The following is a 72,089-nucleotide window of genomic DNA, read 5'->3' on the forward strand; positions in this document are numbered from 1 at the left end:
ATGACTGGGGCTTCAAGCACCCCAATGCACAACTTCGGGATGCCTCGGGAAGTAGGTGCAGGTTGCAAAATGCAGGATGTCCAGGAGTTCCGGTCCCACATTTCTCTTGTCCACTAAAGGTCTCAGTTTTGCTAGGAGCGCAGGTCAGCATCAGTGATGTCTGGAAGTCTGTGTCATGTGTGGCAGAGTCTTTGGGATCCAGCAGGAGCCTCAAAAATGCAGACCAGAAAAGATGCAGTTGGTGCCTGTTTGAACAGGGTGGTCACGCCTTGACCACAAAGGAGATTTCTTACATCTTCCAGTCGATATGGAATGTTGAAGGTCCAAGATATGTGTTGCAGAGTTTCGTCCAGGGTAATCAAAAAGTCCTATGGACTGAGGTTCTATACTTATAGTAAGTTTAGGGGTTGGACTAACTCTACGGTCCCTCCTATGGGTGGACCAGGGGAAGGGGTGGTTACATCCCTTCCCCTTTGTCCAGTTTTGCACCAGAGCTGGGTCTAATTTCCCCAGCAACCGGTTTGAAGTGGGAAATGCATGGAGCACCTTGTGGGCATCAGGCAATGTCTGAAAAGCATTTACTGAATGCAGCCCTCCCTGCCCCAATACACTAAAGCCTGTCTGGGGAGGTGCAAGCACCTCCCTGGACAAGAAACCTATTGTACAGGCCTCCCCTGCTGGAGTTTTTTCCAGCAGCAGGAGGGCAGACTCGTGTCTGTGGCAGCAGCATCCATTTTGTGATGCTGGGGCTCTGTTTAACTTTAACCGGGTTTAACAGTAACTACATGTCTTCTTCCTCTAGAAGGGTGGAATGCTACCCCGCCGTCAGAATTGGCGGTGGGGGTAGTATTCCAAAGTGTTTGACACCTTGCACAACATGTTTTGATAAAGGCAAACCAAATTTAGCATTAACCGCGAGGATTATAATGCACTTAAGAGTAAATGGTATGGCTATATCATAGAACAGATATAAGGAGATGGTTCCGAAAGCTGCAGAGGGGCTCAGCTCATGCTAGGGCACCCTCTCACACAAAACCAAGCACTCTGCAACCAGGGTTGTTAAGGCCTGCCATAGGAGTGACATATAGGTTACTATGGGGTCCATTAGGATGGCAGGCGGGCTTTGGCCGCCCGCCACCCTAACGGAGAAGTGGACCACCCGCTAACAGTGCGGGGGTCCCGACATAGGCATTAGGATACGCCCGCCACACAGGCGGGCGCATCCTGTATGTTTACCATTGCGGCGGGCGGAGCAGAAATCTCCGCCCGCCGCAATGGTAAAAGTGCACGTTGTGCTTTTCAAAGGGCAACATGACAGGCACCGCGCGGTGCCTGCCATGTTGCACTTTGAAATGCGGGGGGGTACCATAGGTGCCCCCCATGTGCACCCCCCAAGCCACGGACTCCCAGGGGGCCCACAACGGGCCCCGCAGGTAGTCTCCGCATGCCTTTCCGTGGCGGCATTGCCGCCACAGAAAGGCATTGTCCACAGCCCATTGTAATATGGCGGGCAGTGTCTAACAGACACCGCCACCATGTTACTGGTTTTCCGCCCCGGCCGCAAGGCGACCGGGGCGGAAAACATGCGGGCGGTGTTTGTCACCGTTGCGGTCCCTCCCGCCATACTAATATGGCGGGGGGAATTGGGCTGATGATGTCGGGCGGATTTCCTCCGCCAGGCTGGCGGTAGCCACCGCCAGCCTGGCGGAGGAAATCCGCCCGACATCATAATGGAGCCCAATGTGTCTATATATAAGGTAGATAAAGATATACTATATCTAAGTAAGGGGTGATTACACCACCTTACCCAGGCTCTAAAGACAGACCTGTGGTGTCAATTTGGAAGGCTAACCAGGGGTGGCACAATACATGCTGCAGCCTCTGGTGGGCCTAGGGTGCACCTATGCCCTGGGTACCTAAAGTGCCATATACAGGGGCTCACAAGGGTGACCCAGTAACCAATCTGGTATGTACCTAAAGTACATGGAGTCCATTTTATAGAGAAAGCAGATAGACTGGGGCCCTGAATAGCAGGAACCTAGTCCGACTAAGTCGAAAACCAGCAAAACAGTAGGCAAAAAGTGGGGGTAACCATATAGTCAAATATCTACCTTCCTACAAGTGTTCGTTGTCAGTTGGATCTTGCTGTGGAGGCACATGGATGCTCCAATAAATGAATATTACTTATATACACTTCAAAAACACAATTTATATGTTTGTATATCCTTTTGAAACCACAACACACAGATTGTTGTTCTCTTAAATTGGTCAATAGGCGTGTTGGTCTATCGGTATATGCATCTGGGACCCTGATGATTTTGCTGGTCTTTCATTGTTAGCTGGAATCAATTATTTATTTACCTAGCTGATCCTCACATGAAACAAGAGGCATGAAGTTTATTCCCATTTTACTGCCAGGGACCTTGTATCGGGCTTCAACTCTTGTACTTGGCCCCGGTCAACATTTTAGAGTTTCCAAAGATTGACCTTGTACTCATCACTTGCTGATTTATGTCTTAATCCTTGGACCAATAACAACAACGAGAGAGAGAGGGAAAGGACACTCTCGGTCCCCCACGAAGTAGTGATAAACAACAAAAGAGTGCCCACTGAAGGGTACAGGTATCAAGCACAGAGACAAGGAAAGTTTGAATCTACCTTCGTAGGAATTTCCCAGGGATTCTTTTTAAGCCCTCACTCACCACCCTGGGTGGTGACATGCTTCATCATTGGGCCCACCGGGAAAGACCGAATGTCTCCCTGGTGTGCTGCGACGCCAGGTTACTGCGGAGCGGGGTTTTTTTGTGACAGAATGTGAAAGAGACGCCTTTTTTAGAGAGAGGCGGGAGGGGAAGGGGAAGGAGAAGAGGCAACAACCACAACAACCAAAACCAACGAGTAACCTGGCAAACCGAGGACCGAGTGGGCGACAACACGCGGAGCAAAACAGTGACACCGAGCACCAGTGGTCAAGGAGTCTAATTACCAACTTATCCGACAGACCTCTCAGTCAAGTGGAAGAGAGAGTCTTAGAAAGAGGTTTGGGTTTTGTCCCCACCGCGAGACCGGATAAGTTTAAACTCCATTGTGAGTTAGCTGAGTTTGTTCGCAAGCTCAAGCTCAAAGCCTTTTTTGAAGCCAGGACAGAAACTGAAACTGAACCTCCACCTTATGATACCAACTTCAGGTTGAAGTCGACCTTTGTACCACCGCCTCACAGCATCCCAGCAGAAATAACAGCTTTCGAACAGGCGGTCTATAATGATATGGAATCTCTACCACTACCGACCACATTTCGAAACTTCTCAGGAGCAGAATACCAAGCGCTAGAACAATTGAAAAAAGACAAAAGTATTACTATAAAACCAGCCGACAAAGGGGGAGGGATAGTGATACAAAACACCATTGACTATGACAAAGCCTGTCGCACCCTTCTGGACAACACAGTCAACTACAAACGGTTAACTGCAGACCCGACATCAGAATTAAAAGAACGTATTTCTAATCTCGTTAAAGAAGCAGAAGAGAAGGGCCACATTTCAAAAAATGAAGCAGCATTTCTCACTGGCAACGGCAGTATTGTTCCGTATTTTTATACCCTCCCAAAAACTCACAAAAACATCAATCCTCCGCCTGGAAGACCTATTGTCTCCGGAATCGGTTCTGTCCTCGAACCACTCTCGACATTTTGTGATTTCTATCTAAAACCACTGGTACAGAACACTAAAACATATCTTAAAGACACGAAAAACCTCCTACAACTGCTAGGCCAAGTGACCTTTTCGGAAAATTCAATCATCCTTGTCACACTAGACATTGAAAGTCTCTATACGAGCATTCCTCAAGACGACACCTTAAGGGTCATGGAGAGAGCCCTAGATTCTATTGAATGGGATTATGTTACCCCCAAGGATTTTCTAGTCCAGTGTGCGACAATGGCACTTAAGGAAAATTATTTCGAATACCAGGGGGAGCTCTATTTACAAAGTACCGGAACATCGATGGGCAGCACGTTTGCTCCGTCCATAGCTGGATTGTACGTCTATGATTTCGAGGTAAAACACATCCTGCCAGCAGACAACCCTTTCCTCCCATCAATTACCTTATGGAAAAGGTATATTGATGATATACTTTTAATTTGGAAAGGTGATGAAGACATCCTAAAAACTTTCTTGACCTGGATAAACACCAGAGACCCATTTCTGAAGTTTACCAACAACTACAGCAAAGAGAGAGTGGTATTCCTTGATGTCAACATCTCTGTGAGTGGAACCACCTTGAAAACTACTACCCACTACAAACCAACGGCTAAGAATAATCTCCTAGATTTCTCGAGCTTTCACCCAAGACCGCTGAGAGAAAATCTGCCATATGGGCAATATCTCCGTATACGGAGAAATTGTACGGACATCAAAGATTACAAATCCCAGGCCGCCGACTTGACAAAGAAACTACAAAACCGTGGCTACCCAAAAAAGATCCTGGAAAAAGGGAACAAACGCGCCAGGAACCAACCACGAGAGGCCTTACTGGAAGAGAATATCAGAGCTCCAACTGAAATACCTCTAACGTGCGTAACAACATACAGCACCATCTCAGACGCGATGAAAAAATCTGTCAACAAACACTGGAGAATCATAAACAGCAATAAAAGAAACTGGGAAAAACCATTATTCTCTTTTAAGAAAGGCACTAGCCTTAAAGACTCTTTGGTCCACACACGCCCGAAGGTCGATATCTCCACCTCCGGTACAAGATCCATCACTGAAGCGTGGGGTCTGCCACCCGTGACAGGGCACTTCCCATGTGCCAATTGCAGTGTCTGTCACCTCACCACGCACACTAAGGAACTGCCCCTTGAACCAGGGAGAACATGGACACAGAAGAATCACACAAATTGTAATTCGACTAACGTCGTTTATATGATAACATGTCCTTGTTCCAAAAAGTACATCAGGATGACAACACGGAAAATCAGACAAAGAATCTGCGAGCATCGCAGTAACATACGGTGTCATAAATCTGCGACCAAAATGAGCGAACATTATCTGCGGCAACACCACACGCCCAATGACCTTAGATGGACAATAATTGAGCAAGTAACCACGGAGAGAAATACTACCAACATTCTCTTCGAGAAAGAGCAACGATGGGTTTATAGGTTGGGCACCCACATTAGTGGGTTAAACGACCAGATCCCATGGTCATCTGTTCTGAAAAGATAATCTGCCGCGTATCTGGGTTCGTTCTGATGCTATAAGTTCTGACTCTCTATGTCTCAAAGAGTTTCTCCCCCTCCCCCTTTGACGTGTGCTCAGAGCCCACCCACTCCTGACCCGTGTTAAACTTACCATGACAACACTAATGTTCGTGGTTTGACGTCCTAACCACCAGGCCTTCTGACACACACGCGTTCAATCGGTCACCATAGCAACACGAGGGCTTGTATTCCAAGACTCGTTCTCGGACGGCTTTGCGATTGGGCACCCCCTACCCTTAGACACACCCACCTCCCCGGGTAGCAACGCCCAATTTTGCGCGCTTTACCTAGGACAGAGTATTTCTATGCCATTCACTTCCCGAACACCCATCCACGGGGTCCGGTTCGAGGAGAGCGCTAGGTGCCAAGCGGGTGTTTGGCGTTGCGGGCGTAAGGATCCCTGCTCATACCATCAGGCTCTGCCTAACATTAAGCTAAGTATCCTAAGTACCGCTCAGATCGCTAAAACAAGTGTGTCCTTTCACTCCTTTAGGGTGTGCCACTGTCGCCACCACCCCCCTCCCGAGACCCATGAGGTGTGGATCTTTTAACACACAAGTGAGAAATTTGCCATTTTTATCTTTTTACTCGTTTTAATCTGTAGACACTGGTTGAACCACTAGGGTCCAACATAGTCACTAGCCCAATTTTCTGGGCGCATTGATCGTCTTAGCACGAATGGTACGTCTGCTTGTGTTGCGACCGTTCTTTGTGCTGTTTAGCTGAATGCCCCGTGACAGCCTGGCCTCCACCATCTCAGGCGGTAACATACTAATTAACTAATTCACCGTGGGCACACTTCTCATCCTTAGTCCAAGCACAGAGCTGCAGATACAGTTGTAGCAGAAAGACGCTCCAGTCCACCCAGTAACCTTTACGTTTTGTCTTTTCATGTGTGTTTGTCAATCTTTTTCAGACCACAGGTTCGCACACTTTAGCTCGAACCCACCTTTTTTGGTTTGTTCTTTTTGCACTCCCCTTTTTTTGACACATAGTCAGTCTTTTAACTTTCACGTCCTCTGGTCAGGGTAGGCCTTAGCGTGCCTATACCGCCGAGGTACACATTTACATGGTCCTGACGAATGCCCAGTAACACATGTACACTTAAAGGGCAGAAACATGTTGACCCCATTGTAAACCTTGAGGGGAAAACACCCAACACAATAGTTGGTAGATTTCCCATCACATACTTTTTAACTAATACCCAGCCAACCACGGAATAAAGTTTTTTGATGTGGTAAGTGCTGCCGGTATTTTTTAATATTACTCACTCTTTCACATTCTGTCACAAAAAAACCCCGCTCCGCAGTAACCTGGCGTCGCAGCACACCAGGGAGACATTCGGTCTTTCCCGGTGGGCCCAATGATGAAGCATGTCACCACCCAGGGTGGTGAGTGAGGGCTTAAAAAGAATCCCTGGGAAATTCCTACGAAGGTAGATTCAAACTTTCCTTGTCTCTGTGCTTGATACCTGTACCCTTCAGTGGGCACTCTTTTGTTGTTTATCACTACTTCGTGGGGGACCGAGAGTGTCCTTTCCCTCTCTCTCTCGTTGTTGTTATTGTTCCAGCAGCGCACAGCTGTGAGAGTTTCAAAACTTTCCCTAGGTGACGTCACCACGTCATCCTTTTAAAACATGGCAAATTTCGGTCTCACCTATACAGAACAAGAGATAGACGAACTATTAGCTGATCCTAACCTTTTTGCGGACCCTGGAATATCCCAGGCTATTTCTCACACAGCTGAATGGGAGAAACTCACTGAGCAGAAACGAGATCGCATCAGAACTATTCTTCATGGCACCATCCTGAAACATTACTTGACATCTAACACTGCACCAAAGGGCCTAATAGTTACGAATGCCCCGCGAATATTCCTCAATGACGCCACATTCCGGAAAGAATGGGCAATGATTGCCTGGCACTGCACCCGTGACTGGCTGGTGCTCATTATAAAAACAGCTCTCCGCCTATCTGAAACACTCATGGTAGAAATCCAACAAACAGAAGCACATTTCAAAGCCACAATTACTGGCTACAAAAAAAAGTTGGAGGAAATCAATAAAGAGATGACAGATTACAAGGAATCTCTCATGCAGTCCAAAATAACGAAATTCCAGAAAGACCTAAAAAAATTTGAATTCAAGACTGTTTACCCCTACTCGGAACCTGATTACACACCACCTCGGAGGGATTCCAATAAGTCAGATGACACTGACAGCGATTCCTCCAACAGCAGCAATTCAAGCAACCATTCAAACAAACAGAGAGGATGTAGATGCGGTAGGGGAAGGGCGAATTTTCATAACCCACCTCCTGGCTGGGCACAATTTGGACCACCAGGGAACGGCCCACCCCCCTTCATGTTCCCACAGCATGCTCCATTTCCCCTAATGGGATGGAACCCTTACATGCAGCCCCACTACCCCCAACACCATCAACAACAGACGCCTTTTTTAGAGAGAGGCGGGAGGGGAAGGGGAAGGAGAAGAGGCAACAACCACAACAACCAGAACCAACGAGTAACCTGGCAAACCGAGGACCGAGTGGGCGACAACACGCGGAGCAAAACAGTGACACCGAGCACCAGTGGTCAAGGAGTCTAATTACCAACTTATCCGACAGACCTCTCAGTCAAGTGGAAGAGAGAGTCTTAGAAAGAGGTTTGGGTTTTGTCCCCACCGCGAGACCGGATAAGTTTAAACTCCATTGTGAGTTAGCTGAGTTTTTTCGCAAGCTCAAGCTCAAAGCCTTTTTTGAAGCCAGGACAGAAACTGAAACTGAACCTCCACCTTATGATACCAACTTCAGGTTGAAGTCGACCTTTGTACCACCGCCTCACAGCATCCCAGCAGAAATAACAGCTTTCGAACAGGCGGTCTATAATGATATGGAATCTCTACCACTACCGACCACATTTCGAAACTTCTCAGGAGCAGAATACCAAGCACTAGAACAATTGAAAAAAGACAAAAGTATTACTATAAAACCAGCCGACAAAGGGGGAGGGATAGTGATACAAAACACCATTGACTATGACAAAGCCTGTCGCACCCTTCTGGACAACACAGTCAACTACAAACGGTTAACTGCAGACCCGACATCAGAATTAAAAGAACGTATTTCTAATCTCGTTAAAGAAGCAGAAGAGAAGGGCCACATTTCAAAAAATGAAGCAGCATTTCTCACTGGCAACGGCAGTATTGTTCCGTATTTTTATACCCTCCCAAAAACTCACAAAAACATCAATCCTCCGCCTGGAAGACCTATTGTCTCCGGAATCGGTTCTGTCCTCGAACCACTCTCGACATTTTGTGATTTCTATCTAAAACCACTGGTACAGAACACTAAAACATATCTTATAGACACGAAAAACCTCCTACAACTGCTAGGCCAAGTGACCTTTTCGGAAAATTCAATCATCCTTGTCACACTAGACATTGAAAGTCTCTATACGAGCATTCCTCAAGACGACACCTTAAGGGTCATGGAGAGAGCCCTAGATTCTATTGAATGGGATTATGTTACCCCCAAGGATTTTCTAGTCCAGTGTGCGACAATGGCACTTAAGGAAAATTATTTCGAATACCAGGGGGAGCTCTATTTACAAAGTACCGGAACATCGATGGGCAGCACGTTTGCTCCGTCCATAGCTGGATTGTACGTCTATGATTTCGAGGTAAAACACATCCTGCCAGCAGACAACCCTTTCCTCCCATCAATTACCTTATGGAAAAGGTATATTGATGATATACTTTTAATTTGGAAAGGTGATGAAGACATCCTAAAAACTTTCTTGACCTGGATAAACACCAGAGACCCATTTCTGAAGTTTACCAACAACTACAGCAAAGAGAGAGTGGTATTCCTTGATGTCAACATCTCTGTGAGTAGAACCACCTTGAAAACTACTACCCACTACAAACCAACGGCTAAGAATAATCTCCTAGATTTCTCGAGCTTTCACCCAAGACCGCTGAGAGAAAATCTGCCATATGGGCAATATCTCCGTATACGGAGAAATTGTACGGACATCAAAGATTACAAATCCCAGGCCGCCGACTTGACAAAGAAACTACAAAACCGTGGCTACCCAAAAAAGATCCTGGAAAAAGGGAACAAACGCGCCAGGAACCAACCACGAGAGGCCTTACTGGAAGAGAATATCAGAGCTCCAACTGAAATACCTCTAACGTGCGTAACAACATACAGCACCATCTCAGACGCGATGAAAAAATCTGTCAACAAACACTGGAGAATCATAAACAGCAATAAAAGAAACTGGGAAAAACCATTATTCTCTTTTAAGAAAGGCACTAGCCTTAAAGACTCTTTGGTCCACACACGCCCGAAGGTCGATATCTCCACCTCCGGTACAAGATCCATCACTGAAGCGTGGGGTCTGCCACCCGTGACAGGGCACTTCCCATGTGCCAATTGCAGTGTCTGTCACCTCACCACGCACACTAAGGAACTGCCCCTTGAACCAGGGAGAACATGGACACAGAAGAATCACACAAATTGTAATTCGACTAACGTCGTTTATATGATAACATGTCCTTGTTCCAAAAAGTACATCGGGATGACAACACGGAAAATCAGACAAAGAATCTGCGAGCATCGCAGTAACATACGGTGTCATAAATCTGCGACCAAAATGAGCGAACATTATCTGCGGCAACACCACACGCCCAATGACCTTAGATGGACAATAATTGAGCAAGTAACCACGGAGAGAAATACTACCAACATTCTCTTCGAGAAAGAGCAACGATGGGTTTATAGGTTGGGCACCCACATTAATGGGTTAAACGACCAGATCCCATGGTCATCTGTTCTGAAAAGATAATCTGCCGCGTATCTGGGTTCGTTCTGATGCTATAAGTTCTGACTCTCTATGTCTCAAAGAGTTTCTCCCCCTCCCCCTTTGACGTGTGCTCAGAGCCCACCCACTCCTGACCCGTGTTAAACTTACCATGACAACACTAATGTTCGTGGTTTGACGTCCTAACCACCAGGCCTTCTGACACACACGCGTCCAATCGGTCACCATAGCAACACGAGGGCTTGTATTCCAAGACTCGTTCTCGGACGGCTTTGCGATTGGGCACCCCCTACCCTTAGACACACCCACCTCCCCGGGTAGCAACGCCCAATTTCGCGCGCTTTACCTAGGACAGAGTATTTCTATGCCATTCACTTCCCGAACACCCATCCACGGGGTCCGGTTCGAGGAGAGCGCTAGGTGCCAAGCGGGTGTTTGGCGTTGCGGGCGTAAGGATCCCTGCTCATACCATCAGGCTCTGCCTAACATTAAGCTAAGTATCCTAAGTACCGCTCAGATCGCTAAAACAAGTGTGTCCTTTCACTCCTTTAGGGTGTGCCACTGTCGCCACCACCCCCCTCCCGAGACCCATGAGGTGTGGATCTTTTAACACACAAGTGAGAAATTTGCCATTTTTATCTTTTTACTCGTTTTAATCTGTAGACACTGGTTGAACCACTAGGGTCCAACATAGTCACTAGCCCAATTTTCTGGGCGCATTGATCGTCTTAGCACGAATGGTACGTCTGCTTGTGTTGCGACCGTTCTTTGTGCTGTTTAGCTGAATGCCCCGTGACAGCCTGGCCTCCACCATCTCAGGCGGTAACATACTAATTAACTAATTCACCGTGGGCACACTTCTCATCCTTAGTCCAAGCACAGAGCTGCAGATACAGTTGTAGCAGAAAGACGCTCCAGTCCACCCAGTAACCTTTACGTTTTGTCTTTTCATGTGTGTTTGTCAATCTTTTTCAGACCACAGGTTCGCACACTTTAGCTCGAACCCACCTTTTTTGGTTTGTTCTTTTTGCACTCCCCTTTTTTTGACACATAGTCAGTCTTTTAACTTTCACGTCCTCTGGTCAGGGTAGGCCTTAGCGTGCCTATACCGCCGAGGTACACATTTACATGGTCCTGACGAATGCCCAGTAACACATGTACACTTAAAGGGCAGAAACATGTTGACCCCATTGTAAACCTTGAGGGGAAAACACCCAACACAATAGTTGGTAGATTTCCCATCACATACTTTTTAACTAATACCCAGCCAACCACGGAATAAAGTTTTTTGATGTGGTAAGTGCTGCCGGTATTTTTTAATATTACTCACTCTTTCACATTCTGTCACAAAAAAACCCCGCTCCGCAGTAACCTGGCGTCGCAGCACACCAGGGAGACATTCGGTCTTTCCCGGTGGGCCCAATGATGAAGCATGTCACCACCCAGGGTGGTGAGTGAGGGCTTAAAAAGAATCCCTGGGAAATTCCTACGAAGGTAGATTCAAACTTTCCTTGTCTCTGTGCTTGATACCTGTACCCTTCAGTGGGCACTCTTTTGTTGTTTATCATTAATCTTTGGACCTTCAAGTTCTCATCTGTCTCACCCTTAACGTTACTTACTCCTATTTAAGTCACTTATGACGTGCCAAGATGGTTCCCACATTTTGATCCATTTTTATGACCCATTTGTACAGTCCAATCTACAAAAGTGGTGTGCTGCTTTTTCCCACTTCCCCTGCATTGTGGCAAGTCATGCATGTTTCCCGTTGTGCAATTAGTGATAATATAAAAAGTAACTGTGACTGTAGATTGCTCAGTCTCCTGCTCCACCCTTCCCATCCAGGACACCAAAACTAACTTATGCCAGGTTCATTGTGATATCTATATTCATTATAGCCTTTATGCTCTTACCCACATCTTGCCAGTAGGCCTGGATATCCAGACACTGCCAACATATGTGGACATGGTCTGCTTTCTCCAGGCCATACTGAGGACAGCACATTTTCTTTTGTCTTCCCATCTTCACCAGTTGCTTTGTAGACCAATATGCCCTGTGTGTTGTGAATAGATGATCTCTTCTCTGGGGTGCAAATTTAACAGTTGCTCAAAGTGTAGACATAGAAACTTGCCATCTGCTTGTTAACTCCAACGACGGCAGGTCCAATATCCCTAGCACCTCATGTAAAGAAAAGGGTCAGTCTTTTCTCAACACTAACATCCAGTACCATTTTGATATTTCTTTCTTCAAAGGGAGGATGCTTTGGAGTTTCTCTTCCCATTCCAAGTTCCCTTCCCCAAATTCCCCCGGCAAAGCTGCCCAGCTCGCCAATTGATAGAATTGAAATTTAGAAAGCTTGGTGTCCATTAGCTGAGATAGCATATTTCACATTATGAACATGCTCTTTGTCTTTAATTGACCCCAAAGTGGAAACCCAGCATCCTTTAAAGGTCTATCAAAGGCATCCTGCAAACTTTCTGGCATTCCCGGTGAGTTCCATGTAGGGGGTAACTCGCTGTAGTATGACATTTTTAATGCTCCCTGATTTGAATTTACACTTTACATGCTTGTCAGCGTGTTTAGCCTGCTTTTCTTGAAAAATGTGGGTGACCCATTTCAAGAAAAAAATGGTCGGCTTCATCCATTGAGTTTTTAGTAAGGGCTCAATATGTAGGGTGGGGAGCTGCTGGGAACATCCTCTTTACAGTGGTCTTCAATTGAAAAGCCAAACAGTAAAGTTGAACATTTGGAAGAGCAATACCCCCATCAGTCTTTCACCTGTGTGGCTTTTTCCATGTGATTCTCATACTCTTATGTGGTCAGATGAAACTGTTCAATTCTCGCAATTTTTCAAACCAGTTAGTTCTAAATTCTAAGCATATTGTATTAAATATGGAAGTGAACTTTTGAAGTAGTATCACTTTCATTACATCTATTCTACCTATAAATGAGAGGGAGTGGTATGCCCAGGATTTCAGTAATTTGTTTTGTTTGAGTCATAAGTTTTTTAAAATTGACTTGGGCCATCATATTCAGATGTTTTACTACCTGGATCTCCAGGTATCTAATTTCCTTTTCTATTAGGGAAGTGATTGATTGAGTATTCCACAACATTAATTCTGTTTTTTGCTGGTTCACTGAGTAACCTGACAATCTACCGAAATTGATCAAAGAAAAGATTTTGTAAGATCTTGCATGTAGATCATCAGATCATCTACATAGAGTGTTACATTCTTCACCCAGTCATGTTGTTGGAAAGGAATTGTCTCCTTTTTGTTTCTTATCTTATTTTACTTGTAGCTTAGTGTATAAGTTAAAAACTAGTAGAAACAATAGAAACTTGTGCAGTGTTCCTCTTTCTATCTGGAATTGTTTTATTAGCTTTCCATTGACTGTAATCCTTGCTGATGGCTTCCTATAGAAAGGCTTTATTGCCCTGAGAAAGTTTTCTCCCAGACCGTGTTTCTCAACTACTGCATATAGACAAGGCCAGCTCATGGTATCACACCCCTTTGTGTCATCAAAGGTTATGGTGACAAGGTGATTTCCATCTATTGCTAAGTAGATTGCAGTCACTAAATCATGAATCAGCTCATAAAGTTGTCACCTTTCATGAAGCCTTTTTGGACTGGGTGAGCCAATTCACCAATTACCTTATCTAGCCTTTTAACTATGATGCGTATATATTTTATAATCATTATTCAATAGGGATATTGGCCGATATGATTCCTAATATTTAGGATCTGTCTTAGGTTGTAGAATAATGTTTATTGTTGCTTCTTCCCATGAGCTCGGGTGACCATACCCCTTCACATAAATTGTGTTTTGTAGTCTAGTTAGAAACAGGACTACTTCTTCTCTTAGGGCACTATATAACTCATTTGATAGGCTATGGAGTCCTCATGCCTTTCCTGGTTTTAAACCTCTTAAGGCAGTTTCTACATCTTAGTACATATTTCTTGGTTTAAACTATATTGTGGTCCTTGGTGAGCTGGGAGATCTTCATCCTTAAGTCCGTTGTTTACCTGGTCTTCTGTAGTAGCCGCATGATTTGTGTATATGTTTTGAAAAAAACTAACTAAAGCATGTTCTATGTCCAGATTTTCTATCTAACATTCTCCAGTCTCCTTATTTACAATTTCTTTGATCTTTGTTTTTGGATTATCCACCCTTATGTTTTCCATGACAGTAGTTTCCCACATCCTTCCCCGTACTCATAATGAGGAAATTTACTAGCCTCCCATTTTTTCCGTGTGATTTCATCAAAGTAGTCGATTAATTCCTCGTGTGCCTCTTTAACTTTATTACTTAATACTACCTTTTCTCCTAGGTCTTTTTGTAGCCCCTCTATCTTCATTTCCAGTTCTCTCAGCTTTCTTTACTTCTCCATGAAGCATAACTGATTATTCTTCCTCGGATAAATGCTTTATAATAATCGGATAATCCCTTATAATATCTATTGATGCTAGTCCGCCATTTTTTGCGGAAAGTTCTACTGTGTCTTTCTTGAGTTGACTAATTATGTATAGGTTACCTAATATTGTTTTATCTACGGCCCATCTGGGTAGTGTGTGCTCTTTGTCTAGCAGAAGCTCTAACTTCACTGCTGAATGGTCAGATAGATATTACGGCTGATGTATTACTTCTTTAACTTTTTGTCCCAACTTCCTACTTATCAAAAATAAGTAAATCGAGGAAAAATGACCCTATTTCTTATTATGACAAGTAAATCCTTTTTTTCTGGCCCTCCCTCTGCCTCCATTTATCCATTAGATCAAGATCTTTGATAATCTGATGTACACAATCTCTCATCTTTGGAAAGTTGACCACTGGTCTAGCAGTGGATTTTTCATGGGAGGGGTCTAACAGCACATTGAAGTCACCACCCGTCACTATGTAGTTTCTGACCTCAACTAATTGGCTGTATAGCTCTTGGAGACGTCCTGTGTTGTTGATATTCTGCGAATAATACCCTATGAGCAATTAACCTACACCACATATTTTAGTATTAAGGGGCCGATTATGATGGCGGGCGGATATGAGTAGCCCACCATTGTAGCAGGGATTGGGACTGACCTCCTGTAAGGCGGTGGTCCAACACCCCTTATATCCAATTATATTATAATGTGACTGCCACCATGGCGGGCGCATCCAGCAATTTAACATTACAGCGGGTGCTGCTGGCCACAGTACCCGCTGCACTGATAAAAATTGCCATATTGTGCATTTCCCTGCACAACGAGGCAGGCACCACGCAGTGCCTGCCAACTTGTGAATGGTAATGTTGGGGGTACCATGGGTACCCCCAGTGCAAAACTACCTCCTCCTATCCAAGGGGGGCCCCAAACGGGCCCCCAAAACCAATCCCCGCCAGGCTTTCCATGGTGGTTCTACTGGTATGAAAAGGCTGGCTGAAGCCCACATTGTAATTTGGCGGACGGTGCCTGTTAGGCACCGCCACCATTTTCCACAATGTGGACCGTCCCCCAAGCAATCGGGCTGATTGCCTGTGGCAGAAGAGTGGCGAGCGGTCTTTGCGCCTGCCAGGCTGATTTCCCCCGCCATCCTGATTTGGCAGGGTAAAAATCAGTGTCCGATGGTGGAGGGCCCGCCACCGCATGGCTGGCGGTGGCAGGCCTTCCACCATCATGATCAGCCCCTGACTGTCAACTACCTCTCTCCGGGGTCAGCAATATAATTTTCTACTGTAGCCTTTACTGAGCTTTTCATCAGAATGGATATCCCTTTCACATTACATCTTTGGTCTGTGTCTGCAAATTGCTGAATCCATTGTTGTGCCTTTAAAATATTTGTCCCACTCACCTCTCTGTAAATGCATTTCTTGCAATATTATGATCTCACTATCTACTTGTTTTGGATATTCTAAAATTCTCCTCCTCCTACTATGTACCCAGAGGCCGGTCACATTCTAAGTCATTATCCTTAAGCATATTTTGTTCGCTATCTTATTCGTAGGCTCCCTATCATGTTGGTTATCATGACCCTTCTAGCACCTGATGGCTCAAACGAAGAAATTATTTTTTTTGTTTTTCCCATATACCACCTACCCAGTGATAACTATTAATAAATCTCAATCTTCATGTGTGACCCCACCTGAAACTCCCTATCAACCCATTCTCGCTAGGGAACCCCCCCCACAACCATGTTGGGTAATTCGTTGTACCATCAAGCTTCTTCCCTCCGACTGCTGCTACTGTTTCCCTTTTAAATGTTACAGTCAATTCTCAACCTCAATGGGATCTTTTATGCTATGCGTTTTGTTCCCTACACATTAGCCCTAGTGTTGCGGGGGAAAGTCAGCATAGCTGTAGTGCCTAAAGATCTGAATTCTTGAACGTATTTCCTTAGCTCCCATTGCCTGTATTGGATCACTCTACAAATAAAGGAGGAATTAAATCTCAACTTTATTGAAACTGTTGGCCATCAGGGCGTCAGATGGAATATGTTCTCTTGAGGATTTGGTTTTAAAATGTATTTCTTGCTTTTTCTTTCTTCTGATTTCATTTGAAGGGATCTCAGCGGATTCTCTGTATATCAGCCTCCAGGACCTCTGAACCTGCCAGTGGAACACACTCTTTTATCAGATTACACAAAAATCTTTTTAGATCCTCCCTTCTATATGGTCTGGAATATTTAACGATCTTAGGCTGTTCCTTCTAGCATTGTTCACTAGGGAATCCATCTTGTCCCTTTGGTGTTTTTTCTCTGTTTTCAGTATTTGAATCTCCCTGTGGTTTGTTTCACACTCCTTATTTAGGCGTTTTATGGATTATTCCATGTTAGTTAATCTTTCTGTGTGGTAAGTCATTTTAGTTTCCAGACTGTCACAGCTCCTTGTATTTTAGGCTGGTTCTTTCCTCTATCAGTGCGACTAGAAGTGATTCCATGCCAGGCTGTACTGCGGCTCCCTGTATTTGTTCTTCTGTCATTTGGAAAAACCTTTGGAACAATGTATCATTTTCACAATATTTGTTTCCCTCTGGAGCTTCCTGAGACAATACAGTAAACCTATTCATTAACACTACACCCTGCCTTTCAGTTTTTTTCATGTCTTTGCTGTTTTTTAATGGAACAAGATAGCCAGGTTGGGTTTTCTCTCTTCTGAGTGTGTAATTTTAATTCTATCTGAAAGGGGGTCTTTATTTCCTTTACAACTCATAATGGGATGTGGAGTTCTTGAAGTTGAAGTCAAAGGGGAGTTACCTCCACTCTCTTAAGAACCTGCAGTAACAACATGCACTGGGGGCATTATTATGCATTGAGCTCTTGCATTTTCCCTGTTCCGCCTCCCACTTCTACCCGCTTCTACCAGCATGTCTAAATTAGGACTGTTATTTCTTAATTCAAATATGTTTTTACTTCTATTATTTCTTACCAGTAGTGTTCCCACAATAGTTTCTGTGTCTTGACTGGAGCAGTGGAAAGCAAACAGGGTTCCCTCTGCTGCCCACTGCTGCTTTCTGTGTCAAGCTCATATATCCTTGATTTCCCTCTGTAATTTTCATTACTCCCAGCTTCTTTGGATTTGGGGAAACTGCCTTCATCCCTGCATGCAGCCGACAGTCAGTGCAGACGCTGCCCAGGGAGCCCCTTGAAACCCACTAATGCATGGACTCTTCATTCTCTGCGGAGTCCTTGCATGGCTCGTAATCAGGAGCCCCCTGTGGTCTCCAAGCTGCTGCAGTCTATTGCGCAGAACGGCTTGCTCATTTGTTGGCGAGAAACGCAAAGTCATCCTGACAGAAGAGTACAAGAAAATGTTCAGTCTGTGCTCGTCCGTGGAAAAGAAGATTTCACCAGATTTCATTAACGTACAAGCTTCATTTTGCCAATACTTAGTTTCCGTTGCAGCGTCGGACATAAGAAATAGTGGCCAGCACGTCAGCTAGCCACCATGTTACCCTCCATTACCGGTCTGTCAACCAGAAATAGAAGTTCCGTTCTACCAGGTTAGCAACACAACACAACATTTACAAAAAAAGTGACAAGGTGCGTCCTGCTTAAAAAAAAAGGAAAAAAAAACTACACAGACATCAAGTTTTCAAACACACACACATACTGGTTGGATTTGGCACGAGGGTGAGTGATGGTTCAGTATATACCATTGTATTAGCAAGTGATTTCACAAAAAATGAAATACACTGTTAATAATTGAAAGGACAAGAAACTGAACCATTGACTCACAGCTCATGAGCTGTAAAGCCACGACAAGGCACCAACCGCTTTACAGGCCATTCATACACCTTTCATACATGTGACACATACAAAACATTCACACCGCCAGCCGCGGATCCATCATATTACTACACTTCCACCAGCAGACAACGCCAATCAAGGACCCATCACTTTTAAACGCCCACATTCCTGACACAGCAACTACACAAACTCATGGATTACATGGAGTGGCGCTCAACTAGCACTGTGTGTAGTAACCAGCATTAAGTCACTTCCCACACACCGCCAGCCAAGCACCAGTCCACGCACACCACCAGGCAAGCGCCACTCCACACACACCACCAGCCAAGCTCCAACCCAGGCACACCACCAGCCAAGCACCAATCCCAACACACCACCAGGCAAGCGCAAGACCACGCACACCGCCAACCAAACAACAGACCACACACACCGCCAGCCAAGCACCAGTCCACAGACACCGCTAGACAAGCACCAGTCCACAGACACTGCCAGCCAAGCGCCAAACCATGCACACCGTCAGACAATGGACACTGCACGCAAACCAACATCATAATTTAGTTTTTTTTAAACAAATGAAAAACAAAAACAAATTGCAAATTGATACAAATCTACTAACAAAACAACTAATTCTAAAAAGACTACACAAATGCCAACTTTGAAACTGAACAATAAGTTTTAAAGAATAAAGACCAACCAGTTCACTTTACCACTCATGGATGCTCCCAAAAATTATTTTGCGTGTGGTACAATCTAAAACAAGCAGGTACACACAGCCCAGGGTTTGAAGGGCAGTCGGGGCAGTACATACGAACCTCCTTCCACAAACCTCTCCGCCAACAGACTCTACATCTCCGACTGGAAAAGTCTTTTGAGGTTGTAGGAGGAATTTGATCAGGAAAGTGGCGATCCTTCCATCTGGCAACACCCTACACCACTCCAATTCTAGGAACACTTGCCTGTTCCACTAAAACAAGGCTGCCTATTACAGACTCCTGAAACTTTACAAAAGTCATCTTTGAATGGGGACAAGATTTCTGGAACACAACAAAAGCATTAAAGGTTGCCAAGTGGAAAAGATGGATAGCCAACTTCTTGTACCAAATGTAAGCCTTACGAAGAGCAGCATACGGTTCCAACCTCTGATCTACTCTGTCAACACCACCCATGTGCCTATTATAGTCCATTATGCACACATGTTTGCGCGCTTCTGCAACCAAACAGTCACGGGTTCAGTGCTTTCATCATATATGGAAGTCAACATGTAGACATCTCTCCTGTCTGAAAACGTCACAGCTGGAAGCTCCTCACAACGCAATGCACTGCACTGTCCCCGAGCAAGCTTTTGACAAACAGGTTCTTTTGGGAAACCTTTACGGTTTGAGCGGATTGTGCCACAAGCAACAGTGTCCACTTTGGCAAATTCCCTGAACAACCGCACACCAGTGTAGAAGTTATCGACATACAAATGATGGCCTTTGTTAAAAAATCCACGACCAAGTTCCCACACAATTTTCTCAGTCACTCCAAAAGTCGACGGACAACCAGGGGGTTAATCCTGGATTCCTTACCAGTGTACACCCTGAAATTAGAGACATATCCACTCAGACTGTCACACAGCATATAAAGCTTAATTCCATAGCGTGCCCTCTTACTAGGAATGTATTGCTGAAATACCAAGCGGCCCTTGAACAACAGCAAAGACTCATCCACTGCAATTTCTTTCCCAGGATAAAAGATCTCAGGAAATCGATCAAGGAAATGATCAATAACAGGCCGAATCTTGAAAAGACGGTCACAATCAGGGTGATCTCGTGCCAGAGCAGAACTATTGTCAACAAAATGCATCTTCCGAAGCAGAAGCAAATACCTATCACGACTCTCCTTCAGCTGACGTGCAGCGAGTGCAGCTTCCTTACCCTCATCCTTCTGTTGCCGAGAACCACGCCTCGCGGCCCCCGCTCCGCGGGTGCCGCTCGAAGGCCAGGCTATTTGGCAGTCTCGTGTTGCTGGACCGATCCCCGAGTGCATAGGAGCACCAACGCGGCTTTGTAGAGCCGGCATCTGTTCCAGAGGGCGTGTGGCGGGACTGCGAGGACCAGCAGGCAGCGCGGCGCTGATCGGCCGCAGCTGGTCCTCTTCCCGCCCCTCCACCGGTCAAAACCACCTTGCCGAGTGAGTTGCCTGGGACTCTCCTTCAGCTGACGTGCAGCGAGTGCAGCTTCCTTACCCTCATCCTTCTGTTGCCGAGAACCACGCCTCGCGGCCCCCGCTCCGCGGGTGCCGCTCGAAGGCAAGGCTATTTGGCAGTCTCGTGCTGCTGGACCGATCCCCGAGTGCATAGGAGCACCAACGCGGCTTTGTAGAGCCGGCATCTGTTCCAGAGGGCGTGTGGCGGGACTGCGAGGACCAGCAGGCAGCGCGGCGCTGATCGGCCGCAGCTGGTCCTCTTCCCGCCCCTCCACCGGTCAAAACCACCTTGCCGAGTGAGTTGCCTGGGACTCTCCTTCAGCTGACGTGCAGCGAGTGCAGCTTCCTTACCCTCATCCTTCTGTTGCCGAGAACCACGCCTCGCGGCCCCCGCTCCGCGGGTGCCGCTCGAAGGCCAGGCTATTTGGCAGTCTCGTGTTGCTGGACCGATCCCCGAGTGCATAGGAGCACCAACGCGGCTTTGTAGAGCCGGCATCTGTTCCAGAGGGCGTGTGGCGGGACTGCGAGGACCAGCAGGCAGCGCGGCGCTGATCGGCCGCAGCTGGTCCTCTTCCCGCCCCTCCACCGGTCAAAACCACCTTGCCGAGTGAGTTGCCTGGGACTCTCCTTCAGCTGACGTGCAGCGAGTGCAGCTTCCTTACCCTCATCCTTCTGTTGCCGAGAACCACGCCTCGCGGCCCCCGCTCCGCGGGTGCCGCTCGAAGGCCAGGCTATTTGGCAGTCTCGTGTTGCTGGACTGATCCCCGAGTGCATAGGAGCACCAACGCGGCTTTGTAGAGCCGGCATCTGTTCCAGAGGGCGTGTGGCGGGACTGCGAGGACCAGCAGGCAGCGCGGCGCTGATCGGCCGCAGCTGGTCCTCTTCCCGCCCCTTCACCTGTCCCTCCCATATAATCTGCTGCAGCAACGCGCACGCGGGACGCGCGCGGGGCGACTACCGGGGCGAAGACCGGGCAAAGAGCGGGCCGTTTAAGGCCGTTCAAGGACGGCAGAGGACGGCCCTGGCCCAGAACTCCTGTGTCTTCACCCCTGAAAACCAATACCCAAGATGTCGACCATACGCAACAGAACTCGAAGTTGCGCGAAAAAAGCTACGGCGGTAGCTCAGGTGACTGGTCCTATTGATCTCTTTATTTCACGCGTACATGAAACTATTGACCAAAGTATTGTTTTATTGGAAAAAAGAGTCTCTATGGACCTCGCTAACGCTAGGCGTTCATCCCTGGGCCCTTTGGCAAAGGCTAAATCTCCTGTTCCGCAGAATGTGAATAATTGTTCATTACCTATAACTTTGCCCACTAATCATGTTTCGACTGTACCGAATACTGTAGATCTATCGGTTGCCCCATCAGACTCGGACCCGTCTTTTGAAGACCTGGAGGTTACACCAGATCTCGAAATCAGTCAGTCACCTGACAAAGAGGAGCCGAGTCTGAGTGGGCATAAGGATGCGGAAACAGTTTCTGTACCCATTGCTCCACGGGGAAGGGCTCCTAACCCCCATAAGGCCATATTGAAGGGCAAAAGTAAAGCAAAAGCCCCAGCTAGGAATCATAATTTGATCTCCCCTACCCCACAATTAACATCAGGTATCCCGTGCTGGGTGCAAAACATGGTAATAGACTTAAAACTAGACTTAGAAGCCACTTTAGCAGCACAAATTAAGCCTTTAATTTCTAAAGTGGATAGGCTTACTTCTCTAATACACTCCAAATGGCCACAAAAAAAGCAGGTACAAGTGTATGTCCAGTCTCAAGGGACCATAGAATCAACTCCTGAATGTCCAATGAGCACTCAGGCCCCCAAAGGTGTATTAAATAAGGCTCAAGGTACTGTAGTCCATGGGAACCCAGTTATACTCCCTAAGCCGCAAACAGGGAATGCTCCCGCCCAACCAATAACTGTTCAGATCACAAAGGGGAATTCTCCTGTCCAGGCGACCCAACATTCTGCTGTTGATAATATTGCTACCCCTATTATCCAAGCTAAAGAAGTAGCAGGGAAACCTAACTCAACTACTACACCTCCCATTATAAACAAACCTGAAGGGCCCAAACCAAAGCAGACACGTTTTAGGTCTATAAACCTACCACCAGAGGTTTCCCCTTTTGTAGTCGTGTTGACGGCGGTTCCCCCATTGAAGGAGGGAGTAAAAGAATCGTTCACCGAGCTTAGGAACAAATGTGCTCAATGGCTCCATTTACATAAACCTCTACCTAACAACATGAACGGTGAAATTCTTACCGTGCGTAGAGGGGATTGGGTGGGCAGAAGCAAGAAATCAATAGTTGGGGACGTAATAACTGTTAATTTTAGGGATGTAGGGGCAGCAAGCTACGTGTGTAATGCACCCAATAGTGGTCCTGCGACCCAAATTAATCCACTTCCCTTGTCTTATTTTTTATCAAAACCCGTACGACCCAACCCCCCATGTCCCACTTTTCAAAGCAACAGTGGATCTGGATATTTTCCACAGCAACCTGCTAAATCTTGGTTGCAACCACCTTATCCGCCCCCTTTTTTTCCACATCATGTTAATTTACAGCAGCAGCCCCCAATTGCCCCATTTTTTCCCATGCATCAAGCAAAAGCCCATTGGCAACACCCTTTTCATTTTCCGCCACCTTTACCCCAGGCAGCTTATCAATGGCCGCAATCTTTTCAGCCACCTCAATTGGATAAATATTCTTGGCAACAAACGTGGCAGGACCCGCCCCACTCTCAAGACCCTATGTCCTCACAATTCGCCCACCCAAATAGATATGCCGTGCTAGATGAGGTAGACTGACTCAGCTCATTAGAAGCATTGGATCTAAACAACCCTAATTCTGAGATGGAGTATTCTTCTTTTTCCTCTACCAAGCCCCCAGTCGTACCCCACGAATCTATTGAATTGTCATCATTAAGACCTTCCCAGCACATAGGCAATCAGGGTAGCCTGGATATATGTACAACTACTGCTAGCCCTAGCCTAAGTTCGGTTACCATCTTTCGGGAAGAGGGTCCTGCTTTATTATCACCAGTAAACCAGCAGGAGTTACCTGTTGCTGGTAATGCTGGGAAACCAGCAGGAATCTCTCTTATTTCCTGGAATATTGCTGGTCTTACTAGCAAATTGGGTACACCCTTTTGGACCAGTTTTTTGGGCGAGGGTTTTGATTTAATTCTATTACAGGAAACTTGGTGCCCAGACCCTATTAATATTGAAGGGTATGCATCTTTTTGTCTCAGAGCAACCAAATCCAGCTCGGGCAGGGCTAAGGGAGGCCTTTTATTGCTAGTGTCAACTGGGCTGTGTGACTGTACGGTCAAATATAGTACAACCGTGGGGACACACAGCCAAGTTATAAGGGTGGAATGCAGAAAGAACATTGACCTAGTTATTGTTAACTTCTATAACAACATTTTTGATACCACCAGGGGGGATATTTTACTGCCTTTAGAAAAGGAAATCATTAAAGCTTTAGATATCTCGAAAAGAAAAGCTGAGGTGGTATGGGCTGGGGATTTTAATTTGCAGCCTTGCCATCTATCTAACGGGAATATCTGTGGCTTTGATGTAGCATTAAATAGCCATTGGAGAGATCAGGGGGGGAAGGAGGATTCCCCTCATTTCCAACACTGCAGTTATGGTTCCACTCTAAATAATATGCTAGCCATGCTAGATATGACCCTGTTAAATTGCAATGTTAACAACCGGGCAATAACATGCCCTACTTTCACGGGTAGAGATGCATGTTCATTTATTGATCATATCTTGTTGTCTAGCAGTGGAGACTACACTGATTTATATGTGAATGAAGAAAGTCTCAGTGACCATAATAGCCTACGTGTTACCCTCTTGGGGCATGGTACCTCAACAGTTTCAGGTGGTAAATGTACAACCGATATAGTGCCTATTAGACCAAAGGGCCTTAGGGTTAAATGGACCGGTGTAAATTCCAAAGTTAAGCAGAAGGAAGTTGTCACCCAATGCAAGAATCAAATTAGTTATTGTTTGGATGATGACAGTGATTCTGGCTGTTTAATAGAATGTTTTGTATCTTTGAACATCATTATTGAGGGTATCTTCACTAAGACCACGTCAGCCAACAGTGGTCAAAAGCAGGGGTGGTTCGATAAGACATGTATAGTCGCCCTCCGCAACTTAAAGAATGCACTATGCACCAAACCACGTGTTAAGACTGTGATACAACACCTCAGGGCTAGTTATAAATTAGCCATTAATAAAAGGAAAAGGGTATTACAGTCTGAGGCGTGGGACAAACTGAGGGAGGCTGCTGAGACTAAAAACAGTAAACTCTATTGGGAAACTATTAATAGTCCATTTCTCAGTAGAGAAAATGTTCCAGAACTGACCTCATATGTGGCATGTAGTGACTGGGTTAATCATTTTTCTAAAATATTTAACCCTGAAGGGCCAACTTCTGAGTTACCACCACCAGATATAAATCCATGGTTGCCCCTTTCGTTGGCTATAACATTGGAAGAATGTCAGGAAGCAATTTCTTTAAGTAAAGGAGGCAAGGCACCTGGCCCCGATGGGGTCCCGCTGGATTTATATAAAGATGAAACAGCGCTATGGGCTCCCATTTTGACAAGGATTTTTAATTGTGCGGCTGAAAATGAATTCCCTCCTACCTGGGGTCAATCGATTATCATCCCTTTACATAAGAAGGGCGATAAGTCAGAGGCCTCTAATTATCGCCCAATTTCATTACTGGATGCCTCTGTAAAGGTGATGAGCAGGATTTTACTGAAGAGGCTAGAAGACTGGGCAACTGATTTTAACATCTTAACTAAAGTCCAATATGGTTTCCGCAAAGGCCTGGGTACTCTGGACCAATGCGTAAATCTGGACCTTTTAATCAGTAAATATACTGTGGCCAAAAGTGGCAACCTCTTTTTATGTTTTGCTGATTTGAGCAGCGCTTTTGATTTGGTTAACCATAGTATTCTTTGGGAGGTTCTGCTCGATGCAGGGGCACCAAGGGAAATAGTGTATTTTTTAGCCAGACTATACGAAAAACTTTCATGTAAAGTCCGCTATGGCACCCTTGGCGAATGTACCCCGTTTTTTAAAGTGTCTCGGGGTATTCGTCAGGGTTGTGTTTTAGCCCCGCTTTTATTTTCCCTTTTTATTAATGGTGTAGACCGATCCCTGACCAACATTTTAGCAGATGCCCCCCTGATTGGTGGTAAACCTGTTCCGCTGTTACTTTATGCGGATGACGCTGTTCTTTTATCTCGAACACAGTTGGGCCTACAGCGCCTTATTGATAACTTCACGCAGTTTATACAAGCTAGGCAGCTTCGTGTGAATAAAACTAAGACATATGTAATGTCATGTGGGCAGGCAGCCAGGCAGGTAAAACATACTTTCTTCCTAGATAAAGAAAAGCTGACCTCTGTTAAATCTTTCTGTTATTTGGGAATTACATATAGTAACAGTGGGTCCTGGAATGCGGAATTTGATGCTGTAAAAATAAAAATGTTACGGTCCACTAGTAGCATCTTTCATTTTGCCTCTAAACTTGGCTCACGAAGTATCTATGATATGATGAACATATATAATGTATGCTGTGTTTCCTCTGCTCTGTATGGGGCAGGGGTGTGGGGTCACTGTGAGGGTATTCTCTTGCAGAAGGAGGAAAATAAGTTCTTAAGGAGACTATTATGTGCTCCCCCTTCCGCCTCCATACAGCTGATCCATGACGAAGTTGGGATCGAGTACATCTCTGACTTAGCAGCAGTTCGGCCACTTTTATTGTGGCGATCTATTTGGGCTAAGCCGGAGACCCGATTCACTCAGGATATTATCGTTGACTGTATAGGTTTGGATCACTCCTCACGGGTATTATGGTTAAGATACATCCATCATTGGTATCTACTTTTGTTTAACATTAATGTGTTCCGTGAGCCAGAAAAGGTTGTATCCATTTCAAAAAAAGAAATTAAGATAACGTTCCTTAATTTTCGTAAGGCTGAGCGAGACAAAGCTGTTGGAAATCTTGCTACTTTGAAATTTTACAAAGATCTAAACTTAGCTTCTGGACTGCAATCATATCTTGTATTTGTGACCCGCCCTTCCCACCAGTATGTTTTAACACGGGTCAGATTGGGTATTGTACACCACTTGGTTGCTTTCCCAAACACAAAGACTAGTTCAAACACACCCTGTCCGTGTGACGGTACTTCTCGTCAGAGTAGTTGCCATTTTTTACTTTTTTGTAAATTTTATAAGTATTTTAGGCTTAAATACCTCAAACCAATTTTTATCAAATATAACATCTGTACCACACAAACTGCATTGATATTTTTATCCTTACTAGTGAACGAGGAGATTTGTTTCTTCTTGGCTACTTTTATTTTAAAATGTACAGCTGCCAGGAAAAGTATTGTACTTTAATGTTGTTTACTGACCTGTCTGTACTTGTGCTATACAGCTGCCAGGGTTTATTCATGATGAAATTAATGTTATTATCCCTGTCTGTATATATTTGTTTTATTTTTTCTTGATTTTTATATCAATGTCTGTATTAAGGTATTTATGTAATGCCCCACAGTATTGAATGATTATTTAACAATTTTAATATACAGTTCCCAGCAAAGGCCTAGTAAGTAATTTCTATTGATTCCCAGTTAGTCCATGTAAGAACGTCGTGTATTTTATAAGAATATGTTTGACCTATAGAGGCATGAATACCTTCCACTTACTGCACTTTAGCTTTTTTCCCTTTTCTAGGAAAGATTATTTCGTGATTTTAATATTTCAATTGTGTTTTTGCTTGTATGATTTGTATGTACAAATCGAATAAAAGCTTTTGAACTGAACCTATCACGACTCATGACTGCCGGAAATATAGCTGTTGCCATCAAGGGACTAGCAGACCAATATGATGCCATTGATGGTGTCCTAAGCAAGCCCATCAAAAAAGTTAAACTCAAAAACTTTTTCATCTCCTCCAAATTTGTGGGAGTCTACCGGGTAGCTCTAGCATGGGGCTTAAGGCTGGCACTGTTCACCCTCAAAAAATGTTCTGCATACAAATTAGTCTGCTCTACAATCTCTGCCAAAACACATCATCTATAAACAACTTGAAAAAATCAATTGGCAAAACGTTTTCAGTGTTCACCCTACACCCTGGAACAGTAAATTCAGGCAATGCCGGTTGCACCATGCCTGGTGCAACTCAGAAGTCAGAACTTTCAACGTCAACTCTTGCAGCCGCAGGCTGCCGCCCAGCTGCCACTTGTCTCACTACACCAACTGGAAGTCTAGCAGCCCCAGGCTGCAGCCCAGATGCCTCTTGCCGCACTATTGGCACAGCAATGTCCTCCGCAACCACAGGCACTTCATCCACACCAAAAGTAGCTTCATCAGCACTTAGAGTATCTTCATCATCAGATGAAGCCATGTGTAGAGAAAACTCACTACCTGAATCTTCACCTCCGACCTCTGGCTCAGAATCAGAGTCAGTCTCTGGACCATGGTCAGAGGAAGAATTAAAAAGCATTCCAACAACTTGCTGAGCAGTAATCCGGCGGCTAGCCATTATCCTTGCAAATAAAGGAGTCTGCACAAACAACTCAACAACCCCAACACTGTGCAAAGTAAGTAAAAAAATGTAAGCCTTTATCACAAATATCTATATATTGAAAAAATATACAGTTCACTTACAAGAGACAACTACACTCACCAGCACCTACTCTGCAAAGACACAGCAAATAGGCAACGATATCCCACTAGAAAGAAGAAAAAAAAACTTACATCTACAGAAGTACACATCAAGAACAAATGCAAAACATGTTTTACAATCACAAAAAACAGAAACCAAACATACTCGTATTATTACACACTTTGCAAAAAAAACAATTACATTACAATTGAACAAAAAAGGTCTCTTACCAAACACATGCAACTATACAAACAGCAGAACAACAGAACCACCAGTAACGGAACCGCACACTGCAACAATCTAAAGAGAAAATATAACTATACACATTAGAAGAAACAAAAACAACACACATTACAACAGGCTATGTCACAGGGTATGTCACAAATGGGGTGTCTGTCCCCATGGGGGGCAGAATATACATCTTTATAAATGTGGGCCTCCTGGAAGCAACCCTACGGAGGGCAGAGAGGCCAAAGTAAGACACTAATCTGCCCCCAGAGGGGGCAGAACATATTTTTGAAAACAAATGGGCCCAAGGAAGCGATCCTTGGCCAAGGGGTCGCTTCCTATAATAAAATTAAAAAATCCCTGGTGTCTAATGGACTTTTCGACCCCCCCTGGGTCCAGACACGGTAAATAAAACAGCCAATCTGCCCCCAGGGGAGGCAGAACAGTCTAAAATATTTATATTGCCCCCTGGAAGCGACCCTTGCCCAAGGGGTCGCTTCCTTTTTAAAAAAAAAAATCCCTGGTGTCTAGTGGGCTAATCTACCCCCCGGGTCCAGATTCCGCCCAAAAAGAGGCCAATCTGCCCCCAGTGGGGGCAGAAAGGTCTAAGAAAAATATTTAGCCCCCTGGAAGCGACCCTTGCCCAAGAAATTTGTTAGAAAACTGGAGGGATATTAAATTACCACAAGATCTGGGAACTGAGAGAAAGCAGTTACATAAATATCAACAATCTTGATCTCAAACTGTTAGTAATCACAATGGGAATTTAACTGAGCATGCTCACGAAAAAGACGAAAATAGCCTGCAACAAATTAAACTAAATAATCCTGACCAAAAAGAGGGAGCAATGCAGGTACTTTTTACACCGGAATATAAATCTAGGGGTAATAATGATATCTTGAACCATGGAAATATATTACAATTATGTAATGCAGTACCTTCACTGAAGAAAATTAGATGTACCGACATAGAAGCAATTGAATTTCTTGTAAACAATAACAATAATCGAGAATCAACATTAGTAACCAGGACAACATCTACTGCTGCTAGTCTTATTATGCAAGAACATAATCTTTTTCTGTATTGGGAATAAAAATACCAACTCCCCTCCAACCTTCCTATCCTAGCCCTTTTGTTTCATCAAAACTACAAAATAATAAGCAAACAAGAACAGATAAAAAAAAGAAATATTCAATACTAAAAAATCTGATAGGTATGAACAATGGGCAGGTCTTAATATCACTAGAGAAGAATAAAGGAGAATTATTTAATACTGTCAAATTGGGTTGTCTAACAGCAGCGCCACATAATGTCAGGCAGGATTGACACACTCCAACCGATGATCCTTTAAGGGGTCAACAATCATGAACGAAAGGATTAGAATATGTTCCTGGAACATAAATGGTGTTCAAGCAAAGATTAAAAACAAGCAATTATCCACCTTGTGCGGTTTTCAAATCATTTGTTTACAAGAGACTTGGGCTTTAGTTCCTTTTAGGTTAGAAGAATACATGGGGTACTATTTGTTGGCCAAGAAAACAAGTAACTATGGCAGATCCTGTGGGGGTTTGGTTATTTTTATATCAACTGATCTAAAAATGGAAAGTGAAATGGATGTGCAAAGTCTAAAGGATTGTCTGATTGTCAAAATACATTACAAGGAACAAAATATAAGTAAATCCCTTGTAATAATTAATGTGGATATTCACCTTGATACCAGTTCACGAAGAACAATGGCTAACTGTTTGATAATTATGATATTGCAGCAACTGGAAAATGACATCCAACCCGAAATCAATATTACTGGTGATTTTAACAAGAATATGTTATGGTCTTATGTTACATATGTTGAAATACAACAGCAAAATTACTCATGGTCAATTCCCAATTTTTCATCTACAATGGATTTGAAGGAACGAAAGAATAAAAAATTGGGTAAGACTTTTGTAAAAGAATTAGAAACTATAGGTCTGAGCGTGCTAAATGGGCGATTTCTACAAGACTCGCCACCTGCATGGACGCATCAAGCAGGTGATCATAGGTTCAGAATAGATTATACCATAGCATTGTTGAATTTATTTCACAAAATTCTGTCATACCGGATAGAGAGAACAGATAGAAGTGACCACGATCAGCAAAGTTAAGTTAAACTTAAATGGGTTAAGATATGAAAACTATATGCCACATCCGGGAGAAATAGTAACAGTAAATTACAAGAAACTTTATTGGTTGGAAAACATCAAAGATTCAATCACAATTAGTGCACAATCAATTGTTGAGTCATATTTTGAAGGAGATTATTTGAATGCTATTGAAAAACGGTCCCTCTTTATAAAGGAATTATTTTCCAGTCAGTCTCAAAAATATGGTAATAACGGTCAGTGGTGAAAAAAAGCACCATGTTCAATGGTTAAAACATCATCTGAAAGTCATTTATTAAAAAAAGAATGTAACAGAACCCTGAGATTGGTAAAAAAGTACCCAGGTAACCCAATTTATAGAGAATCTTTTTAAAGGATAAATACAGAAGTAAGGAAATTGATCTGGAAGGATAAAATGTAAGAACAACAAATGTTATGGGCGAAAGCTTTATATTCTTGCCAAAGGAGTAATACAAGAGACTTCTGAATCTTAGTTATCAAATTGAAAAGAGCTAGTAGGAAATCTACTTCTTTAACAGTAACTGAATCTGAATAGGTTTTGTTTTTAGATATGTACCTGAATCCTACTCCAGACATGGTATGAACTCCACTAACTGGAGTATAAATGGAATAGGGGGAGAAAAGAATACTAACACTATAATGATAACGGAAGCAACGATACTAAAAGGATAGTGTGTAGATTTGAGGGACATTATACTTAATTGGGATTTTCACCAGAACCTACTTTAAACTTTGTTATTTCTTTTTGAAACTTCACATCACTATTATCTTTCATCTCTTCATCAACACGTAAACTTATCAAACTGTTATTTTCTGTACACTTCTCTTGGCTACCAAAGATACATAACTGTATATCACCACAAACTTGTTTTATATCATTTATATTAAAACTCAATTTCGTGCCACAGCAAGACCTAGACTTATCCAGATGATTCCTCTTGACATTGAATATAAACTTGCAGATGTCTATCGATGTGAACATTCGTAGGATCTAATTTCTCGATGTGAAAGCATCTTCAAGCTGAAGCTGTACAATTTTTTGTTAAGTGTCTTCTCCTGTGAAATTTCTTCCCACATTTCTTTCAATTCTGTCTTCCCAGACTTGGTAATATATGACTTAATATAGCGAGAAACAGCAATTCAGTAATATGCAACATATTGTATGTCCATATTTGCATTCCACATCTTTAAAATCAATGGATTGTTATCATTAATGCAATTCGATTGTTCTGTTCTTTTTATATTATAAGTATTTTTGGGAGATTTTCAAGTGATAGTATGCCTCACTGCTGATATAAAACCGTTCACTCTTCCTTGCGATGACTTATGGTGCACTGAGTTAGTAGTAGCTTTGACGCTCAGCGTGTACGTACCCTGCGATGATGCGTGGTCCAGGGGGGGCCGCACTCGGATCAATGTTTTTTGCCTATTACATTCTGCCTTAATAAGGCCACGTGGCAATGAGTTATGGTGCACTGAGTTAGTAGTACCTTTGGCACTGAGCGTGTACGTCTCCTGCGATGATGCATGGTCCGGTGGAGCCGCACTTGGAGATATGTTTTGTCTATTGAATTCTGCTTCAATATGGTCACGTGGCAATGACTTATGGTGCAGTGAGTTAGTAGTACCTTTGGCGCTCAGTGTGTACATACCCTGCGATGATGCGTAGTCCAAGGGGTCCGGACTCGGAGCAATGTCTTTGTCTATTGGTATTCTGCCTCAATTCGATTTTCGAGTATTAATATGCCTCACTGCTGACATAAAACTTTTCACTCTTCCTTGCGATGACTTAGTAGTACCTTTGGCGCTCATCGTGTACATACCATGCGATGATGCTTGGTCCGGGGGGCTGCACACGGTCCTAAGTCTTTTGTCTGTGGAATTCTACCTCAATATGCCACATGGCAATGACTTATCGTGCACCGAGTTAGTAGTACCATTGGCACTGACGGTGTACGTTACCTGCGATCATGCGCGGTCCGCGGGGGCCACACTGGGAGCAATGTATCGTGCGTACTGCACTGCGTCATCTGCAATCGCTACTCCATCTGAATTGTGAGGCCTGCTGTCCGCAGTGTAGATCAAAGGCAGTAGTCTGTACAGACATGTCTGCGGTGTTGTGCCACTGAGTTTGCAGGGGACCTGTGTTGAGGAGGCCTGTGGTCATGGCGGCAGCCACGTGGCAAGTGAACCGTGCCCAGAGCCCCGGATTACTTATTCATGCTCTTATGCTGGAGTGGCGTACGTTGGACGAGCCCACTGCGCTTCACATCAGTGATGTCATCAGTGATGTCACTGACCATGTCATGAATTCATGAATGACGTAATATGTAACGTCATCAGCAGTGCATTGCGGGGCGCGAGTTATAGTTAGCTCAACTAACTATACCGGCGGAATTTCTATGGTTTTGTATAAGTGAAATGTCCAACTAATTATAACGTCCCTGAAACCTATGGTTTTTTTCATTGAATATATATGTATATTTTATGAGAAACTGAATGTTAGAAGTGGGGGTCTCTAGTTGGCAGAGGTAGGTCCTTTGTCCAAATAGAGACCCTTCTTCCTAGTCAGGATAGTTACACTCCTAAAATAACCCCTTGGTAGCTTGGCACGGGCAGTCAGACTTATCTTAGAGGCAATGTGTAAAGTATTTGCACATAACCAACAGTAATACAGTGTAAGCACTACAAAAGGACACCACACCAGTTTAGAAAAATATCAAGACAAGACCAAAAATGATACAAATCCACAAATAGTACTCAGAAATCTTCAGTTATCAGTATAACCTTGAAAAACAGTTCCTTGAAGTCGATAGCTCCTTCTGTGGCTATCACAGCATTGTGAACAAACAAATCCAAACAGTTATGGTGTGGTGTCGGGAAGACCAGCATAACAGTACCTTTAGAGATGCAGGGCATCAGCAACCTCTCGTTAGGCTCCCAAAAGCAGTGCGTCCGCAGGCGCCTGTTCCAGAGGTCGGTGCAAGAGTCGTCTGGCCCTTGAAGTCACATGCGTTGCAGATAGAACTCCTCGTAGTTGAAGTCAGGAGCGCTGTCGTGAGCAGGAGTCGGGTGCTGCGGTGCAAAGTGCAGCTTTGCGGTGCCTTTATGTTATGGTGCAAGCAGCGGCTCATTGGGGACTCAAATGGCATTATCGGTAAGACCAGGGTCATGGTGCGAAGTGAAAGCGGTGCTCGTTGTGGTGCTGGCTGATCATGGTGCAAGTAGCGTTGTCGTCATTGCTGAAGCATAGTCGCCGGCTGACGAACTGAGTCGGTGGCACCAGCGTCGGCAGGCAAAGGCTGCAGTCCGGGATGAGGGCGGTGCATCATGCAATGTTACGAGCAGTGCCCTGGAACCACAGTGCAAGCAGATGCGTCAATTTAGGCATGGAGCGTTGTCATTGGGGATACCAAAGCATCATCGTGAAACGAGGCAGTGCGGAGTGCAATGCCCACAGGTCACGGTGCAAGCAATGGCTCGGTGGTGGCATCAGCAGGCGTTGTCAGTGAGACTAGGGTCGCTGTGCGGCGGTGTCCTCTGTGGTGCCTTCAGGACACGGGTCAGCAGTGGCGTCATAGATGGCTTCTGGTTGTTTTTTCTTCTGTTGAAGCACAAAACACACAGTTCCCAGTGCTGAGGGCAGAAGAGTTTGAAGTCTTTGCTGTTCTTGAAACTTCTTGCACAGGGGCAAGCTCTTCCTCAAGCCCTTGGAGAAACTCACAAAAGTAGATTGCAGAAAGTTCAGTCCAGTCCTTTCACTGCCCAAGACAGAAGCAGCCACTGCAGGCCAACACAGCAAAGCACACTGCAAAGTGGTAGTTCCTCCTCACAGCTTCTCCAGCTTTTCTTCTTGGCAATCTTCTTGGTCCACAAGAGTTCTAAAGTTCAGGGGTTTGGGCCGCAATATTTATACCACAATATCCTTTATCCTCTCAGGCAGAAAGTGCCTATGCCCAGCCAGAACCAGTTCTGCCCTCCCTGGTGTGGCTTCCTGGCAGGAGGTGGAGATGGCATTGTCAGAGGCAGACCAGGCCCATTCAGGTGCAGGGAAATCTCCTCCCCCTACTCTAAATGCAGCCCAGGTCTATTCAGCCCTTTCCTGACCCACCTAGACTATCTGGAGCCTTTGCTGCTCCCCAGCCCTTGCCATCCAAACCCCAGACAGTTAATCCAAAAACCCAGCAGAGGCCTGCTGGATGACTGAGAAAGAAATCACCTACTTTCTAGAAGTGCTATTTCAAACACAGAATGTAAAAAAATCACCTTCACTGAAATATGCATCTTTAAATTCTGAGTTGAGGCATACCGAACTTTACTTTCTTACCTAGTTCCCAGGGCCAGTTATGTTTACAAGGTGTTATAAACAAACTCCCCCTTCTGTCCTATGGGGAACAGGTAGCCTTGCAATACTGAAAAATTGAATTAGCAGTAATTCACTTTCAGGACATGCCACACACACCAGGGCATGTTCGAACTTTCACATATACTGCACCCTGCCCACAGGTGTACCTTGGGCATACCTTAAAGGTGACTGACATGTAAGAAGGGGAAGGGTAGAGCCTGGAAAGTGGGTACACTTTCCAAGTCGACACGGCAGTCCCAGACTGCACACAGGCTCTGCAAAGGCAGGCCAGAGTTACATTTAAAGGCTGTTTGTGTGGGTGGCCCAATCCGGTGCTGCAGCCCACTAACAGCATTTGATTCACAGGCCCTGGCACACTCAGTGTACTTTACTAGGGACTGACACATAAATCAAATAGGTCAATCATGAAAACACCAATTCATAACTCATTTTAAAACAGGAGCACTTGCACTTTACCATTGATCAGCAGTGAGAAAAGTGTGCAGAAACACTAAGCCAGCACAAACGGGAGGTCAGAAAGCAAAAACTCAGGGGAAACACGCCAAAAGATGCCAAGTCTAACATTGTATGTTTACTTACTTGTGGGTAAGTGCCAAATACATATAGCGGTGGCAGATGTTATGTTATATTGTCAGAAAGGGCATAATCCCACCTAATGCAGTTTGAAGCTTACTTCAAGTAAGTGGCACAACTGTATAGATGTTAGCAACAACATCAGCAACTAATTGTAGCTTCTCCTAAAAAGCTATGCCCTAATCACTTTCCTAAACCTTAGATGGTGGTGGTGCTCAGTACCCTGGGACACAGGAAGCAAAGCCTTCCACAGTGAGGAACTGATGGAAACGGGGTTATTAATTTGGGAGCGGCCCCTACAAACATAATAAACACATTCTGTTTAGGCTAAAACATAGGGCTTGAGGTACAAACCTTTTTACAGTTGTAAATCCTTGAATATGAGCTTCAACCACAAAAACATTTTTCATATGTACCAATTAAATTTTAGGAGTAAATAAAGTTTTACTGACCCCTAAAACAGATGCCAGTTTGGTATTTGGATAAGGTGTGTTGTGGACGTCCCTCCCAAATGCCGAATCTGTATCCAAAGTATCAATGGTTTGCAACTAAAATTCCAGTCTAAAATCATTGATGGATCCTCCCTCTCCCTTTAAATGGTCAGACCATTTTGGCATTAGATTTCAGATCCCTATCAAGGAAAAACAGTCAGCATGAAGAGTGAATCCCCAAAAAGATAAGACCTTGGAAGAAAATCTCTGACTCTACATTCTCTTCCATCTTTCTAACCCAACATGTCACAGAGTCATCTGATATAAACTGCACTCTTACAAACTTCCCAGAGTAAATTTCCCTTGCCTTGGTTATAGTTGCTCCCATCAAACTTAATCGCCATGCCTCCTCCAAACTCAAATCGCCATGGATCTCAATACAACATGAAACATGAGAAAACAGCTTGCAGGCCACTGGAGAGAAGGTGGCGCACTTCACAATCACTCATCGAAAAAAACACCTATTAATCAACCTTGAACAGTTATCACAAAAAGCATAAAGGATTTAAAAATCACACTTTATTAACAGAATTGACAGGGCATGCAACTCAAACAAAGAACTATTTAAAAGTTTTAACAAGTTTACGAAGCCCGCTGGATGTACATCTTCCATCCCAGCCTCCCCGGAAATGTGCGACATCCTGGTGTACCATTTGGGAAAAAAATCAAGACTATATATAGGAATCTGTCTTACCACCCCTCAGCTGCCACTCTCCCAGTCACCAACCCTTCCATCACTCTGGAGCCCTTCATCCCATTACGCCAGAACTTATCTTGGAAATGATGAACAAAATAATATCAGGCTTCCCCTCCGACCTCTCCTCTCCTCACATTATGGTGACACTTGCTAACACTCTGCTTCCAGACATCACAGCACTATTTGGCCTCTCCCTAAAAACTGCTACTGTACTTCAGGATTGGAAAAACGCACAAGTTATGCCCATTCAGAAACCTGTGAATTATAGACCTATATCACGTATTCCCTATTTAAGCAAAAGCCTAGAAACCTTAGTAAACCAACAACTCTCCTGCTATCTGAAAACTAATGCTATCCTAGACCTTTCCCAGTTGGGCTTCAGAGCATCACACAGTACTGAGACTGCACTGATGGCAGTGCTGGAAACCCTCAGACGTACCCTTGATTATGGCTTTCTAACCATGCTGGTGTTACTTGAGCTATCTCCAGCTTTTAAAACCATCTCTCAGTCCATCATGTCCAGACACTATCAGAGATTGGTGTCAGTGGCATTGCTCTGGGATGACTCCAGATCTTCCTAAGCAATCGCACCTATACGATAAGCCTTTTATATCCAGTGTAGTGCCACTAGACAAAGGGGTACCTCAGGGCTCTTCACTGAGCCCCACACTCTTTAACATATATGTTGCCCCACTGGCTCAAGTAGTAAGATCTTGCGGCCTGGATGTCATCTCATATGTAGACGACATGCAAGTGATCATTTCCATGGGTCCTAAACCCAATTCCACAAAACTCAAATTTCGGAAAATGCATGAGGAATATTGCACCCTACATGTCTCAGAACCATCTGCAGCTCAAAAGCAGAAAAATAGAGTCTGCTTTTTGGCAAAGCCCACACATACTGGTCAGACAACTGTTAGCCATCCGAATTGGGCATCATCTCCAACCTAAAAAGGTTGTACAGGATTTAGCCATCTTAGTTGACGATGACCTTAAAATGAAGATGCAGGTAGCCACTAAGTGCAGCACCTGTTTTGCAATAATGCGCATGTTTGGAAAAGTGTTTCAGTGGCTACCTCTTCAATCAAGAAGAACCCTTATGCAGGTTCTTGTGGTTAGCTGCCTGGATTAGGGAAACGCCCTATTGGTCACAGCTAATATTTCACTGTTGTCAAAACTTCAGATAGTCCAGAACACTGCTGCACGCCTTGTCTGCAAACTTCCCCCGCAATCTCTCAGCACCTACTCTAATATTTCTTCACTGGCTTCCAATCAGTAAACATGCCATTTTCAAACTTTTATGCTTGGCACATGAATCCCTATCGGGCAAGGGTGCTGAATACCTCAAAAATAAAATTCACCACTCTCATTCTACAAGAAATCTTAAATCAAAAGTCCGGTTTTTGATCTGCATCCATTGTACCAAAACACACAAATACAACTGTTGTGCTGTTTCTTATCTTGCCTCTTCTCATTGGAGCAAACTACCTCTGCACATTAGTGCTTGTCTTACTTCACTAGTTTTAAAAACTTTTTTAAACTTGGCTTTTCTGATTCACAGTATTCCTCCATTCCCTTACCTTTACTGGATTTGTGCTTAAGCACCAAGATACCCCTTTGGGGGTGATTCAAAGCACTATACTAAGTGTATTTAACATAACATAACATTGAAAATGTACTTACTCCCATTTTGAAGTGGTACTTAATTCACAAACAGTAAAGTTCCCCTTTGTACCCCTTCCTCTTTGTAAATTTTTTGTAAATAATTCAAGGTGAATAGGCAGTGGTCCCCGTCAAGGAAATCGGGTTGCCTTAAAAAATAAATCTTTTTTTAAAATTAGGTTGGAACAAACATCGGGGGGAATATAAGCATTAATCAAAACTAAGGTTTTAGAAACTTCAACATTGTCAAAACTAAACAACGTTACTGCCTGAAAGAGATTACAAGAATCCAGATAATGAGAGAAATTCCATTTTATCTGGTTAGACAGTAGACAAGCAATACCCCCGCTAGCATGACCTCTCCTTGAGGGGAAAGCGCAACCCTCCAATACAAAATAGTCCTTTCCTACCAAAATTTTCTCTGAACACCACGTCTCTTGGAGACAAATCACACTGGCTTCTACGGAAAGAAGAAATTGAATTTTTTCAGGGCTATTCTTCAACCCACCAGCATTCCAAGATAATATTGATATGTCGCTGCTAAAGATGAGAATGGGACACAGACTTATTTGTCCATTTCCTCGAGAGAACTCCGGGCAACCAGTTCCATTGGAGACTCTCATCAACAGCATTATCATGGAGAGGGGGCATAGGAAGATTAGTATAAGACACAAGGCGTAAATCTTTTGATATACAGATTTTCAAATCATCAAATCCGCCAGACGGCTCTGTGTTGCCAGAGGCTGCCTGCAGGAGTGAAAAAGGAGAACCTAAGGATTTCGAGGGTTTAAAAGGCCTACCAGATAGAACATTCACCCAGAAGGGCATAACATCGATCCCTCTACTCTGAAAATCTTCCGACCGTTGAAGGATAAGGTTTACTACTAATTTAGAGGAAAACTTTACCCTTGTTCGAATTCCAGCCTCTGTCTTCAGGATCAGTACTTTATCTATATCTGCAGATTGTAATAATTTCAAACTTGCAGATTCCTGAAAACATTTAAGAAGTAGAGATCTATTTAGGATGCAATCAGAATCAAATAAAGGAAAGAAATTGAGGATAAGAGTGTCAATACTTTCCTCTTTGTGCATCTCAGGAGGTTTTTTAAAGACCACTGCTCCTTCCACCTTATCAGGATAAGGTCTAGCTAGGGGATTAAGAACTGTTAATGCAGGGCCAATTGATTTGATCGCATTCCCCTGAGGGGCAGCACTAGAAGGACCCCCTTTTTCAGTATTACACCCACCGGATGAACAAAGAGGGTTATTAAGGGAAATGGCGGGATTAGATGGTGAGGGGACCAACCTTTGTACTAAGGAGATTGAAGTGTCTAGAACTCCTTTTACGTCCCCAATCTCATCTTTTAATGCCAACAAAGAAGCCTGATGAGGCTCTTTTTTAGTAGACAAATCCAAGTGATCTCCGAAGAGGATTTTTCCTCCCATTCTTTTTAGCTTTGCCTGATTTACCTTTTTTTAATTTTCTTTTGATTCTAATACCTCCTTGTCTCCCTCACCCCTCTGTATATTAAAGATCGGAAAAAGTTCTTTGTCTACCCTTAAAACGGTTTCATTCAGAACCTCTACTACTGGGTCAAGATCTACTACACAATTGGAGGTAGGAGCTCTCAATGGAGGGACTCATTTTTCCCTATCACAAAGTACTTGAGATGTATTAGGAGTCTCATTCTCTGTCTTAGTATCTTTCAGCTCTACAGGTTCTTGCCGGCTTGCTTCTAAATTGGGTCTAATTTCCTTCTCCTGTCGGTTGCTCAATAAAACCTTCAATATTTGAGTTACTGTTTCCAGTGCACAATCAGAGCCCCCGACAAATTTTTCCAATAATAGCAAAATAGAAGAGAGTAAATGTTCTAGAGAGGAAAGAGAGTCAGAAACGGGTTTATCTAACCTAATCGGATGAATAGCATCGATACCTGTTATGTTGAGCTTAGGGCTCATGGAAATATTTGACTGGGAAATAATAGAGTGGGATTTATTAGAGGGGGTACTACTATACAGTTGGAGGCCAGAAAGAAGCAGATGCTGCTGGGGTCTTTATAGGATCAAGAGCCTTATCAGAATCGTCCTCTATATATCTCCTGCAAAGCTCCATATCTAAATCAGAAGAGACTAAATCGTTATTTCGCACTCCTCTCGGAAGTGAAGAGCTAAACGAACTTTTAGAAGGAGACTCGCTGGGATTAAGATAAGAGACATATACTATAGCCCCCACTGCTTTTGAATTAGCTTCTGACGGAGTTCGGAAAGGATGAGGTGATTGTATGTTTTTGTCCCCTAAAGTTAACAGGGAGGGAGACACACAATTCTCCAAAATAGGGTGACCTTCTACAACTTCAACTAATGTGGTAGCTCCCTCTTTCTTGTTGTTTTGTTCCATAGAAATCTCAGTGCGTAACCCCATCATAGTAATATGATCTTTTACAATAATGCTCTTTTCAACCAAGTCATCAGACGTGGACCCCACAATTGTGGCTCTATTCTTTCCCCTTTCCCAAAGATTAAATAACTGACAGGTGCCCTTTAATTGCGTAGCATGGCTATCCTTATTTCGTACAGGATTCGATTTAGTTTTGGAGCACGACCTTCCCACTAATATTTTCCCTGACCTTAACTTTTTGGCCGTCATTTCAGAGACCAGAGGAAAACACACAAGATCACTGAAAACTATATGGATTCACAATAATATGAACGATTTAAACTGCTAACAGACAGAGAATAAAGGACACACATAAAAAGGCAAATTATTTGAAATGGAATGGGCACAGCACAGCCTACTTCAGCCTCTGAGGGCCTCAGAGGGCCCGCCCTTTGCCCGGGCTTCGCCCCGTGCTCCGTCCCGCGCGCGTTCCGCGTGCCCGTGGCTCACAACAACTAAAAGGGGGAGGGGGTGGGGCGGGAAGAGGACCAGCTGCGGCAGATTGAGCAACGCACTGCCCGCTGGTCCTCGCAGTCCCGCAGGTGTCCGGTAGCAAGTCTCTCTCCCCTCCTTTTCGGTCAGGACCAAAGTCACCCACTCACGAGCGGCTCCCGCGAAGCGGGGGCCGCGAGATGCAGGTGAAATCCCGGCAGCAGGAACAGCAGCAGAACACGCCCGTTAGACAAAGGGCAGCAACACCCCTCAACACAAACGGCAAATCCAAGGAGGTAAAGTGCCACAGCAGTTTTAGAGAGCCGGGGGTGGGGCGGGAAGAGGACCAGCTGCGGCAGATTGAGCAACGCACTGCCCGCTGGTCCTCGCAGTCCCGCAGGTGTCCGGTAGCAAGTCTCTCTCGCCTCCTTTTCGGTCAGGACCAAAGTCACCAACTCACGAGCGGCTCCCGCGAAGCGGGGGCCGCGAGATGCAGGTGAAATCCCGGCAGCAGGAACAGCAGCAGAACACGCCCGTTAGACAAAGGGCAGCAACACCCCTCAGCACAAACAAAAAGATATCATTTTGAACTTATTAACTTTCTTCAATCTCAGCATCCCCCCATCGGTCAAAGCTGGAAGCTGAGGTCAAGCTGGGCTCCATGGGGCTGGCCACTTACACTGTGAGGCTCCATTGAACCCCCTCCTGTGCTTGAAATGCTTTGAGTGGTACAAGCCTGGTTTTCTCACCCAATTTGAGTGCACTGTCCCTGAGTGAATATAAGTACCTTGTCCTGGTCCTCCAGAAGTTGAAATATGTCTAAATCCCACTTTTATCCAACTGCTGGAAAAGTTCATTCTGGACATTCCAGTCAAGCTCCTCCAGTCAAGCTACCAGGCACCTCGACTCTCTGCACCCAGGGTTCCAGCAGGGCCTTTTCCTTCATGTGTAGTCTGTCCCGGAATATCTGAAGAGATAGTAGTTAGGTGTCAGTCATACATGCACTTGCTGGTGATTTTTAAATTTTGTCTACCCAATCCTGTCTCCTTCGTCATCTTTTGCCCACCTACCTTTGTTGCATGTTCTCCTAAATTGGATGGCTGGACCTTTGCTCCCTCTGGAAGAGCTACAGGCAGGTCTTTGCCACACCCCTATTTAAACCAGGTTACCTCCTATCTGCTAAAAAAAACTGGTTCTATTTTATCCTGGATTAGAGCTAAGGTTAGGCTGTGGGAATGGACGGAGAAGCCTCTGTTAGCTCCATTTAAGATCAAAACGTCAAATTAAGTGTTATTCATTGTTCTGCCAACTATCCTCCCAGATGCCTAATCCCTTCTATCTAGCCAGCTGTTGCAACAGCTAGGCATTCCTGGTTCCAGAGGCCAGGCCATTGTCCTTTGACAGGCCACGTTGGTAATATCGGCTAGGAATGTGTATTGACTTGTGGGGGTGATATGAGTCATTGAACTGGTTTCAAGCCCTTTCTGGCACAGGCAGCCTAAAGTACATTTTTTAAAAGTTTGTTTTTCACGAACTTTATCCAGAATCTGATTTCCTCATTAAATATGATTTTGAAAATTAAGAGGAAAACAACTAGGTCTGCCCATGGAAAATCTTGCCTGATCTACACAACCAAAACAGCTTTTGGGGCACCTATTTCAAATACATACTATGCTACATGATTACATATTAGGCGCTTTGCCTTGAGGACTTACATACTACATTTTAGGAGCCACGTATTTCAATACGTTTTGTTTCATGGCCAAGGCACATTTCCTTGCCATTTGTGATTGCTTTGCTTTTAAACTGTCATTGATCTAGAACATGGTGGCAGCCATATATAGTGTGGTCATATATGTGGGTGGTGTAACTACATACTGTAGCCCACATATGACATTTAACTTCCATACTGGTGCAATTTCTGAGTCATATACAAGCCTTACAGGACAGTTGGATCGATCACTTAGAAAAAACTCAAAAAGGGCACAAAATTCAGGATTGACCATGTAGAAACACAGATTTATCCAATTGGCTTCATGAGCTATATGTAGTCAAAATTGCCTGGACAGAGAGAGCTTTACCATATCCTGGAAAATAAGTTTTGGTTGCCCAACGAGTTAATCTCTTCCCTGGGGGTGCCATCTTCTGAAAACATTATTCATATAAAGTAAACCTCTAAAGACCAAAAAGAAAGTCTTAAACTTTTTTAGCAGGAAGACAAAGAAGGCATTTTTTAAAAGGTCTTATGTGGGCAGTTTTCTTCAGCTTTTAGGCAGGTAGTAGACTCCTGTTTGCAGTCTTTACTGGCTGTATAGCTGTGCAGCAAAGATTCTCATGAAGAGGACATTTGCAAAGTCCAAGTGGGACAGAATAATGGCAGTGATGAGAACAACCCTATTTGTCATCTTCAGAAATTGTAAGATGTTTTGGAAGGTCTACATTGAAATCAAAACTGCTCACCACAGCAGTACATTTGTAATTCATAGTTACTGGCTGTTGGTTCATTACATTAGGACTGGTTGATTATGTGGTGCCTAGAATCATTCTCTAGCCAAGAATGCAAAGGTGGTGTTTCAATGTTTCTATCACTAAGGGCTGAATTGCGCTCATCCACTTACTGTTGTGCCTCATCTAAACGTGTGATTTGCTCCTGTTCCCTTGCTTACTTTCTCCGGAGCAACCTTCTAGTTGGTATTATCTGCCTTAAGTTGTGAGTCCAGCCCCAATGCACTAATTAACTCTGCTAAGGCTAAAATGTATCCATTACAAAGGAAGAGACTGCAGTAAAGCCCATTGGAATTCACACATGAGTGCCCATCTTCCAATTTTATTCCCACTAAAAATGGCAAAACCAAAGAAACTATTGGCAAAACAAACAGGTGGCACCTATTGACTTTGCCAATGCTTATAGTTGACTTGGCCAATGCTTATTATCTTGCTACCAGGAATAAATAAATAGGCCTCTCGTTCACAGGGATTCATAATGAAGTTAACCGATGTCAGAATTCTGCTAGACTAGGGCGTAGTAGAGAAATAGCATGGTCTGTTTTATAAGCCAAGCTTTAGCAGCATCCACAGAGATGCTAAAGATTGGCCTAAAATAATACACATTAAGGATGCCTCTATATTCTTAGGTCACAGTAAGGATTAGATGTCAGAAAATGACACTACTGTACAAAGTTCACTAAGTATGATGGAAGCCCTTACCTTTTTTGATAATATGCATGTCTCTTTCACTGTTCAGGGTCTGAAGAAGGGAAGAGATAAACCTTCAAGAAGGCAATGAGGTCCTTCAAATGATGTTAGGAAGTGTAAGGGATGTTTTTATAGTGTGATCATGACTGCTTATTTTAATTTTTAACAGCAATGTGCAGTCTTTCACTCAGTCAATGTTAGTTCCACTGGGGCACTCGTTATCAGTTTGGTGGATGGGATGGCGCATCTACCACAGAAAAGAACTACCATTACTCCAGAGTGCGGTATTTACCCAGTGGCGTAACGGACCGTGAGGGGGCCCCCCTACAGGGTACGTGAAGGGGCCCCCTCCGGACTCAATCTAGAGCTCCCCAGCAGAAGTGCAGTGCTGACGGGGCCCCCTGGAGGGTGAGGCCCCACTGCACCGCGGGGGCTGCAGGGGCCTGTGTTACGCCCCTGTATTTACCATGTGTGGTAAATGCACTAATTCTGAGTTTCAAAAAGAAAATGAGACAGAACATGCAGGACCCAATTTAAAAAGGTAAACTTACACATTTGTGTTAGTTTACTCTTTTTAGGTATTCATAAACAAATACTTTTATAGTAACTCTTCTACTGCGGAGACTCTGCTGTCTGGAGGAGAACTCGGCATGTAGAAAGATAGGCCTAAATTACTATTAAATCGTTCGTTTTTGAATACTAGAAAAGAGTAAACTTACACAAAATTGTAGCTTTACCTTTGCAAATCAGGCCTGCAGAATTGTTTCTTAAACACACTGAATCCTATAGGTTTTGGCTTTTACCAGGCTTTTAGGTAGTCACAACTTGCTAGAATGTATGCCAGGGTGTATGCAAGGGTGTTATAATTGTCAGCCAGGTCATAATTCTGATCAAAATGCAAACTTTAGTTAGCACAGGGATTTAGATTAAGAGCCTGATTACGATTTTGTAGTGTGGGAGCCAACCGGCATACCTGCGCCCCACTCTCACACCGCCAAACACGACGGTCAGCCACAGCCAGATTAGGTGTCTTCTCCTGGTCTGACAGGTGGTACTTTGGTGGTCCCATAGCAATGCCCATTAGAAAAGCACTGCAATGGGGGCACTAAAGCCCATTCCTGCACCGCATGGACTGTGCAGTCGATGCTGTGAAAGAACAGGTGGTGCCTGCATACAGGGGGGCTACCATGTGCCCCCTTGCATGCATCCCCAGGCCTCGAGGCAAGAGGGGGCCCTAATGGGCCCCCTTTGATTCCTCACTGCCACTCTTTCCATGGCAGGCTCATCACCATGAAAAGGGTGGATTTGAGGAAACTTGTAATATGCTTGGTGGTGCCCCAGCAGCACTACCAGCATATTGCAGCCTCACACCACTGCACCACTGCCGAGGGATCACGGCTCCCCGGTGGTTGCATTGGTCTTTTGGCGTCCGACTGCCAAACTCGTAATAGGGCAGTCAGACTGCCAGTGCAGCAGTGACCACACTGCCACTTTGGCTACTGAGATCCATCAGACTGCCGTATTCATAATCAGGCCCTTAGTCCTTATAGATCATTGTTAAAAGAACTAAAGGCTATGTGAAATAAAACCAGTTTGAAGAAGCACCACTGAGCTCGCATTTCCGATGGGGGCAGTAACTGCTGTTTCAGCACATTTAAATTAAGAAGCCACAAGTATTGAGGACGAACTGTGGGGCATATTATCAAGAAACAGTGTTATATTTATTGCTGCTTTAGCAGCAGGAAACTGCTGCTAATGAGGCAATAATGGGCTTGATAATTCGCCCTGGTGTATTCCCATAGAAACCCATGTTCTGGTGTGAACATGGGCTTCTATTGGAATTCTCTACGGCATATTATCAAGCCCATTTTCGCCGCTTTAACTGCAGTTTCCAGATGCTAAAGCAGCAATATTTTTAACGCTGTTCTTGATAATATGCCCCTGTATACTTACAGACTGTGCTTGATGTCATGTTGTCAATTCTCCCTGTAGTAAAAGGATTCCAACAATGGATTATGCATAGGTAAGTGTTTGTCGTATTGACATATTATTCTCCATTTCTTAAATCATTGATGGCAGAAGTTCTAGTTTTTTTGGGTTGGGTCTGAATGAGCGTAGTTCCAGCCACGGCCCGTGGAGGGAGTTTCAGTGGGGCGCAGAGGCGTGGCGGGGGAGGGGCAGGGTGGGAGGTGCTAAAAACTGGAGTATGGATAAGTGAAGGTAAGTAAACAATTTAATTAATAAAACAAATTTCGTAGCGCGACCTGCATCGCAAAATGCGCTGCAGGGTGCGCTACGAAATTCGTTTTATTTATTAAATTGTTTACTTACCTTCAATTATCCATACTCCAGTTTTTAGCTACCCCCCACCTGTCCAGGCCCGGACTGGCCGTTACGGGCACCGGGCAATCCCCCAGTGCGCTGCAAGGGTGGGGGCTGGTTTTGGGCCCTGGGGCCCCTTTTTTGTTACAGGTCCGTTTTTGCAGCATAGCTGCAAAATCGGCCCTGTAACAAACTCGGCCGAAAACCGGCCTGGGCAAAGTGCTCGGTCGCACCCCCCAGGGGGACGGCCAAGCACTTTGCCAGGGCCGGTTTTGGTTCTCAGTCCGGCCCTGACCCTGCCCCTCCCCCGCCTCACCTCTCTGCCCCACCGAAACTCCCTCCACGGGCCGTGGCTGCGTAGTTCCCTTTAAGCCCCGGACTGCCCTCAGATTTCCATGTCTTTTAGAGAATAATAATTGTACAGTAAGGCCTTTTGTAAGCATGTGATTGCCTCTGTTTCTGAGCTGTGCTGTCAGCAGCACTTGCACTATCTCAATGAAATTCAGAGTGAAATGTTTGCATTTTTGTATGTGCAACCGCATGAAAACAAGCGAGCAGTGATGCCCGACTTGAACAGGAGCCTCCCTGACAAGGCCCCAATATCACATTCTGATGCGCCGTCATCCAAAATTCAATTGGTTGTTGGAACACCTGGCCAAAGTCACAGACAAACTTGCTGGATAATTCATGCGGCAGGTCAATGAACTTGATGACACCACAGCCTTTGTTCTGCACTTGGAATGAAGACAAGTCAATAAATATATTGTGCAAGCTTTATCTATGGTGATTTCTTGAAAGCTTTCCAGAAGGCGAACCTGTAAAGCTAAGCGTAAAATGAACATTGCATGGATGGCCCGAGTACCTGCCGGATTAATTCAAAGCTGAATGTGCGAAGCTATGATGATCCTTTGGAAAAGATGACACGATGTCGTCGATTTCCACTTCATCATGATGAGCAATAAAGTATTTAATCAATTCCTGCTATGTTAAGCTGTAATTGAAACAACGGGTTGTCTGTTTTTTAATTACAGCTGCGCCCTCTGAGGTAGAACTGCCTGAGAAGTAAAACTTAGATTGACTTCCTCAAAAAGGGGCTGATTCTCAAAAGATTTGATATGCACAGGAAATAGTACCAGATAATTACTCTTTTACTTACTCTAACATGCCTTTGTAAACAGGTCCAAACACTCTATATCTAAACATTCAAAGAGGGCAGATTTTTCTTTTGGCACAATTTTGAATAAATACTCCCTAAATATCCCCCATTGATCTATTTTAGGGCCATTTCATAAAAGAGTGCAAGAGTATGTAAAAGAGTACTGCAAGAACAGTAATCTACATGAGTCTAGAAACTGTGGGGCATATTACCAAGCAATAGCGATAATTATCGCTATTGCTTGGTTAGCGGGAAAAAAAATATCGCCGAGCACCGAGGATTTTTACCGCTGAGATACCTTGATATTATCAAGGTTTATCTCAAAAGCGGTAAAAATCCTGCGAAATGCATGAATATTGCTGAAAAATTAGCGATATTCATGCATTATCGTGACAATGCTCTTAGCCATGTTATCCACCTTCTATTGGATAACATGGCTAAGAACTGCTATTAGCAGGCGTTAGCTTTTGGAGATATTCGCGGTTAGCGCGAATATTTCCAAAAGTTGTTAATAGGAGTTAGAGATGTTAGCGACTGTTTTCAGTCGCTAACATCTTGGCACACCCACTTTGCATGTCATTAGCGATAATTATCGCTGACATGCAAAGTGGGCCCCTAAATGCCCGCTATCGCCTACCAGCTTTCGCTAACTGGTGTTAGCGACAGCTTGGTAATAGGGCGATAAAATGATCGCCGCATTAGCGGGAAAAAGTCCCGCTAATGCAGCGATAATGCCCTTGGTAATATGCCCCTGTATTTGAACCACACCACCTAGGGATCCACCAACAGTGGGCACTACATTGCGTCTAGAAGTAACACATGTAGTTATGTCATTGTTAGACCTGGCATCTTTAGGCGTGTTTCCCCTGACTTTTTGCTTCCTGACCTCCCGTTTTTGACTCTGTTTTTGCTGGTGTAATGATTCTGCGCACATTCCTCACTGCTGTCCAGTGGTAAAGTGCAAGCACTCTTGTATAAAATGTGTTAAGGATTGGTATTTCCATGATTGGCTTATTTGATTTATGTGTCAGTCCCTAGTAAAGTGCACTGCGAGTGCCAGGGCCTATAAATCAAATGCTGTTGGTGGGCTGCAGCACTCGATTGTGCCACCCACGCAAACAGCCCATAAAGTGTAACTCTAGCCTGCCATTGCAGAGCCTATGTGTAGCCTGGGGCTGTCATGTCGACTTGGCAAGTGCACCCACTTGCAAGTCCCCAACCCTTCCAATGTCTACATGTGAGTCACCCCTAAGGTAGGCACAAGGTACCCTCATGGGTAGGGTGCATTGTATGTGAAAGGTAGGACATGCCTTGGGTGTGTTTGGCATGTCCTGATAGTGAATTACAGCCTACTTCGTTTTTCACTATTGCAAGGCTACCTGTTCTCAATAGGCCAGAATGGGCTGTTTGCTCATTACAACGTATGATCCTAACTGACACATGGAACATGGTAGAGTTTTGTATGCCTGAGCTCAGAATGATAAAATAAATCTTTTAGTGAAGTTGGATTTAACATTCTGGGTTTGAAAATAAAATACCACTTTTAGAAAGTGGGTATTTTCTGACCTAACCATCCAGCAGGCCTCTGCTAGATTGTGTATTAGCTGTCTAGTTTGTGAGTGACTGGGGCTGGGGGAGGCAGGGTGTGTCAGCAAGGCTGAATAGGCACATCTACACATAGATGGGTGGGAGGAGTAGCACCTGGGTCTAAATAGGGCTGGGCTCACCTTCCACAATGCTGGCTCCACCTCCTGTGGTATGTCTGAGGACCCTGGCCCACACTGACAAAGGAAGAAGGTGCACCCTGGCAGAATGCACCCCAAAACTGGTTTGAACTAGGCCCAGGCCCCTCTGCCTTGAGGACGAAGAATTGCTAGTATAAATATTGGGGCCTGGACCCCAAGATTTTAGTGTTCGCTGGAATCAAGGAACCTGCCAAGAAGAACAGCTGGAAGAGCTGCCAGGAGGAGTACTGCCCCTTTGCTGTGTTGTAGCTTTGTTGGGTTGGCCTGCAGCTGCTGCTTCTGCTTTAGGCAGTGAAAGGACAGGACTGAACTTTCTCTACTGGTGCTGAGTGTCTTCAAGGGCCTGAAATCAAGCTGGCCTCCTGTTAAGAAGTCTCAGGGACTGCAAAGACTTCGCCAACCTCTGGGTACCGCTCCTGGAACTGCTGTTTCAGTTGCCACAGAGAAAAGGGAACCACGACTGACTTTGTCACCCGACTCTGCCACTGGCCTTGTTCGCCCTGCACCCCACGCCTTGGTCTCACTAATGCCGTCTGTACAATCGTCACCGAGCCGCTGCCTGCACTGCATCGAGAAGCACCACAACCAGCACCGCCTCGCTTCATTTCGCTGGCCTGGTCTCACCAACACGGTCGGCACTGGCTTGACACCTGTGACTGCCTCGTCAAGCACCACTGTCCGGCTTGGCCAGCACCGACTCCCGCCAAATGGCTCTGTCGTGCATTGCAACTTGCCAGCACCGCATAGAGCGCTGTCTCGCCCTGCACCGCCCGCCTTGGTCTCACCAACGCCGTCTGGCTGATCGTCACCAAGCCACTGCTTGCACCGCATCGAGGGACACCGCACCATGAACCGCTTCCACTTTGCATCGCAACCGCGACGGATGCCAAGACCGACTCGCACCTCCGTGTGAGTCGCACTAAGAAAGGTACTGTTAAACGAGTCTGTCCCACTGTTGCTGGCCCGTACCTACGGGGTCAGCTGGAACAGCGAGACTCTGTTGTTTTCAGCTTCAGGGTAGAATCGGACCGAGCTACCGACTTGTACGAACTGTGTTTTCAAAGTTTTATTGTCATTTAAAAGACATCTGGTGAAGCAACTATTTTCAAAGTACTGTATTGTGGATTTTTATCGTATTTGGTCTTGTTTTAAGTATATGAAAATATTGGATATTTTTCTAAACTGGTGTGGTGTCCTTTTGTAGTGCTTACATTGTTTTACTGATGATTTGGTGCAAATGCTTTACACACTGCCTCTAATATAAGCCTGACTGCTCATGCCAAGCTACCAAGGGGGCGTGCAGGGGTTAATTTAGGAATATAACTTTCTTATCCTGACTAGAGGGGAAACAACACTTACAACTCAACTTTTACAAAGCACTACCTTTACAACGAAACTTTTACAACGCAACATCCATTACAACGCATGCCATTACAACGCATACCACTACAACGCATGTCATTACAACGCAGTCATTACAACGCATACCATTACAACGCATACCTACATTATCCAACACTTACCCTACTGTTTCACCCCCTGGAGTTAGAATAGTAATTTGTACCCCTACACTATCCAATACTTACCCTACTGTTGCACCCCCTGGAGTTAGAATAGTAATTTTTACCCCTACACTATCCAACACTTACCCTACTGTTGCACCCCCCTGGAGTTAGAATAGTAATTTTTACCCCTACACTATCCAATACTTACCATACATGCAATGTAATGGTATGCGTTGTAATGGTATGCGTTGTAAATGTAGTATGCGTTGTAGTGGAATGTGTTGTAAAGGTAGTTTCAAAGAATTTGTTGTAATGGCATGCGTTGTAATGGAATGCGTTGTAATGGATGTTGCGGTGTAAAAAATGTGTTGTAAAGGTATGCGTTGTAAAAGTATGCGTTGTAACGACATACATCCTGACTAGAGGGGTGGTTTCTACCTGGCCTTGGTGAAAATCTTAGCCAACCAGAAATCCCATTCCTAACAGTCTTGCTATGTTTCTAGGTATTTGTATAGCACCTTGTACAGACCTTGTTCTCGGTGTGATTCATCCAGCAGGGAACCTCCATTATTGGGTTCCTACTTAAATCGCTTTTGAGGCAAATGAGATGTTTTGGAGAGGGTGTGTTAAATCACCTACAGGTTACCAGAATTGGGACTGGGTCTTGTGAGTTGCAAGTTGCGACTTCCAAACATGACCAGTGTGAATGGTTGTAGGACGTTACAAGGCATGCTTTTACCCTGCATGCCGTCACAACACAAATTTATACCCCGACTTGCTGTCGGGGGTGCGCTGGATATTGGAATAGTATAATTTACCATTCCAAATCCAGTATGTACAACAATAGGGAAGGTGTTGGAGTTAAATCCAACACCTTATACCCCCTGCAACAAGCCATTTGCAATGTAACGGCATGCGGGGTAAAAGCAAGTGTTGTAACGCATCCGTTGTAAGGGCTGTTTCTCGTGTGAATACCATGTTTGCAACAGTCTGCCTATGCCTAAAGGTTCACATTTGCTGTTTGGGACATGTGGCCCTTCACCCAAGAGGTCTCACCTCTTTGCCTAATGCATGAGCAACTTTAATCAATAAATTACAGGTGGTGCGCATTTTATTCTTTGAATGGGTAGGTGTGGTGCTTCAACACACTATTCTACACTGTGGGTAAATATTTGTAATGAGTTAGAATCTGTTTACAACCATGGAGTATGTGTATCTGGCCCGCTAAATGTGTTTTACTGATGAGATGTTGTGCTTTGCTGTATTATGTATTGTACATATCACTTTAGGTGGGACGGTTGTGTTGAGGGTAAGTGGGAATCGCATGAGGAGGGTGAAGTGGTTTTCTGTTCCTGGAGATATCCTTCCTGGTGTGTTGAGATGTAGTGGGTGGATCGTTGTGAGGGGGTAGAGTTTTGTGAATAGGTAGCATGTGGTTATGGGTAGATATTCATTTGGGCAGATGTGACTTAAGAGTGGTTGAAATATTGTGGATTTGGAGCATGTTATACTGAATAATGTTGTCTCTAGATGTGGGTTATGTGTGTTATGCTGTTTGGGTGGGATAGGGGAGCAGTGTCATTGTGCATTAATAATCAAAATAATAATGATTATAACTTTTAATGTAGCACTTAACATCACACGTATTCTGTTTCTGTAAATAACAGGGCTTAGTATTACCCAATGTACTGGCACTCAATGATACAAATTCGAGAGAATAGAAGACTGAGTCGGTCTTAACACAATTCAACTATGTAACTTGATAACAACCACATTGTTCCAGCAGTGAACAATGATTTCATTGACTTATCCTTCCAGATTTTGGCCTATGTTACTGTGTTGTTGGCATGTCATTAGAGCTTCTGTTAGTTGTAATGTAGTGTGTTGTGTGGATCAGAGGTTTGGGAAGCGTGATTGTGTCTACGCCAAATGGGATACTCTGCCAAAAATGTGGGGGTCATCCCATCCACCAAACGTCTGGTTATGCCATACTTTTTAAAAGTCAGGATAACTACCATGTGTCTGAAGGCAAAGCCTATGCTTGCTATTCCAGGGGAACCCATCGGCCGATGGCCCATTAGGTATTTGACTGTAAGTAACAATAACTCAGATTGTCTTCCACACCTAAGCAGACATTCCATCATACTTTTTTTTCACTGCAACAAGAATCCTGGTGGACCCTAACAGGAAAACAAACCCATTTTCGTATTGCGTACACATTTTTAGATTTTTGGTAAACATATATTAATTCAACCATGAAAACGATTCTATATTAATAACCTTGGATGCACCCAGGAGAGCTACTTACAGGTAACTGAAGAGCATCCAGTAACTCATTAGCTACTCACTGGAGACAGCTGCGCTACAGAGCAAATTGACTACATCAACCATTCAGACTCTGCATCTTATCTAACCCTGGGTATAGTACTACACTACGCTAACGGAGCATATGTAGTTTGTACTTATTCACACTCCGCAACTTGCACGTAGCACAATACAAAAACTGTGCTAAATCACGTAGCGAAGCAGTTCAATCAACAACATCCTCAGATGCTTTGATAAAGCAATTTTATATGCTAAAAAGCATATATCCAATTCACAAAAGTGACATTTTTCAATGCAAACATTAGGTAATGAGAGAGGTGATGATTTTGGGGTCCCCTCTAACCTAGGGGGAGGACCAAGCAGATACCTTGAACACAAATAGCATAAACAAAAAGCACATCTTGTTGAACTTCGGTGGTTGTCCCATCCTCCTAGGACCACCCCAAGCACAGTTATTGGCAAGAAAAATCACAACCAAAGGCCCTGCAAAGCATTATGGGACGGGATTAGTAGTGAGCAGTGAATATTATAGTATTCAATATCAAAATAATTTGACAAAGAGTTACTAGATGTCCTTCACAAGTCAAATGAAAAGTATTGAAATTATTCTTACACCAAGCTGCAGTTCCATTAGTCGTTACTAGAGGTCCCTCACAAGTCAAATGCAAAACCATTAAAAGCCTTTCATCAAGCATTTGCATTTGACTCGTAAGGGACATCTAGTAAACACCAGTTGAACTGCAGCTCTTTGTAGAATTATTTTGATTTTGGATACTATATAATATTCATTGCCCACTGCTAATCTCAACCCATAATGCTTTGCAGGGCCTTTGGTTGGGAATGTTTTTTTGCCAAAAACTGTGCTTGGGGTGGTCCTAAGAGGATGGGACCACCACTGAATCCGTCAATAAGATGTGCTTTTTGTTTTCAAGGCATCTGCTTGGTACTCCCCCTAGGTCAGGGAGGATCCCAAAATCATCACCTCTCTAACTGCTTGCTAAATTTTCAGTTTTGCTTTTGTGAAAGTACTATATGTTCTTTAGCATATAAAGATAGAGATACTTATTTCATCATAACTGGCGCTGTGCAGGATGCCATTTGCAATTATTTTAAATTGCAGACAAGTAGACAGTGCCATCAGCTAACCTACGGAGTACTATGTGTAGTTCAGAGTATACTACGTGTAGTGCTGCTACGCAAATTACGCCCAGGGTTAATCTTATCTACTGTGATGTGTTGCGGCAAAAATGTTCTCTGCATGGTAAAACACTTGTACTCCTGGCCTGGGTACCCAAATGTCCTGTTGTCTGGATCCCGAATGTTGATTTTTGTTAATATAGGCAAACACAGATCGTGCATGTGCACAATGACATAGGCCTGTCTCATGGATTGAGGTCTTGTTGGACCAAGAGGTGCGCCCAAAGCGATACACCTATAGGGGTGGAAGGCTACTGCCTTTAGGAAGAATTAGGCAGCATGAGTGTAGTGGTTGCAGCATGCGGTATAGTGATCAGTAGGAGTGAACAGCTCAGTTTAACCCAGTGTCACTGGAGTGAGGCGTACAGGCAGAGTCACTTATTTAAAACGTTCTGCTGCTGTGTGCTTAACTCACCCTTGGCCTACATGAGTTAGATTCAAAGTGCTTCACATCCCGGAACTGGTAACTCTGCCCTGGTGTATGTGTGCCTTGAAAGGATACAGTATTGGGATGGTGCAGTGATGTGCTGTAGATGTATGGTGAGTGCATGTACTGAGTGTGTGTATACCTGCGAGGAATACATTACAAAAGGGATATAGTGGAAGCATGTGCTGGATGTATGTATGCCGCGGGAAGTGCACTTCATGAAATATTAGGGGTTGTGCAGTGTGCGCATGATGAATGTGTGCACTGCAGTGTGTGTTTACAAGCAGCTCACAATGGCACATCAGAGAAAGGCTACAGTACTGAACAGTGTGCAGAGCTAATGTGTGTGCTAAATTTATGTAAGTGAGGGCCCAATGCATGAAGGTAACACTGCTGAATAGTGTGTGTGCCTCAAATGGTGTAATACATGGAGGAACTTCAGTTCTTTTTTAAAAAGCCCAGGCCTGGCTCGTGAAGACATTAGGAGTAGGGGAATTCCCTCAGAGAGATTTGTGTATTTCTGCATCCTGTGAGTTGGGTGAGACACATTGGAGGAAGGTAGAGAGAGACTCCCCCTGTAAACTTCAAAAGGTTGCTCTTTGGTTCAGTGATAGATCACAAGGAAAGTGCCTAGACACTTCTCAGAAAGGAGATGGGGCTGATATGAGATTCATAAAGAGTAAGGCTGGGATCCTGAGATTAACCATTTGATGCACAAATTACTGTGGCTGACATCCAGATTTGAACACTAGTCATTCGCATGCCTATGTTGTGGGGCTCTCAGCTTCGTAGTTACTCCTACTGTGACCGACAGCCTTTCCAGAGGAAAAAGAGTGAAAAAAGTGTACACTTTAAAAGAAGCAGAACACCAACAAAAAAACTTCAAAGACCCAGAACCTAAATCACGCTTGGTGTTTGGAAATGGACTACAAGAAGGGTAGGCTGAGACCCCAAAATGGGTTTAATCTGCCAATCAGCCATACAAGCTGTGTGAGGAGGGGAAGGTATGCAAGACTTCTGCATTTGAACAGGACTGGGGGCCAAGGCCTGCTACTCTCCCTACTGGGTGAGAAGACATCACCTGGGGAAACCAATATCTCGTGCTCTGAAGCTTGGACAGCAGTTCCTTCCTGCTTGCTAAGACCAGAGTGCACTGTGCGGAAAAGGAAAGGATTGGAGGAAGCGAGGTCCAGTGAGGAACCTTTGCTGAGAGGATTCCTGGTGTAAGGTATGAGGAGACAGCTGTGAACTGAAAGGGTCATTGCCCATGTGCAGGATTGAATCGGTGACCCCAGTATGCCAGGAGAGGGCCTCTGTGAATTCAGCCGTGAATCCAGTGATGTGTGGGGCGCGTGAAGCCCACACCACCTTGTTTGAGATAACCCTGTATGCCAGAAGGGGCCACTGTTGAAGTAATTAGTGCAAACAAAGTGTTGTGACCTGTACGGGCTTCAGCAGTGTACCCATATGCCAGTAGGGGACCTCAGTGCTATAGGTGGCTGAGCAGTTAAGACGGTTGCCTTGTTAGTGGGCACTGCGGCAACCTTATATGCCAGGAGGGGATGCTGGTACAGAGTATTCAAAAGTTTGGGCCATCACCCTGGAAAACTGAAACTGTGACCTTCAGGTTGGAAATAAGCATTGAGGCCTGCCCCCTGACCTGCCCTGTGGACTCTGGTAGACATTGAGATGACTTTGCCCTGTCATTGGGACCCGGGCGGGAGTACAAAGATCACCTCCCTTCCCCATGTGGGGAAAAGCAGTACTTACTTCGTCAACAGAGGCCAGGAGCACCACCAAATACTGTGAAAGACTGATGCACCGCTCAGAGAAAGACTGCACATTTCACATGCAGACCAACTCAAATGTGCAGGATTGGAGCATTGCAAGTGCCCACAGTCAGGGCATCCACTGAAACGCTGAACGCATATTTGCTGTTGGATCTTGTAAGATTTTGCGGTCAGCAGAGATTCTCCTTAGATATTGGCAGTGGTGACCGGACCTTGACAAATGTTCCACTACAGGATGGCACCCCTGATAAGACATTCATAATTCTTGAACCTCCCAACAATAGGGAACTTCTGAACGTGAAGCACATCTAGTTAAGGTGAAATCGTTTTTTTAAACACTAATTCCCTTAAGAAACCTGGATTCTTGTTTGTATCCATACCCACTGTACCCCAACTAAAAAGGATACTCCTTCTGGAATACTAGGAGGTATTTTTAACAGTTTTATTTTCTCCTATTCTGGGTCCCTGCTCAGTGGCGGCTGGTGACATTTGAAAATGGTGTGGCGTAAAATTTGTGTTTGAGTGCACCAAGGCGAGCAAGCGTAGCAAGTGAACCCAAACAACCTATGGGAGGGGTCCAGGGGGGTTCTCCCCCCGAGAACATTTTGAAGGAAGTGTGCGAAAATGATGCATTTTTAAGCAAATTTTAGAGAGCAAGAAGGTTAATAAATTGTGAAAGTGCAGTTATTACATTAAGAGATGTCATATAGCAACATAGGTACCATCCTATTCAGTATAACCACAGTGCTTCCTAACAGACTTCGAGATACAATCCTGTCGGAATTTGTCTGTGTAATTTGTGAACATAATTATTGTCTATGAACAATACTTGGGAAAATAGGATCTCATGGTATGATTAGTTCATATGGAACCAAGTGACCATGGTTTTAATTGCGCTATCCACACTTAAATACATGGTGTTATCTTTGGCAAATGATTTATAACTGGGGATCTCATATTGCTCCATTGTCAGGTGTGAGATGGCCAGTGAGCCTCGCCTCATTAATATCAGGTCGCCTTGCAACGATGGCCCTGGGGTGACCTTTTCTCGTCATGAATCCTCGCACACAGGTACTGAAGTGTAAAAGCAATGAATGTCATGGGGAACATCTCTCACATGTATCATTATGCAAAATAATCACAATCACAACATTTATATTGCAATTTGACAGTGGAGAATGGAGTTGGTCAGGCAAGCCTGTTTCACTGACAGTTGTTGAACATGGATGGTTGCCCTTGTGCACAATACTGCAAACATGAAAATGTCAAATAAGCACACTGAAAAGTTGGCAGCTCTGACAAGCAATAAACACTAGCATAGGTCAGAAGCCCATAGTCCTGTCACCGACATAGATGAGTTATAGTAAGCACACATAAAGCACTACACATGTCTGCAACACAAGCAGAGCATCCACTATGCACAACATTTAAGACCTACCCACCAGGTCTGTAAGGATATGCCACCGAGATACCCCCCAACCCAAGACAAGATCTGCACATTTCAATGCTTATATGGTCCGAAACAATAGCATTCAGGTAAATATTTGCCCTGACAGAGCCGCAGAAACAGAAAAGGTTGTTGGGTCCGAGTCCGAGGGCTCACCATGCCCGCGGCGGCGTGACACCTTTTCTCAAATGGGTACTGTATTCTTAAATGTGTACCTGACACCAGGGCTCTGTCTACTGTATAAAAAGTGAAGCTAGATAATTCGATGGAAATAAACAAAAAACAACATTGCTTTCTTCTTGTTAGAACTGGCTATTTCTGGTAGGCTAAGGCTGACGCCAAAGCCAGGCAGAAACCACCATTCTAGTCAGGGCAAGGAAGTCACACGCCAAGATAACCCCTGCTCACCCCCTTGGTAGCTTGGCACAAGCAGTAAGGCTAAACTCGGAGGCAATGTGTAAAGCATTTGCGCCAGCGCACAACAGCAACAACATACTAGGCATACCACAAAAGAGACTCCACACAAGGTTATTATAGAAATAACTTTTGTATTGTAAAAACACATATCAGATAAAATCACACATATACATGGTGCCAACTGGCACGGGCAATATTCACAGGGATTATGTACACAAGACAGGGCCACATGGGCGCCTGTCAGAATCAGATATAGCACTTCTAGATAAAATGTAGAATATAGGGAAAGAACACATTACCCATGATGCAATATCCTACATTCAGAGGAGTAATAAGGGAAAGAAAAGACACATGATGCAATAACACATTCAGAGGTGCATAATAAATCAATAGCGCAAAAACTCACATTAGCAATAACTATTAAAAAGCATAGAAATCACATTGCGCCAACACTACATAAGCGACTACCTGTGGCAGTCCCTAGGCCAACTGGCCTAGGGACTGGTAATTCTGCCCTGGTTGTATGTGTGCCTTGAAAGGATACAGTATTGGGATGGTGCAGTGATGTGCTGTAGATGTATGGTGAGTGCATGTACTGAGTGTGTGTATACCTGCGAGGAATACATTACAAAAGGGATATAGTGGAAGCATGTGCTGGATGTATGTATGCCGCGGGAAGTGCACTTCATGAAATATTAGGGGTTGTGCAGTGTGCGCATGATGAATGTGTGCACTGCAGTGTGTGTTTACAAGCAGCTCACAATGGCACATCAGAGAAAGGCTACAGTACTGAACAGTGTGCAGAGCTAATGTGTGTGCTAAATTTATGTAAGTGAGGGCCCAATGCATGGAGGTAACACTGCTGAATAGTGTGTGTGCCTCAAATGGTGTAATACATGGAGGAACTTCAGTTCTATTTTAAAAAGCCCAGGCCTGGCTCGTGAAGACATTAGGAGTAGGGGAATTCCCTCAGAGAGATTTGTGTATTTCTGCATCCTGTGAGTTGGGTGAGACACATTGGAGGAAGGTAGAGAGAGACTCCCCCTGTAAACTTCAAAAGGTTGCTCTTTGGTTCAGTGATAGATCACAAGGAAAGGGCCTAGACACTTCTCAGAAAGGAGATGGGGCTGATATGAGATTCATAAAGAGTAAGGCTGGGATCCTGAGATTAACCATTTGATGCACAAATTACTGTGGCTGACATCCAGATTTGAACTCTAGTCACTCGCATGCCTATGTTGTGGGGCTCTCAGCTTCGGAGTTACTCCTACTGTGACCGACAGCCTTTCCAGAGGAAAAACAGTGAAAAAAGTGTACACTTTAAAAGAAGCAGAACACCAACAAAAAAACTTCAAAGACCCAGAACCTAAATCACGCTTGGTGTTTGGAAATGGACTACAAGAAGGGTAGGCTGAGACCCCAAAATGGGTTTAATCTGCCAATCAGCCATACAAGCTGTGTGAGGAGGGGAAGGTATGCAAGACTTCTGCATTTGAACAGGACTGGGGGCTAAGGCCTGCTACTCTCCCTACTGGGTGAGAAGACATCACCTGGGGAAACCAATATCTCGTGCTCTGAAGCTTGGACAGCAGTTCCTTCCTGCTTGCTAAGACCAGAGTGCACTGTGCGGAAAAGAAAAGGATTGGAGGAAGCGAGGTCCAGTGAGGAACCTTTGCTGAGAGGATTCCTGGTGTAAGGTATGAGGAGACAGCTGTGAACTGAAAGGGTCATTGCCCATGTGCAGGATTGAATCGGTGACCCCAGTATGCCAGGAGAGGGCCTCTGTGAATTCAGCCGTGAATCCAGTGATGTGTGGGGCGCGTGAAGCCCACACCACCTTGTTTGAGATAACCCTGAATGCCAGAAGGGGCCAGTGTTGAAGTAATTAGTGCAAACAAAGTGTCGTGACCTGTACGGGCTTCAGCAGTGTACCCATATGCCAGTAGGGGACCTCAGTGCTATAGGTGGCTTAGCAGTTAAGACGGTTGCCTTGTTAGTGGGCACTGCGGCAACCTTATATGCCAGGAGGGGATGCTGGTACAGAGTATTCAAAAGTTTGCGCCATCACCCTGGAAAACTGAAACTGTGACCTTCAGGTTGGAAATAAGCATTGAGGCCTGCCCCCTGACCTGCCCTGTGGACTCTGGTAGACATTGAGATGACTTTGCCCTGTCATTGGGACCCGGGCGGGAGTACAAAGATCACCTCCCTTCCCCGTGTGGGGAAAAGCAGTACTTACTTCGTCAACAGAGGCCAGGAGCACCACCAAATACTGTGAAAGACTGATGCACCGCTCAGAGAAAGACTGCACATTTCACATGCAGACCAACTCAAATGTGCAGGATTGGAGCATTGCAAGTGCCCACAGTCAGGGCATCCACTGAAACGCTGAACGCATATTTGCTGTTGGATCTTGTAAGATTTTGCGGTCAGCAGAGATTCTCCTTAGATATTGGCAGTGGTGACCGGACCTTGACAAATGTTCCACTACAGGATGGCACCCCTGATAAGACATTCATAATTCTTGAACCTCCCAACAATAGGGAACTTCTGAACGTGAAGCACATCTAGTTAAGGTGAAATCGTTTTTTTAAACACTAATTCCCTTAAGAAACCTGGATTCTTGTTTGTATCCATACCCACTGTACCCCAACTAAAAAGGATACTCCTTCTGGAATACTAGGAGGTATTTTTAACAGTTTTATTTTCTCCTATTCTGGGCCCCTGCTCAGTGGCGGCTGGTGACATTTGAAAATGGTGTGGCGTAAAATTTGTGTTTGAGTGCACCAAGGCGAGCAAGCGTAGCAAGTGAACCCAAACAACCTATGGGAGGGGTCCAGGGGGGTTCTCCCCCCGAGAACATTTTGAAGGAAGTGTGCGAAAATGATGCATTTTTAAGCAAATTTCAGAGAGCAAGAAGGTTAATAAATTGTGAAAGTGCAGTTATTACATTAAGATATGTCATATAGCAACATAGGTACCATCCTATTCAGTATAACCACAGTGCTTCCTAACAGACTTCGAGATACAATCCTGTCGGAATTTGTCTGTGTAATTTGTGAACATAATTATTGTCTATGAACAATACTTGGGAAAATAGGATCTCATGGTATGATTAGTTCATATGGAACCAAGTGACCATGGTTCTAATTGCGCTATCCACACTTAAATACATGGTGTTATCCTTGGCAAATGATTTATAACTGGGGATCTCATATTGCTCCATTGTCAGGTGTGAGATGGCCAGTGAGCCTCGCCTCATTAATATCAGGTCGCCTTGCAACGATGGCCCTGGGGTGACCTTTTCTCGTCATGAATCCTCGCACACAGGTACTGAAGTGTAAAAGCAATGAATGTCATGGGGAACATCTCTCACATGTATCATTATGAAAAATAATCACAATCACAACATTCATATTGCAATTTGACAGTGGAGAATGGAGTTGGTCAGGCAAGCCTGTTTCACTGACAGTTGTTGAACATGGATGGTTGCCCTTGTGCACGTTACTGCAAACATGAAAATGTCAAATAAGCACACTGAAAAGTTGGCAGCTCTGACAAGCAATAAACACTAGCATAGGTCAGAAGCTCATAGTCCTGTCACCGACATAGATGAGTTATAGTAAGCACACATAAAGCACTACACATGTCTGCAACACAAGCAGAGCATCCACTATGCACAACATTTAAGACCTACCCACCAGGTCTGTAAGGATATGCCACCGAGATACCCCCCAACCCAAGACAAGATCTGCACATTTCAATGCTTATATGGTCCGAAACAATAGCATTCAGGTAAATATTTGCCCTGACAGAGCCGCAGAAACAGAAAAGGTTGTTGGGTCCGAGTCCGAGGGCTCACCATGCCCGTGGCGGCGTGACACCTTTTCTCAAATGGGTACTGTATTCTTAAATGTGTACCTGACACCAGGGCTCTGTCTACTGTATAAAAAGTGAAGCTAGATAATTCGATGGAAATAAACAAAAAACAACATTGCTTTCTTCTTGTTAGAACTGGCTATTTCTGGTAGGCTAAGGCTGACGCCAAAGCCAGGCAGAAACCACCATTCTAGTCAGGGCAAGGAAGTCACACGCCAAGATAACCCCTGCTCACCCCCTTGGTAGCTTGGCACAAGCAGTAAGGCTAAACTCGGAGGCAATGTGTAAAGCATTTGCGCCAGCGCACAACAGCAACAACATAATAGGCATACCACAAAAGAGACTCCACACAAGGTTATTATAAAAATAACTTTTGTATTGTAAAAACACATATCAGATAAAATCACACATATACATGGTGCCAACTGGCACGGGCAATATTCACAGGGATTATGTACACAAGACAGGGCCACATGGGCGCCTGTCAGAATCAGATATAGTACTTCTAGATAAAATGTAGAATATAGGGAAAGAACACATTACCCATGATGCAATAACCTACATTAAGAGGAGTAATAAGGGAAAGAAAAGACACATGATGCAATAACACATTCAGAGGTGCATAATAAATCAATAGCGCAAAAACTCACATTAGCAATAACTATTAAAAAGCATAGAAATCACATTGCGCCAACACTACATAAGCCACTACCTGTGGCAGTCCCTAGGCCAACTGGCCTTGTTGGGGCTCAGACGCCCTGAGTCTCAATATCAGGGTGCGCTGCCATGCATCGCCAGTCTCAAAGTACAAAATGCCTAAACGTAGCAGCTGGCACTAAGTGCTGCGCAGCTGTGAAGGCCTGGCACCACTGTGCCCTCTCTGTCCCACACAGGGACTCTCTTGAAATTGCGCCTAAACGGTGCAGCTGCCCACTAATTGCTGGGCAGCTGGGATGCAGAACTGCGGCAGGGCTCTCACTAGCCCTCAGGCGCAAACTGCGCCACGCTGGAGCCACACAGGCTCTGGACAACACATGTCCCCAAACGGTGGAACTCTCAGGCTCTAAACAAAATATGGCCCCTCTGAGCCACACAGGCTCTCTCACCAAACACTGTGGCCAAAAGTTGGAGCCACACAGGCTCATCAGACAATGTCCCCTCGAGCCCTCTCATGGCTCTGGACAACGTTGGGGCGACCCGCTGCCAACTGGGGCCGCCCTTAACTGCACCAAAGTAAAATATGCCACTACGAGCCTCTCGGGGCTCGTGAAACAAGATGAGGCCCCTTGAGCCTCTCTGGGCTCACAAACGTTGGGGCGACCCACTGCCAACCGGGGCCGCCCTGACTCTGCCTCCATTGGCACCGCCAGCAACATCACAGAGCCCCCCCCAGCCCTCTTAACTCACCGGGCTGTTCTCGGCGGGGGCTCCTCTTCGCCCGGTCTCCCTCCCTGGGACCAGGTCACTTCACCGGCAATGGGCGGGGCTCTCTCTGCAGCGCGGGAGCCTCGCGGACACCACCAGCTGGCGGCCTGGATTCACGGCGGGGGCGGGCACCGACCATGTGCCCCGCGCCCCCACCACACTGCTCCGCTCCTTCTTCTGCTCCTCCCGGGCTCCTCTTCTCCCGCAGGAGTCTCGCGGGGACGCTGCCTTACTTCCTCGTCCCCCAGGCCCCCTCCTGGGACCCGGCGTTTCACTGCACCGGCAGGGCTCTCTCCTCACATCGGAGCCCTGCCACCGCCACCATCTTCGCTTCTCCCTTCCTTCCCGGGCTTCAGGGGCGGGCACTTCCGGCCGACCGCGCTCGGATTGGCCGGCTGGCCAGTCACTTCCGGGTCGCCGCGGGCAGCGCGACGGCCCCTCTCTAGCTCAGGTAAGCGGGCAGACAAAAAGAAAATATTGGCAATCACGGCAATCACGGCATGGGCAGCCGAAGACTAAATAAAGTCAAACTACACGAGGTGGGCACTCGCAATTTAATTAAACATGCGGGCCTCATACAGAAGCGCCTCCAGGTGCCAGGGGGCCAGGTGGAAGCGCTGTTAAGCGCTATAATCCAAATACAGCGCGTTCCAAGCGCTACTGCAATATGAAGCGCTCTTAAGCGCTAGAGACAACATCCAGCACTCCCCCAGCGCTACAAGGACCAAAAAGGTTTTAAAAATAAAGCGCTCCCAGGCGCTCTCAGCAGCAAAGTCCTCCAGGCACTTCCAGGCTATAATAAGCCTTGGAAAAAGTCCCCAGCAGTCTGCAGCAGGGGACCACAGGCAAAGGGTCCCCCAGGGAAAGTCCATCAGGTGTCCAGGAGCTGGGCAGGGCCCAGGGATTCCCCTGAGCCCCAGCAGCAGCATGCCCCTGGCAGATTCAAGTTAGAAACAAGAACATTTTGGAAGGGGACACAGCCCCTTCTTATACACAGAAAAGTCTTTGAAGTCCTTTGAAGCAGGCAGTGTGAGAACCAGCCAGAACTGGTTACAGGAAAGTCCCTTCAGTAGCAGGGACAGAGGTGACAGTCGCCCAGCGGGAGGTGGAACCAGCTTTGTAGTTAGGCAGGCACAGCCCTTCACTATCAGGTGCCATCTCCTCCCACTTCCCTGGCAGCAGATGCTGCCTTTCATCCATGGGCTGACTTCAGACAACCTCTTGGGCTCTCTAGCCCCTGTCATCCTCAAACCAGATAGTCAATCCACAAGCAGACCCAGGCACTCTGGGCCAGGCTCACCAGCCAATCACACGCCAGCACCAACTTACACAAATATGCCAACTTCCAAAAGTAGTACTTCTAGACTAGACACAGTCATGCCACATATATCATTTTGCAGAATTCATTCTCACGAGTTCATACATACCAAACTCGCCCCTGCACTCCCCACACATCAGGAACTACCATGGGCATACATATTCCCCATTCATTCCTATGGGAGGGCAGGTCACTCACCACTCATTCACAGAGAGTTCAAGCACTTTACACTGTACCACAGTGAAAAAGTGCACAGAGGCCGAAAATCACCAACAACAGGTTCCATAAACAGGCTAGGAAAAAGCAAAAAGTCTAGGGGTGAACCTGCCCAACGGGCCGGGTCCAACACAACCCCCTTCCAGCCAAAACGCAGGGTAGACCAATCACTCCACTGATGGGCTTCCTTGCTTTTGGGCGACAAAACACGGACACGGACCCGCACAGCAGGGACATCTTCCGGTTTTATGCCACTCTGAACCCACCTGGTTACCTCCAAACATTAACTCTCTGACACAACTAGGATACCCCGCTGGTACTCACTAGTCATCCACAGCCAGGACCAGGCCATAGGCCATCCAAATCACAGTTCCTAACTAATCCACAGAGCAGGGGGTAGTAACCCCTGGCACACAATAGCCATTCTCCACTCTCTCTCAGTGTAGCTACAACTACCACTGATCCAACAACCTAGGGTCCACACCCTCAGGCTGACCAGAGGTCACGGGCAAGAATGCCCCACCCTACCTCTACTTCTGAGTTTCCGCACCCTCAGAGAGAAACACTCACCAGAACACAATCCCCCTACCAGATCAGGACCTCACTCCATCACTGGTCTACCACCTGGAAACTATTCCACTTCTGAGGTACAAAGCACACAGCACAGTCCCTCTTCAAGCAGGTGGGGGGACACAGCACACAGCAAAGTCCCCTTTCCTCTACCTTAGTGAAAACAACAAACTGCAGGTGAGCCCCACATCACACAGCAAGGGCGGCCCCCTCAGTCTCTTCAGCTGATCCACTTTGGTAGTGATTCCTCTTGACCTAGAAGTTTCCTAATCTCCCAACCTAAGATCTAAACCCTCAGGTTACACCGGGGTCAGAAGTAAGGACACCGTCCCTCTGCACCCCCTTCCAGTTCCATGACTACAGGCCCAGTATGTCTCAGGCTAGACAGAGCACACGCCAGCGGCGTATCAGCGACACACTTTCCCTCAGTACCCCTTCCAGGTCAGGCCACAACCCCAACCTGCCTTTCCCCCCTCCTCGGGGAACGACCTCCAGAGGCCCCACAAATGGTCAAGCACTCTAGACGGTCAAATGCTCAGCGAGCCAGGACTTCTGCACCCTCCACTTAGGAGCGGTACTGCCCAACACTAGGACCGCCGGAGTTCTGGTTACAGACGCTCCCCGTCCTCTAGACACAGGAAGATCCTCCTCAAATGACCTATGTACAGCTTAGGCCCCTGACCTGGCGCTCCCTTAGGGAACCCTCCAGTCCCTGAGATAGGGTTTCAGGCCAACATGGGACACACCGTCCCACACTCACTCCGCCTCCACTGAGACAGGGGGTGAGCCCCTACACCCCTACCATACTACTGGGACCTAGCTGGGTAAAACACGAACCTCTTCCCCTTCACAGGATCATCAGATACACAAGCCACTCCTTTTACAATCACTCCCTAATGCCTCTGCAAGACATCTAGCACATCGCCAGACATCCACCTTCCTGTCCAGTGCCTCTGCAGGACCTCCTGCACACCACCAGAGGTACACCTCTCATGCAAGCTCTTTAACAAATAGAAAACTCACACCAACTCCTCCAGTTCAGCACATCACTCATCCACACACTCCCCCTCCAGACTAGTGAGACAGTTCCTCACTGCCTCTGACTCACAACCTGTACCCCTCTTACTGAGCACCGGGCGCCATACTCTGGGAACTGGGAATGGGACTTCACACGCACTGGACACATTTAAGCTGCCACCACTGGATCCTACCACACTGGGGAATCCAGACACACACACTACACTCAGGGAACAACCACCCTCCTGAGCTAGTCTTTTCTCCTCACACTCCCTCTCTTCCATCTACCCACACAGGGACAGGAGTTGGGATTGGACACTGGACCCAGCAAGGGATTCCTAATCTATGGGAACCTCCCTCTCTACTGGCGTCCCGCCCTGTCACTTTCTCTCATCTGCCACTAAACATAAAGCGCAGGAACACATTTGAAAATGACACTCTTGAGGAAAAAAATCAAAAACAATAATCCCAAACATGTGACTATCTGAAAAAAAATTGCAGAGTTTTGTAATGTAGCCAGTTGTCGCTATGGCACTGCGCAAACACAAGTCCAAATCCGCACCGCTGACCAACAATGTTAGAACTGGCTATTTCTGGTAGGCTAAGGCTGACGCCAAAGCCAGGCAGAAACCACCATTCTAGTCAGGGCAAGGAAGTCACACGCCAAGATAACCCCTGCTCACCCCCTTGGTAGCTTGGCACAAGCAGTAAGGCTAAATTCGGAGGCAATGTGTAAAGCATTTGCGCCAGCGCACAACAGCAACAACATACTAGGCACACCACAAAAGAGACTCCACACAAGGTTATTATAAAAATAACTTTTGTATTGTAAAAACACATATCAGATAAAATCACACATATACATGGTGCCAACTAGCACGGGCAATATTCACAGGGATTATGTACACAAGACAGGGCCACATGGGCGCCTGTCAGAATCAGATATAGCACTTCTAGATAAAATGTAGAATATAAAATCACTTCTAGAATAAAGAATAAATGTAACATAAAATAATAATCAAAGATAACAACCAGTAACCACTGGTAACAGGAACCAGGACCTTACTAGGACCACCTGTACTAAAAAAGAAGAACCACCTAAGTATCACACAGTATTTAGGGGTCTAAGAAAGAATACATTACTCATGATGCAATAAACCTACATTCAGATGAGTAATAAAGACAACCACCTAAGTATCACTCAGCGTTTAGGGGTCTAGGGAAAGAACACATTACCCATGATGCAATAACCTACATTCAGAGGAGTAATAAGGGAAAGAAAAGACACATGATGCAATAACACATTCAGAGGTGCATAATAAATCAATAGCGCAAAAACTCACATTAGCAATAACTATTAAAAAGCATAGAAATCACATTGCGCCAACACTACATAAGCCACTACCTGTGGCAGTCCCTAGGCCAACTGGCCTTGTTGGGGCTCAGACGCCCTGAGTCTCAATATCAGGGTGCGCTGCCATGCAGCGCCAGTCTCAAAGTACAAAATGCCTAAACGTAGCAGCTGGCACTAAGTGCTGCGCAGCTGTGAAGACCTGGCACCACTGTGCCCTCTCTGTCCCACACAGGGACTCTCTTGAAATTGCGCCTAAACGGTGCAGCTGCCCACTAATTGCTTGGCAGCTGGGATGCAGAACTGCGGCAGGGCTCTCACTAGCCCTCAGGCGCAAACTGCGCCACGCTGGAGCCACACAGGCTCTGGACACCACATGTCCCCAAACGGTGGAACTCTCAGGCTCTAAACAAAACATGGCCCCTCTGAGCCACACAGGCTCTCTCACCAAACACTGTGGCCAAAAGTTGGAGCCACACAGGCTCAGCAGACAATGTCCCCTCGAGCCCTCTCATGGGTCTGGACAACGTTGGGGCGACCCCCTGCCAACTGGGGCCGCCCTTAACTGCACCAAAGTAAAATATGCAACTACGAGCCTCTCGGGGCTTGTGAAACAAGATGAGGCCCCTTGAGCCTCTCTGGGCTCACAAACGTTGGGGCGACCCACTGCCAACCGGGGCCGCCCTGACTCTGCCTCCATTGGCACCGCCAGCAACATCACGGAGCCCCCCCCAGCCCTCTTAACTCACCGGGCTGTTCTCGGCGGGGGCTCCTCTTCGCCCGGTCTCCCTCCCTGGGACCGGGTCACTTCACCGGCAACGGGCGGGGCTCTCTCTGCAGCGTGGGAGCCTCGCGGACACCACCAGCTGGCGGCCTGGATTCACGGCGGGGGCGGGCACCGACCATGTGCCCCGCGCCCCCACCACACTGCTCCGCTCCTTCTTCTGCTCCTCCCGGGCTCCTCTTCTCCCGCAGGAGTCTCGCAGGGACGCTGCCTTACTTCCTCGTCCCCCAGGCTCCCTCCTGGGACCCGGCGTTTCACTGCACCGGCAGGGCTCTCTCCTCACATCGGAGCCCTGCCACCGCCACCATCTTCGCTTCTCCCTTCCTTCCCGGGCTCCAGGGGCGGGCACTTCCGGCCGACCGCGCTCGGATTGGCAGGCTGGCCAGTCACTTCCGGGTCGCCGCGGGCAGCGCGGCGGCCCCTTTCTAGCTCAGGTAAGCGGGCAGACAAAAAGAAAATATCGGCAATCACGGCAATCACGGCGTGGGCAGCCGAAGACTAAATAAAGTCAAACTACACGAGGTGGGCACTCGCAATTTAATTAAACATGCGGGCCTCATACAGAAGCGCCTCCAGGTGCCAGGGGGCCAGGTGGAAGCGCTGTTAAGCGCTATAATCCAAATACAGCGTGTTCCAAGCGCTACTCCAATATGAATCGCTCTTAAGCGCTAGAGACAACATCCAGCACTCCCCCAGCGCTACAAGGACCAAAAAGGTTTTAAAAATAAAGCGCTCCCAGGCGCTCTCAGCAGCAAAGTCCTCCAGGCACTTCCAGGCTATAATAAGCCTTGGCAAAAGTCCCCAGCAGTCTGCAGCAGGGGACCACAGGCAAAGGGTCCCCCAGGGAAAGTCCATCAGGTGTCCAGGAGCTGGGCAGGGCCCAGGGATTCCCCTGAGCCCCAGCAGCAGCATGCCCCTGGCAGATTCAAGTTAGAAACAAGAACATTTTGGAAGGGGACACAGCCCCTTCTTATACACAGAAAAGTCTTTGAAGTCCTTTGAAGCAGGCAGTGTGAGAACCAGCCAGAACTGGTTACAGGAAAGTCCCTTCAGTAGCAGGGACAGAGGTGACAGTCGCCCAGCGGGAGGTGGAGCCAGCTTTGTAGTTAGGTAGGCACAGCCCTTCACTATCAGGTGCCATCTCCTCCCACTTCCCTGGCAGCAGATGCTGCCTTTCATCCATGGGCTGACTTCAGACAACCTCTTGGGCTCTCTAGCCCCTGTCATCCTCAAACCAGATAGTCAATCCACAAGCAGACCCAGGCACTCTGGGCCAGGCTCACCAGCCAATCACACGCCAGCACCAACTTACACAAATATGCCAACTTCCAAAAGTAGTACTTCTAGACTAGACACAGTCATGCCACATATATCATTTTGCAGCATTCATTCTCACGAGTTCATACATACCAAACTCGCCCCTGCACTCCCCACACATCAGGAACTACCATGGGCATTCATATTCCCCATTCATTCCTATGGGAGGGCAGGTCACTCACCACTCATTCACAGAGAGTTCAAGCACTTTACACTGTACCACAGTGAAAAAGTGCACAGAGGCCTAAAATCACCAACACCAGGTTCCATAAACAGGCTAGGAAAAAGCAAAAAGTCTAGGGGTGAACCTGCCCAACGGGCCGGGTCCAACACAACCCCCTTCCAGCCAAAACGCAGGGTAGACCAATCACTCCACTGATGGGCTTCCTTGCTTTTGGGCGAAAGAACACGGACACGGACCCGCACAGCAGGGACATCTTCCGGTTTTATGCCACTCTGAACCCACCTGGTTACCTCCAAACAATAACTCTCTGACACAACTAGGATACCCCACTGGTACTCACTAGCCATCCACAGCCAGGACCAGGCCATAGGCCATCCAAATCACAGGTCCTAACTAATCCACAGAGCAGGGGGTAGTAACCCCTGGCACACAATAGCCATTCTCCACTCTCTCTCAGTGTAGCTACAACTACCACTGATCCAACAACCTAGGGTCCACACCCTCAGGCTGACCAGAGGTCACGGGCAAGAATGCCCCACCCTACCTCTACTTCTGAGTTTCCGCACCCTCACAGAGAAGCACTCACCAGAACACAATCCTCCTACCAGATAAGGACCTCACTCCATCACTGGTCTACCACCTGGAAACTATTCCACTTCTGAGGTACAAACACACAGCACAGTCCCTCTTCAAGCAGGTGGGGGGACACAGCACACAGCAAAGTCCCCTTTCCTCTACCTTAGTGAACACAACAAACTGCAGGTGAGCCCCACATCACACAGCAAGGGCAGCCCCCTCAGTCTCTTCAGCTGATCCACTTTGGTAGTGATTCCTCTTGACCTAGAAGTTTCCTAATTTCCCAACCTAAGATCTAAACCCTCAGGTTACACCGGGGTCAGAAGTAAGGACACCGTCCCTCTGCACCCCCTTCCAGTTCCATGACTACAGGCCCAGTATGTCTCAGGCTAGACAGAGCACACGCCAGCGGCGTATCAGCGACACACTTTCCCTCAGTACCCCTTCCAGGTCAGGCCACAACCCCAACCTGCCTTTCCCCCCTCCTCGGGGAACGACCTCCAGAGGCCCCACAAATGGTCAAGCACTCTAGACGGTCAAATGCTCAGCGAGCCAGGACTTCTGCACCCTCCACTTAGGAGCGGTACTGCCCAACACTAGGACCGCCGGAGTTCTGGTTACAGACACTCCCCGTCCTCTAGACACAGGAAGATCCTCCTCAAATGACCTATGTACAGCTTAGGCCCCTGACCTG

The sequence above is a fragment of the Lissotriton vulgaris genome, chromosome 6, assembly GCF_964263255.1.
Source record: "Lissotriton vulgaris chromosome 6, aLisVul1.2, whole genome shotgun sequence".
In the NCBI taxonomy this organism is placed as follows: Eukaryota; Metazoa; Chordata; class Amphibia; order Caudata; family Salamandridae; genus Lissotriton; species Lissotriton vulgaris.